This window comes from Spinacia oleracea, chromosome 6, assembly GCF_020520425.1.
Source record: "Spinacia oleracea cultivar Varoflay chromosome 6, BTI_SOV_V1, whole genome shotgun sequence".
Lineage (NCBI taxonomy): Eukaryota > Viridiplantae > Streptophyta > Magnoliopsida > Caryophyllales > Amaranthaceae > Spinacia > Spinacia oleracea.
This window is the reverse complement of record NC_079492.1, coordinates 2089508-2160411: the sequence shown is the minus strand read 5'-3', so window position 1 is coordinate 2160411 and position 70904 is coordinate 2089508. Positions and strand designations below refer to the sequence as shown.

Here is a 70904-nt window from a genome sequence, read left to right as displayed (position 1 = left end):
TGCTTATATTAGGGCCTACAATAACATGTGTGCTGCCCAAATCCTATGACAAAGAAATTACCGATTTATACAATAGTTATTTTTGTTTTATATCGGTTAATTTATTCATTTGTTAGGTAAATATATCAGTTAATTTCATGCTAACTCTTAGTTACATGAGTTGTTGAGTATGAAAATACAAAGAAAATGGAAAAAGAATGAGAGAAAAAAGTTTTGTTACTTTTTTCTAATACTTATTGTAGTATAGTGTGTTTAGTAGGTGAAGAGAAAGGATGAGGGACTGAGGGGTGATAGAAAGATGAGTGTGGTTTGGGTCTTTTACATTCTTTGTTATGGTTTGGGTCTTTGACATGCATATATAACCATATATATATAGGGCATTTTAGTAGATTTTATAATCAAATAAGTAACAAATTTAGGGAGAAAACCCCGAGAATTGACCAAGTACTAAAAAACTACTGGTATTCTATAAGAACGGACTGTAAAAAGTTGTACGAGCCAACCCTATCAAGAAAGAGTATTAAATACGGAGTACAAAATATGTAATTTCTCCTACCCTAGTAAACTCATACACTTTTTTATTGTTATATATTCGCCCTTTTAACACTTTGCTTAATTTCGTTCCTACTAGTTGAATCTCTAATTCTCTAAACATCATTGACATGACATTTTTAGTAGCTTTGGATGTGTAAGAGTCTTGATCGGCCCCCAAAGTTTAAGTAGTTTTAGTATCAGTTGTAATTCGTGAACTTTTTAATGTTTATCCGATGTCAAAAAAAAAAGACATGGCATTTTATAAGACTGCAATCCATGCTAATAAAGCACTAACCTGTCAAATATAGACCTCCTAAAATTTATTCCTACTAGTTAAATCTTTGAAATCGGTGACATGGCATTCTATAATTCCATTCTAATTAAGCACTAAAATGTCAAACATACGACCTAATTAAGCTATGGTGGTTAAGTGGTAATTAATCAAAGTACATGGTCGAATTTTACTACACCAATATTGAACTTTGAATAGTTGAATAGTTTTGGTTTAGTATGCAAACCATGAAAAAGTCTAACCCTTTACCTCAAACGGCCAAGTCAAAATCTCAAAAACAAAAAAAACTTACAAATCAGTCAACATTTTCAAAGTTGACCAAGTTTTTTTGTTTTTTTTTTTTTTTTGTGTGGTTTTAAACAAGTATAAATACTTAACAACCCCAACAACCATTCTACCATATTCACAATTTTTCAACAAACCCACAAAATACAGAGCAAAAAAAATGGTTTCTTTACAAAATTCCACATCTTTGTTATCATCATCTTCAAGCAAAATTAGCATAACAAGTTCAATTAGTGGTCCAAAATACTTTAGGTACCCCAAAATCACAGTCCCAAAACTACCAAATCATGTTCAAAAACAGCAACTCATTGAGGAGCTTAATAAGCTTACTACTAATCTCCCATTAAGAGAACCAAAATCCACCACCACCACCACCACCTCCGCCACCGCGAAAACCTCAATTGAAACAATCAAACTGTATACAATCTTAGAATCTGTTAGTGATAGGATTGAAATGCACCAAAACATCGGTGATCAACGCGAGAATTGGAACTCCTTGTTGTTGAACTCTGTTAACATGATCACCTTAACCGCGGTTACAATGGCGGGTCTAGCCGAAGCTAGTGGGTCGTCAAACGGGTTCGGGTTGAAGGTGTCTTCAACTTTACTCTTTGTAGCGGGTACAGGATTACTTTTAGTAATGAACAAGATTCAACCTTCTCAGTTAGTTGAGGAACAAAGGAATGCTGTCAGACTTTTCAAGAGACTTCAGAATAACATTCAGACCACTCTTTCTGTCAGAAAACCGAGTCGGGAAGATGTCGAGGTGGCGATGGCGAAGGTGTTGGCTTTGGATAGGGCGTACCCTTTACCTCTTTTAGGGGCTATGATTGATAAATACCCCGAGAGTTTACAGCCTGCTGTATGGTGGCCGTCTATGAAACAATCATCTTCTTCTTCACCAAAACATAAACATTGTGACCGAAATGGGTGGACTAGGGAGTTGGAGGATAATGTAAGGGAAATTGTAGGGGTGACAAAGACAAGGGATATTGAGGATTATATTAGGTTAGGAAACAAGGCATTGAAGTTGAGCAAAATGTTGGCTGTCTCGGGCCCACTTTTGACCGGCATTGCGGCTGTTGGAGCCGCTGGTGGTGGGCAGTGGGGCGGACTTGTGGCGGCGGTGGCGGGGTCCATGGCTGCTGCGGTGAACACCGTAGAACATGGTGGACAAGTAGGAATGGTGTTTGAGATGTACAGGAATTGTGCTGGTTTTTTTAAGTTGTTGGAAGAGACTGTTGAGTCTACCTTAAATGAGGAAGATTTAGGGAAAAGAGAAAATGGAGAGGTTTTTGAGTTGAAGATGGCTTTGCATTTGGGTAGAAGCCTGTCTGAACTCAGGGATTTTGCTGAGAAATCAAGAAGAAATGAAGGTTCAGTAGATGAGTTTGCAAGCAAGCTCTTTTAATTAATCAATCAATTAGTTGCTGTACATTTGTGATTTGTGATCAGGAAATTCTTTCATTCTTTTATCAGTTCTGAAGATGACACTATTGTCTGTATAGACTAAAATTTAGATGATTTTGTACATGTAGGAATGATTTATGACATTTTACGTAGCTCATGTATTGGGAAATATGACATTATTATAGTATAAATATTGGGAGATGATCAATGATTTATACTCCAATCAATGGAAAATTTGTAATTATTAATCCAACCTTTGCCCGGTTTTCTTTAATTAAGCTTACCTATGCGATATTTCTAAATAATCCAACCTTTATGACCCAACTACTATTATTAAGTCTGGATGACCAGTTACCTGCTACAAAGTCAAGGAAATTTTGTAATTATTTATCCAGCCTTTGCCCGATTTTCTTTAATTAATCCTATCTATGCGATATTTCTAAATAATTCAACCTTTATGACCCAACTACTATTATTAAGCCTGGATGACCGGTTATTTGCTACAAAGTCAACGTTAAAAACGTTGACAACCTAAAGTTGGTTTCTCTGCTAAAATATTGGACACGTCATCATCACTTGCCACCTAAACAAGGATTTCATTTTTTTTTCCCCAAAAACCCTTCTCTTCTCTGTACCGTGTTTCAATTCCTCTCTCCTCCATTACTGCTGCTTCAACCACAATTGTACTGGTTCATGATATCATCAGCGATTTTCTTGTGGAAATAGGTGACTTCATCCACGCGCATGAACTTACGAACCTTAAAGTTTTTGTTCCTTTTTTGGTAAATTTTGAATTTTGGGCTTCCTTGATGGTCAGTTCGTAAAACCCGAGCTGTTGCAATAATATAGTTTTTTTTATGTTGTGGGATGTTGGTTATTGTGGTCTTGTTGAAAATTTAGAAAGAAAAAAAACACCTTGAATTTGAAGAAGATCCAGATCCAACAGGCAATTGTTTTACCCCAGCCATAGCAAGTGCTGATTATTTTTGATGAACTTCGAATGGAGAGGTATGAGGGATCGACAATGGTGGAGAAGAGGTAGAAGAGAAATAATGGAGAGGAGTTCAGAGATGAAGCAGAAAATCGCAGAGGAGAAAGGAACGAAAATTAAAATAGCAATTAAAGAAAATAAAGGAAAATAAATAAATTATAATTTTTATATGCCACGTAAGGATGAATACCGCCTATAGCAGGTTAGTAACTTGTTAGGCTTAATAATAGTAGTTGGGCCATAAAGGTTGGATTATTTAGGAATATCGCATAGGTAGGCTTAATTAAAGATAATCGGGCAAAGGTTGGATTAATAATTACAAATTTTCCCCAATCAATTCAATAGTACTCCCTCCGTTCCTAAATAAGTGTCACTTTTCCATTTTTGGCGTTCCACTTTTCAATCCCCACATACACTTTTCTTTGTACTTATATTCAATTAAACAATTATCTACTTTATCCTCTCCCAAAAAAAAACATTCTCAATCATTAACTCTTAAACACTTTACAATTTTCTTAAACACCGTGTCGATGCCCAAAAGTGACACTTATTTAGGAACGGAGGGAGTACTAAATTACTGTTTAAATAATGTCACCTATAAAGATAACTAAAAACCATAGAAGTAACACAAGTATAACTAGACTTTGTTTAGGTATAACAATTATTCTATGTACTACGATTGGAATAGATACTTTTCTAACCTTAGCTTTAGACCTGCCAAAAATCGACCCAACCCGAAAATATTGGGTCTTGCAAGTAAAGTAAACGAGCCATAGCGAATACTTGAAACTGAAACCTAAGATTAAAAGTTGTATAGATAAACTGTAAAAGGGCTAAGTGGCTAACAGAATAACCTACTCTGCATCAGTGATGCAACCATCGCTCAAATCCAGATCAGCAAAAACATCTTCCAATTGGCTAAACGGCACTGCATCTGCACCGGTTGCAGTAGACTCCACCTTATGTGAACATTCATCTTCGACACTCGTATCCAACGATATATTAAACCTTTTTCCAGGGTCGTCCTCCAAATCTCTAAGAAACTGTTCATACTCTGAATCATTATTATTATTAGTCTTCTTCTTCGAACAAGCTTTTTTCAAAGTCTTCTTCTCCTGCCAGTTATCATCATCAGAGAACTTTTTCTTTATCAGAACTGCGGATGGAAACAAACCTCTGTTCTCTTCTGCTTCGGCGTTGTTAAAATTCGCTCCATCTAAGTCATAACCGAGAGCATGATCACCAGTCTTCAAAAGATGACCGAGATGTGTTCTTACCGAAATGATTCTGTCATTCTTTCCGAAATCTGACACCCTCGCAATTTCAACATCCGCCAACGTGTTTCTCTTGCTGTTGTTGTCAACTTCAGCAGAAACAATCATAACAACATCCAATACAATATACTCGATTAGCTGCTTACTACTTAATATAGGTTCAAAAGGCGCTCTCCAATACTGATCTCCATCAATAACACAATCAACCAATGTGAAAGGATTCAACAAAGTGATTGTGTTCTTCACTTTTGTGCAGATCACAAGAGGACCAATCTGTCCTAATTTGGAAGAGAGCAGCTTAGGCGAGATATAAATAAGATCATCGTGGCAAATAGGGCTTATAACTGCAGCCATGCTAAATCTTGTGAAAGCTGTTTTGTGAAAGGTTTGTGATTTCACAGGAACAACACTACACATGAACTCGAAGAATTTCACAGCATCACGCTTCTTAGCAAAGAAGAAATCAAGACCTTGGTTTACCCGTTTAAGTCTCACTGCTGAATTTGCTGCTGAGTGTTTTTTAATAAGGTCCTCTAGGTATAAGAATGTGCGCATATGAGGGACATATTGCCTAGCTTGAACAACTGCTTCCCAATGATCAGGGTTTGCTGGCAATGGCAATGCCATACAACAAGATGGACACCTTTGATGGACAACAACATACTCAATGTCGTGGGATTTCTCAACATATACTCGATCAAGGACTTCTCTTTGAACTTTAACCCGCAGCTTTATCATCCTCCTCCTAGAACGAGGTTCTGTCAACAAGAATTTTGCATCAATCAACCGAAATTCAGCTAATTTTTTCAGTGTTTTGAGACAAAATGATAGCAACTCCTTGGAGTCTCTTTCGGCTCTTAACCAAGTTGATGGAGGCTGCAAGTAGGTTACACAATCCGGGCAATGTACAATGCTGACACGACTTGGTAGATCACTCGTAATGGGGATTTTCAAACATAGACAGTTCGGACACATGTTTACGTTGTTTGGAGGAGTTGCAGTACCACATATGGAACACAATATTTGACTAATTGTCAGATTCCCCGCTAGCAAGCAGCTCAGTTCTTGACTAGCTCCTGATTTTGTCATCTGAAAGATAAAAGTGAATGAATTACACTTCATACTTTATGAAAAGACCCACAAACTTTGCTAAAAAGCCAAAGAAAATTCATACTTGCCATGTAATCAGGCAAATATCAATCTATTTCTAAATTGTCAGCTTATACTCTAGCAAGTATTGTGTTTCATACTCCCCCCTAAATGTCTGCCCCATTACATTTTTTTGTCAAACTTTTAAAACTTTGACCGTGAATTCTCAATAGCGTATAAGAGATAATATAGTCATGTGAATCTTGTTAGACTCGTTCCAAAGTATAACTTTTTATAATTTTTACGCGTATAGAATCCAAAATATTTACGTTTAAGTCACGTCTTAGAGACCGGAAAAAACCAAATAGAGCAAAGAATTAGGGGTATATCAAAGTATCAAACCAAACTCAGGCAATTCAACCAGCTGTATTGTATTCATTTTATGCCCCGTCTGGTTCCAAATAATTTCTGCATTACCTCAAGCTCCATAATCAAGGGTTCACTATGATTTCGCCAAAATACAATCCGTACATGTTTGTCAATCGTTCTCAACTTCTCATCCCCGATTAATTTTAGGGTTCGATCAGAAAACTCATTACTATTAGTTCAGATTACACAATCAACGTGATAATTAGTCCTTACAAAAACGATGATTTTGTTACAAGTGTACCAAATATAACACAAAATCTGCTTAATTTTCTTATGAAGTGCCAAAATTTTACAAAACAAAATTATTCCTACCAATTTTGGCATACTACAATAAATTATACGTAGTGCTTTACAAACAAAACTGATTAGCATGAATCCTAAAAAATCGATTAAACAAATCAATTCGACAATTTAATTTCCGATTATTATCATAATTAGCATAAATCCTAAAAATCAATTAAACAATTTAGTAACCAAATTAAAATGACTACTAGTATAATTGTTTACCAGTTTATTTTGCATGATTTGAGAAGAATCGCCATTGAAATACTCGAAATTACGTTTCCGCAGATATAAATCCTCCCTCTTGAGCCTTCTTATCTCCATAAATTTGGATGATCGTTTAGCTCGAGATTCGCCAAAATCATTCGTAAGCTTATATGATTTCGAGCGATTACCACGTCGAGTTTCCGTCATTGTGTTAGGGTTAGGGGAGACCGGGAGAGTGAAGCTTGACGCTAAAACTGTAAAAAGATGAGTGACTATAAAAATAAAATAAAAATAAAATAAAAATAAAAAGATTTTTATTTGTTTGGAAGGAGGGAACAAACCGGCAAAGCCCGGAATTCCGGAAACACATTAGGCCGTCAGATTCTGAACCATTCTAAGTTTCTAGCCCGTGTTACCTAAAGGTGGCTGTGGGCTGGATCGGGCCAGGCCTCTTTCCGGGATGGGCCAAGCCCATTATTTATCGTGTCGTGGTGGATCGGGTCAGCAGTTGTAAAATAGGGTCCGATCTAGTCCCACGGGCAGTCGTGCCTAAGCCTAATTTTACTAAATTAAGCGTGTTTTGTCTTGTCGGGTTGAGTCAGGTGGTGCCTTATCATGCTTTACTAAAAAATGCGGCACACGGCCTACGATTAGGGGTGTTAATGAGCTGAGCCTGCTCGTGAACTACTCGATACTCGGCTCGACAAAACTCGGCCAAAGCTCGGCTCGAGTGGGCTCGACTCGAGTTCGAGTTCGGCTCGAGATCTTAACGAGCCAAGCCCGAGCTATCCTTGGCTCGGCTCGAAAGCTCGTGAACAAGCTCGACTTTCTTTATAGTCTAAAATATTTTGTGATTTGGAGTCCCACATTGGTGGATGTACATATGTTGGAAAGTTTTTCGGAATATATAAGGACACCAACATTAACATAACACTATTACTAATAGAGGAGCGACTCATTTATTTTACTACATGAGTGTAATATGAATTGATATATCTTAGGAACTACAACCTTAGTTCTTTAATTAAGCTCCCCCACTATTTTCCCCTCTCCTGATACATCTCACGATAATATGCTGGTATAGAGATACCAAATACAGTGAAGACACATATTTGCATATCTTCTAGCCAAGTGTCTACTTCATCCTTTGGCACATGAGCATTCATAAACTAGGCAATGTATTCTTTTTGTCTCTTGCTGCTTGTCCTCGATAGTAGTCCTAAAATGGACAATTTCCTCATCAAGTATTGTACGAATATCATTAGCTAGCATAACCAACTTCGTACGGAGTACATCATTACATTCACTTGGAGTGTTTTTGAGCCCCTGTATGGCTATACCCAGTATAAAAAGAAGACCTTTCAATGATTTGGAAAACTGCATCCAACATCTGAATTAAGGTACAAAATCACTAACCATGTTCTTTTGTTCCAGCGAGCAACCGGGTAGTTTGGGTGTAACCTAGCGAAAGAAGCGATTTTTGATTGCATATTATGGTTTAATTACCTCTAAATTTGCTTATTTTTTTGGTTTAATTACCTCTAAATATAGCAAAAAGTATAATGAATTGGAGTAATATGCCTGATATTCTAGAGATGGTTAAAAAAATAAATTAACTTGTCCCACATCGGTTGGATATCTTAAAGCAAAATAAATGAGAAGTTATAAAATAAAAATGCGCTTACAAGTTATCTCCTTGCTTAAAATGCAACAATTTGGGCCTTATAATTTTAGTTGGGCTGAATTGACAATTTAAGCTAGCTTTAGCAATTGAGCTGAGCAGTGTACAAGATTCAATATCGAGCTTTTATAAGCTCGTTGAGTTTCATTCTTGAGATTTTATAGGCTCGTTGAGTTTTGAGCCGAGTCGAGCCTTGTTTCGAGCTCGAGCTCGAACTCAATTTTTCAGGCTCGTCGAGCTTCGAGCTCGAGCCGAGCCTATGCTCAAGAGTTTCGAGCTCGAGCCGAGCCTGCCTAAGTTCGGTCTCGGTTCGGCTCGTTAACACCCCTACCTACGATTATGTGCTTGTGTCGGGCCGTGCTTTTTTCGTGCTCGTGACAGGATGTGCTTTTTTCGTGCTCGTGCCGGGAGGGCTTTTTTCGTGCTCGTGCTGGGGAGGGCTTTTTTCTTGCTCGTGTGGGGGCGGGCTTTTTTTGTGTCGCGGCGGGTCGAGTCTCGGGCTATATTTAACCTCACTCAAATCCTCCAATAAAATAGCACGAAAACTTTTTGGCACTGCCTTGAGGAGAACCAACTTAGAAACCAACATAACATCGAGTTTACTAACTAGTCAGCGGCGAAATTAGCTTCCTTATGAGATAGGAACCATCCAAACATTCATTACTTCAATTCTTGGATGTTTTTCGCTAATGAAAAATATATCACATCAAAATACAAACATCCACCATGCTCTGGTGTAATGTGTTGTCTAATTATAAATGGAAGGGATTACAAACATTTGCTATGTATATGAGTATAACCACATGCGCCTTTAGATTTCAAAAGAGAAGGGTTCTTCCTTCTATCTAGAAACCCTAGTTTAACTAAGAGGGAAAAAAACTCAAATCTCAAAATTCAGTCAGCCGCCTCACAAATCTGGATTTAGAAAGTTGAAAAATTAGTTTGTTTCCTTCATTGTTTCTTGAACTAAGGTATTTCTTACTAAATCTAGCCAATTAGTAAATAAGATGTTTTTCTTTGAGAAAGTAAAGATGGAACTAACCCTATCTTTTGAAGTCTTCTGTGCTTCCTTTCCATGCCTCAGTCGACATTTCAGCTTCCCATAGCCTTCAGTGATTTATCTACAACATCTTCCTTAACTGGACTGTTATAGATCGATAAACTGGTATTATTAGTCCATATATTTTCCTATATCGTTAGTTTTCGTAAAATCTGTTAGTCTTCAAACTCGTCGTCAAGGTCTGCAACATCCATCGCCCTAAACCCTAAACCCTAAAACAAATTAAACACAAACACAATTTACATTACTAACACACTATAAGGGAATCAATTTAAACCAAAATCACTAAATATTAAAACTATGAAAATATCAATAAAAAGAGCAAAATTAATTAACCAATTACTCACTCAGTCTCTATATATTCTTCATGATTTGACTTTTTTTGTCTCACAAAAAGATTCAAAGCATGAAACTAGTGTTAGGTTATGATACATATGACACTACATAGATCATGCGGAAACAACCATTAACCCAGGACAACATATTATTTACACATAATCATATAGCATAATTTAGATGCATACTCTTTGTTGCGTGCCCTCCCTAGCTGCGCCCGAACCGAACAAGAACAAGTCTTTTAGGACTCCAAGTGTCGTCCCTCCGTAGATAGTCCACAGCACGTCCGGATCCGCCTTAAGATTGACCAACTAGAATCGCCCTTAAGGTACTAGAAAATTTCGGGACTTTTGAGCAAGATGTGTGTTTTAATTTTCTCTCAAAAAACTCACTTTTGAATACTTTGAAACTTCTGTATAAATTATGACCCCTAGGCCTTTATTTATAGAGTTATGGAAAAGGAATCGTAATCCTAGTAGGATGCGAATTAATTGGAATTAGAATCCTACATGAATTCTATTTAATTAATTTATCCAATTAGGAATAGAAATTTAATCATACACTGACTCTTGTAGATTCAGGAATCACGCATGAGCACAAACTCACACACACACGGCAGCCACAAGGGCTGCCCATGCGCGTGCGAGCAGCAGCCCGCGCAGCACGGCCCACGCAGTCGCGGCCCTTGGCGCGCGCTGGGCCTGCCTTGCGGTAGGCCTGGGCGCTGCCTTGGCTGGGCTTGTGGCGCGCATGCTTGCTGGGCGATTGGCCCCGGCTTCGTGCTGGGCCTTCGTCCGGCAAGCCTCGTCCGATGCTAATTCGTACGATACGCTTCCGATTAAATTTCCATTTCCGGAATCTATTTCCGATACGAACAATATTTAATATTTCCGATTCCGGAATTAATTTCCGTTTCGAACAAATATTTTAATATTTCCGTTTCCGGAATTATTTTCCGATTCCGGCAATATTTCCGATTCTGACAATATTTCCGTTTCCGGTAATATTTCCGATTCTGGTAATATTTCCATTTCCAATAATATTTTCCGATACGTACCATGTTTCCGTTTCCGGCAACATCTACGACTTGGATAATATTCATATTCCCGATACGATCCATATTTCCGTTTCCGGCAATATCATCGTTTCCGGAGTATTCATTTCTTGCCTGTGACGATCTTAGCTCCCACTGAAACCAAGATCCGTCGGTTCCGAATATTCATAGATGGAGTATTTAATGCCATTAAATACTTGATCCGTTTACGTACTATTTGTGTGACCCTACGGGTTCAGTCAAGAGTAAGCTGTGGATTAATATCATTAATTCCACTTGAACTGAAGCGGCCTCTAGCTAGGCATTCAGCTCACTTGATCTCACTGAATTATTAACTTGTTAATTAATACTGAACCGCATTTATTAGACTTAACATAGAATGCATACTTGGACCAAGGGCATTATTTCCTTCAGTCTCCCACTTGTCCTTAGGGACAAGTGTGCATTTCCTAATTCCTTTGTCGCTCGATGCTTGCTCTTGAACATAAGGTAAGAGTTGTCATCCTTATTATGTCCAGAGGTGTTCCTCGGTTTCAGAGTTCAACTGATCAAATAAACAGATAATCATAGCCTATGATTCATCCGAGCACGGCCATGCATTTCACAGTTTCTAGCTCTCCGAGTGGCCTTGTACAACTTTTAAGCATCTCATCCCGATTTATGGGAGGACAATCCCAATCTTGCGATCTTGAGATTAGACTTCGTTTGATAGGTGATTACCTGAGCGTTGCCTTTATAGCCTCCTTTTACGGTGCGACGGTTGGTCAACGTCAAAGCAACCAGTTCTCAAACAAGTAATCTCAAATCACTCAGGTATTGAGGATTTAGTGTCTAATAATTTAATGAAATTTACTTATGACAGACTTTCATCTCTTACAGTAAAGTTTCATAGGTCTTGTCCGATACTAGTCTTCCCAAAGTAAGTATCTATGCAAATGATTATGACATTGCCATGTCCACATAGTTCAAGAAACAGAACTACTAGTCATCTTGCATTCTAATCGTCTAACGTTTTCTATGCGTCCAATTTTATAGAAAACTCCGATTAGGGACCATTTTCAACCTTTGACATTCAAGTTCACTTGATAGACATTTCTTAGTCACAGGACTGGTCCTGACAGTCTATCTTGAATATATCGTCAAGTTGAAGGGACTCATCATTTAATAAACCACAAATTAAATGGAAAAATGAATTCCTTTCATTTATTGTGAATGATTAACCAATAATGTTTTACAAAGATTTAAACTCTAAAACTTTAAAACATTAAACAGAGACATCAAAGCCATTCTCCAATATGCTTGATTCCCATAGCTGCAGTGTGCGAGTTGTGCTTCGCTTGCGGCAGAGGTTTAGTTAATGGATCTGATATGTTGTCATCAGTTCCAATTTTGCTTATCTCGACTTCTTTTCTTTCAACGAACTCTCGTAGAAGGTGAAATCTACGAAGTACATGCTTGACTCTCTGGTGGTGTCTAGGCTCTTTTGCCTGTGCAATAGCTCCGTTATTATCACAATACAGGGCTATTGGTCCTTTAATGGAGGGGACTACACCAAGTTATCCTATGAACTTCCTTAGCCATATAGCTTCCTTTGCTGCTTCATGTGCAGCAATGTACTCCGCTTCAGTTGTAGAATCCGCAATGGTGCTTTGCTTAGCACTTTTCCAACTTACTGCTCCTCCGTTGAGGCAGAAGACAAACCCAGACTGTGATCTGAAATCATCTTTGTCGGTTTGGAAACTTGCGTCCGTATAGCCTTTAACAATTAATTCATCATCTCCACCATAGACCAGGAAGTCATCTTTGTGCCTTTTCAGGTACTTCAGAATGTTCTTGGCAGCAGTCCAATGCGCCTCTCCTGGGTCTGACTGGTATCTGCTCGTAGCACTGAGTGCGTACGCAACATCCGGGCGTGTACATATCATAGCATACATTATTGAACCAATCAATGATGCATATGGAATCCCATTCATTCGTCTACGCTCATCAAGTGTTTTTGGGCACTGAGTCTTGCTTAGAGTCATTCCATGAGACATGGGTAGGTAGCCTCGCTTGGAGTCCGCCATCTTGAACCTATCAAGCACCTTATTGATATAAGTGCTTTGACTAAGTCCAATCATCTTTTTAGATCTATCTCTGTAAATCTTGATGCCCAATATGTACTGTGCTTCTCCTAGATCCTTCATCGAAAAACATTTCCCAAGCCAAATCTTGACAGAGTTCAACATAGGAATGTCATTTCCGATAAGCAATATGTCGTCGACATATAATACTAGGAAAGCAATTTTTCTCCCACTGACCTTCTTGTATACACAAGATTCGTCTGCGTTCTTGATGAAACCAAAGTCACTGACTGCTTCATCAAAACGTATATTCCAGCTCCTGGATGCCTGCTTCAATCCGTAGATTGACTTCTTTAGCTTGCATACCTTTTTAGCATTCTTTGGATCCTCAAAACCTTCAGGCTGTGTCATAAACACAGTTTCTGTTAAAACGCCGTTTAAGAAAGCAGTTTTGACATCCATCTGCCATATTTCGTAATCGTAATATGCAGCGATTGCTAACATTATTCGAATAGACTTTAGCATTGCAACTGGTGAAAAGGTTTCATCGTAATCCACACCGTGGACTTGCCTGTAACCTTTTGCAACCAATCTAGCTTTGAAAACTTCAAGTTTCCCATCCTTGTCCTTTTTCAGTTTGAAAACCCATTTGCTTCCAATGGCTTGGTAGCCATCTGGCAAATCGACCAAATCCCATACTTGGTTTTCAGACATGGAGTCTAATTCAGATTGCATGGCTTCTTGCCACTGCTTGGAGCTAGGGCTCGTCATAGCTTGCTTGTAAGTCGCAGGTTCATCACTTTCAAGTAATAGAACGTCATAGCTCTCGTTCGTCAAAATACCTAAGTACCTTTCCGGTTGAGATCTATATCTTTGCGATCTACGCGGGGTAACATTTCTAGATTGACCATGATTCTCACCAGATACTTCTAAAGATCTCTGAGTTTCATCCTGAATGTCATCTTGAGCATTCTCTAGAGTTTGTTGTTCGACTCGAATTTCTTCGAGGTCTACTTTTCTCCCACTTGTCATTTTGGAAATGTGATCCTTCTCCAAAAAGACACCATCTCGAGCAACAAACACTTTGTTCTCAGATGTATTGTAGAAGTAATACCCCTTTGTTTCCTTTGGATAGCCCACAAGGATACATTTGTCAGATTTTGGATGAAGTTTGTCTGAAATTAATCGTTTGACGTATACTTCACATCCCCAAATCTTAAGAAAAGACACATTTGGAGGCTTTCCAAACCATAATTCGTATGGAGTCTTTTCGACAGCTTTAGACGGAGCTCTATTTATAGTGAGTGCAGCTGTATTTAGTGCATGTCCCCAAAATTCTAATGGAAGTTCGGCCTGACCCATCATTGACCTGACCATGTCTAGCAAGGTTCTGTTCCTCCGTTCTGACACACCGTTCCATTGTGGTGTTCCAGGAGGAGTCAATTCTGATAGAATTCCACATTCTTTCAGATGGTCATCAAATTCATAGCTCAGATATTCACCGCCTCTATCAGACCGCAGTGCCTTAATCTTCTTGCCTAATTGATTCTCTACTTCACTCTGAAATTCCTTGAATTTGTCAAAGGATTCAGACTTATGCTTCATTAGGTAGACATAACCATACCTACTGAAGTCATCAGTGAAAGTGATAAAGTAGCTGAAACCACCTCTAGCATTTGTACTCATTGGTCCACATACATCTGTATGGATTAAACCCAATAGTTCATTTGCTCTTTCTCCAACTTTAGAGAAAGGTTGCTTTGTCATTTTGCCAAGTAAACATGATTCGCATTTACCATAATCCTCTAAGTCAAATGGTTCTAGAATTCCTTCCCTTTGAAGTCTTTCTAAGCGTTTCAAGTTTATATGGCCTAATCGACAATGCCACAGATAGGTGAGATCTGAATCATCCTTTTTGGCCTTTTTGGTATTTATGTTATATACTTGTTTGTCGTGATCTAATAAATAAAGTCCATTGACTAATCTAGCAGATCCATAAAACATCTCTTTAAAATAAAACGAACAACTATTGTCTTTTATTATAAAGGAAAATCCCTTAGCATCTAAGCAAGAAACTGAAATGATGTTTTTAGTAAGACTTGGAACATGGAAACATTCTTCCAGTTCCAAAACTAGCCCGGAGGGCAACGACAAATAGTAAGTTCCTACAGCTAATGCAGCAATCCGTGCTCCATTTCCCACTCGTAGGTCGACTTCACCCTTGCTTAACTTTCTACTTCTTCTTAGTCCCTGTGGATTGGAACATAAGTGTGAGCCACAACCTGTATCTAATACCCAAGAAGTTGAATTAGCAAGTATACAGTCTATAACGAAAATACCTGAAGATGGAACGACTGTTCCGTTCTTCAGATCTTCCTTTAGCTTCAAGCAATCTCTCTTCCAATGCCCCTTCTTCTTGCAGTAGAAGCATTCGGATTCAGAAGTGGGTTGACTGACCTTCCTCTTTGCAGATTTGGCGCCAGTTTGCTTAGTTGGGCTGGCCTTGTTGCCACCTTTCTTAGCATTCCTCTTCTTTCCAGATTTCTTGAACTTGCCCCCACGCACCATAAGCACATCCTGCTTATCACTTTTGAGCGTCTTTTCAGCGGTCTTCAGCATACCGTGAAGCTCAGTGAGCGTTTTGTCCAGACTATTCATACTGTAGTTCAGTTTGAACTGATCATACCCGCTATGAAGAGAATGGAGGATGGTGTCTATAGCCATTTCCTGAGAAAATTGCTGATCCAGCCGACTCATATTCTCAATGAGTCCAATCATTTTGAGAACATGTGGACTTACGGGCTCGCCTTTCTTAAGCTTGGTCTCAAGAATTTGCCTATGAGTCTCGAATCTTTCGACTCGAGCCAGATCTTGGAACATGTTCTTCAACTCACTGATGATTGTGAAAGCATCTGAGTTGATGAACGTTTTCTGCAGATCCGCACTCATGGTGGCGAGCATTAGACATTTCACATCCTTGTTGGCATCAATCCAACGATTGAGGGCAGCCTGAGTGACCCCGTCGCCAGGAGCTTCGGGCATCGCCTCATCCAGGACATACTCCTTTTCTTCCTGCATAAGAACTATTTGCAAGTTCCTTTGCCAGTCAAGGAAGTTTTTCCCGTTCAACTTCTCCTTTTCGAGAATTGATCGAATGTTGAATGAATTGTTGTTTGCCATATTAAAAACTACAATTGAAAAGAATAAACAAATAAATAACCATTCACAGTTTCTCTTAATAAACTTAAATTCTAGCATACATGCATAATTCAATGTTTATTAAGCATTTTATTCAAGTTATGTGTTCCGGCAGGTGTGAATAAAATGATTCCAAGATCCTAAAATCATTGAAGAACTAAGCACAGTTTGTCGACTTAATCCTAGAACATCTTAGGTAAGCAAAAGCCTTTTGCTAATAGTCTAGAAACTATTCTTGGTTGATAGGTACGTCTAAGAACTTATTAGGTAAACCTATCGAATTTGCCACGACATAAAAGGACTCCTTACTTATATCGTTGAGTTTCACCAAAACTAACATGTACTCACAATTATTTGTGTACCTTGCCCCTTTAGGACCAATAAGTAACACCTCGCTGAGCGAAAACTATTACTAGATTGATGTAAAGGATATCCAAGCAAGTGTATATTTTGGCATGGCACCTTTTAACTCAATTTTTAGGTTTGGAACTTAAGGCTCTTACTATGTTGGTTAGATTTTAAGTGAACTAAAATCCTTAATCATGCAACATAATCAAGCTTATGATCTCATGCATTTTAAGACATATTTAAAACAATAAATAACTTAAAACATGCATAAGATATTTGTGATCTAGTATGGCCCGACTTCATCTTGAAGCTTTGACTTCAAAGTCCGTCTTGAAAATCTCCGTGGGAGGCACCATTTTCTTCAAATAGGATAAGCTATAACTAATTACAACTATTTGATGGTACGCAGACCATATTTGAATTGAAAAATAACTTTGGTGCTTTAGACCAATTACATTCAAATTAATGGTACGCAGACCATATTTTCTATCCTATTTGGGCCATACTAGTCACTTCATAACCTGCAAAACAGTACATATATAATATATACCATTCACCCATTCATTATCATGAATGGCCCACATAGCTGGTTAGTAAAACACATTATGCATCACGTAAACATTTGCAGCAATTAATCAAGGGCACCAATAATCTACCAATTATTCAGTCCTTATTAATTCTAATCGAGTTGTTTTAACCTTAAGGATTTGTAGACCTAATCAAGAGTTTATGACTAAAAAGCGCTCCCACTCAAACCAATAAATTCATATGCTTTACTAATTTTAAACATAAAATTGTATTTCTAGTCTAACCGGAAACATACAAATTTAATTAAAATTTAAAGCTCATATAAATTTATAATTGAATCCAAAATTTAATTTAATTTCAGTCGCATTTAAATTAATTCATGATTTTAATTTTAGTAAAATAATTAGAATAAATTCCATTTATTATAATTATAATATTCAAAATTAAAATCCAAGAAATTAATTTAAATTATTAATTTTAAAATTAATTAAAATTACGTGAACTGAAATTTTCAAATTAAACATTCAAAACGATCTAATCGTAACGCAAACACCCTACGCGTTGCACGCCCATGGGCCGTACGCACACAGCCATTGCTGGCCATGTGCGCGCAGCCCATGCGCTCGTCGCATAGCTGCTGCTGTCCTATCGCAAGCCTCCGCACAGCGCCCCATCGCACGCGAGCTATCGCTCGCAGTGCGCGCGCGCGAGATCGCACGCTGGGCGCGCTGGCTCGCTCGCTGTGCGCGCGAGCCATCGCTCGCTGGGGCGCGACATCGCTCGCTGGGCGAGCGACATCGCGCGCTGCGCGCGCGAGCCATCGCTCGCTGGGGCGCGACATCGCTCGCTGGGCGAGCGACATCGCGCGCTGCGCGCGCGAGCAGTGCTGGGCGCAGCGCTCGTGGCACGCGAGCTTGCGCTCGCTGCGCGCGAGGCTGCGCGCACTTGTGCGAGGTAGCGCGCGTTGTGGCGCAGCTCGCTTGCTGCCCACACGCGACTGCCTTGGCTCGCCCTTCGCCCATGCCCATTCGCTCATTGCTCGTGGCACACGACACAAGGCAGGGCTGCTGCCTTGTGCTCGTGCACTCCGCCCTTGCTCATTGCATTCGTGCCGCACGGGCGACGAGCTCCCTTGCTCGTCGTCGCATGCCCGCATTATACAACACCCCTTAAGGGTAACACGAAGCGTCCATTGCTTCGTGCGTGCAAGTTATTTGAACGAATCGCATAAAAATTTAAAATTTATATTTAAAATTAATGACAAATTAATAAATATTATTAATTTCATAATTTTAGGGCGAAAAAATCGAAAATTTATTATCCAATTGATTTCCGATTGATATGGATTCAAGTCTAGGTCATAAAAATTTAAAATTTATCGTAAATTTACAATTTTTATGGTGGTTTTTAATCATAGGTTTCTAATTAAATTACAATTAATTATGAAAATCAAATTAATTCTAAATTATTCTAATTTTCACCAAATTAATCATAATTACAAATTAGATTGCATAATTAACAAGACTAGGCATTCAAACTTGTTAAACATATGCAGTAGGTCAATCAAAAATTCAAGATTTATCAACAGGAATAGCAAATATTTAATTTAACATCTTAAATTTACGAAATTTTGCATTCGAAAAACTAAAACCTTCGAAAAGTCATAGTTAGGCTTCGAATTTGAGAATTCTGGGTTCGGCAGAAAAAAACTATTTTTGTCAAAATTTTAGAATGCCTTTTACATGCGGAATTGACACAAAAATCACTCAATTCGGATGAGTAATGAAGAAACTGCCGAAAAACTGCGTACATATAATTAAATAAACGCAATTTGCAATTAATTAACAATTACGAAAATTAATCACCCCTTTTAATTCTTGCAAATTTGTAATATTTAACCATGTTCATGCAATTTAGATTATGAAAATAATAAGGGGCTCGTGATACCACTGTTAGGTTATGATACATATGACACTACATAGATCATGCGGAAACAACCATTAACCAAGGACAACATATTATTTACACATAATCATATAGCATAATTTAGATGCATACTCTTTGTTGCGTGCCCTCCCTAGCTGCGCCCGAACCGAACAAGAACAAGTCTTTTAGGACTCCAAGTGTCGTCCCTCCGTAGATAGTCCACAGCACGTCCGGATCCGCCTTAAGATTGACCAACTAGAATCGCCCTTAAGGTACTAGAAAATTTCGGGACTTTTGAGCAAGATGTGTGTTTTAATTTTCTCTCAAAAAACTCACTTTTGAATACTTTGAAACTTCTGTATAAATTATGACCCCTAGGCCTTTATTTATAGAGTTATGGAAAAGGAATCGTAATCCTAGTAGGATGCGAATTAATTGGAATTAGAATCCTACATGAATTCTATTTAATTAATTTATCCAATTAGGAATAGAAATTTAATCATACACTGACTCTTGTAGATTCAGGAATCACGCATGAGCACAAACTCACACACACACGGCAGCCACAAGGGCTGCCCATGCGCGTGCGAGCAGCAGCCCGCGCAGCACGACCCACGCAGTCGCGGCCCTTGGCGCGCGCTGGGCCTGCCTTGCGGTAGGCCTGGGCGCTGCCTTGGCTGGGCTTGTGGCGCGCATGCTTGCTGGGCGATTGGCCCCGGCTTCGTGCTGGGCCTTCGTCCGGCAAGCCTCGTCCGATGCTAATTCGTACGATACGCTTCCGATTAAATTTCCATTTCCGGAATCTATTTCCGATACGAACAATATTTAATATTTCCGATTCCGGAATTAATTTCCGTTTCGAACAAATATTTTAATATTTCCGTTTCCGGAATTATTTTCCGATTCCGGCAATATTTCCGATTCTGACAATATTTCCGTTTCCGGTAATATTTCCGATTCTGGTAATATTTCCATTTCCAATAATATTTTCCGATACGTACCATGTTTCCGTTTCCGGCAACATCTACGACTTGGATAATATTCATATTCCCGATACGATCCATATTTCCGTTTCCGGCAATATCATCGTTTCCGGAGTATTCATTTCTTGCCTGTGACGATCTTAGCTCCCACTGAAACCAAGATCCGTCGGTTCCGAATATTCATAGATGGAGTATTTAATGCCATTAAATACTTGATCCGTTTACGTACTATTTGTGTGACCCTACGGGTTCAGTCAAGAGTAAGCTGTGGATTAATATCATTAATTCCACTTGAACTGAAGCGGCCTCTAGCTAGGCATTCAGCTCACTTGATCTCACTGAATTATTAACTTGTTAATTAATACTGAACCGCATTTATTAGACTTAACATAGAATGCATACTTGGACCAAGGGCATTATTTCCTTCAACTAGAACAAATAGAGACGACCGGAGGGAGTAACTATTATTACATGTATATTTTTAAATTACAAGCACGCAACGCGTGCATAGAAAACTAGTTGTCATTAAAGTGAACATCAAATCAATAAACCCAACAACTCAACTAATAAAGATTGATTTATTGATAAAGATTTGTGCGGTGTTACAACAAATGTCAGTTTACTTCTACCATCAATTGAATCGAATTTAATTCAATATCAAAATTACAGCACATCGAAATACTCCCTTGTTAAAGGATTTATCGAACAACGATATAAAATAAGGTATTCAATTCTCATCCACAATGACCGTGGTTTTGCAGATTAAAATTTCGTTTGATCCATATTACGTTGGATTTGTTAGTTTTGATTCCTATTGTAATTGTCTTATAATTATTTTATTAATTTAATTAATTTTACCTTAAAAAAATAAAAAGTAAAGCTGATGACTAAAATCATCATTGACCACACCGCACCCAAAGTGACCCACCCAATTCACCCAACTCAAGCTTAATGGCTTAATGCTTTTTACATTTGGAACCCTTTTTGTATATTTTAAGACAAAGCACATTTGCAACCTAACAATCTGTTACGAGTATTTTAAACCATTCCCCAGTCAGACACGGCGGCGTTTCCTCCCACTTTCTTCTTCATCTAGAGAAGTCGCGCTTTTCTACGGGATTCTTCTGCGCTTCCGGCAACTAGGTTATCTTTCTCTCTCTTTTACTTAGATCTATTATTTCCATCTTCATCAGTTTTTGATTCGATAATACAATTTTATTCACTAATCTTCTGCCGAAAGTTTTGAATCGTTTGGTCTAAATTTTAATCATCCTCGGAAATTTTCGGTGAAAATCGATTTCTGCTGATATTTTTCGCAATTTGTCGACTCATTTTTCGATTGATGAATCTTCAATACTAGAGGAGAGAATATTTCTGAAAAAAATTTGTGTCGATTTTTTACATTGCAGAGAAAATGCTAGGGATTGCGCGGCGAAAAGCTGTTCGCGGTGGTGTTTCGGTAATTTCGGATGAACCTCCTGATTTCATTTCTAGTGATTTTGTATTTTTATGTGTTTGTGAAATTTACATTGATTAAAATTGCTGTTATTGCGGTGTTTTCAGGTCTTAGGGCGCCAAATTCAGAGGAACTCTGGACCATCTGCACCTCCTTTTGGATCTCATGGCTATGCTACTGCTGGAAAAGAGGTAATTGACCAGTTATTAGCTAGTAAGTTCAACTAGTAGGAAATTTGTGTAGCTTTTGTGTTGCATATGTGGAGTTGAGGATTTTAGCTGGATTTCGTGTTGTTTGAGTGGTACTTACTCTGGTTTTCGCCTCATGATGTGTGCTTTAGGTTGGGAATATGAAGGTCCTGAATTTTTAGACCACCTTTACTTAATTTGCTTACAAAATTGGGTATAGGAGCATAATTGGCTACCTAGTTTATTAAATCAGGCCAAAATGTACCACTTTTGTGTATTAATACCTTTGCTCGCGGTTTATGGAAGGAATTAGCGAATTAAGTGACCTGATTCAAACAACATGATGTTCTCATAGTTTGTGTCAATCTTAGCTGTATTATATAGGGAAAATGGCTTACCTCTGTTACTCAAGAATTGAACCTTTTTTGTTTTGCAGTTTTGGTAACAATTTATAGAACAAACTTGTTTTGAAGTGGTAAATCGATAGACGCTTTTCCGTTTTAGAGTTAAACGGGAATCACCTCTTTGGTTCAAGAGGAAATTCGTTAGCATGGTAATATTTGACCTTGTGTGCCTTATGTGACTCGTACGAGGTTGATGAATTTGTTAAGAAGACTCCTTGTATACAGACTGTATGCATGAGAATTCTATCTTATTCAGGCTTAGTTACTTTAAGTATCATAGTTCAGGACATAGTTTTACCTGCCTAAGATAAGAAGCTTACCAATTGTCCACTTGCAATGAAATCTAACACACTTATTCAATCTCCTCCCAAAAGTGTGCTTCCAAATCATCTGGATCAGATCTTTTTAAAAACCCAAATTAGAAAGATATCTAGTCATCACTGATCAATGCCTGTTCCTCACCAGTGTAATATTCACAAGATCTATGGACAAAATTAATACCAGAAGACTGTTGTGACAGTCAACCGATGCCTTAAGGCATAGCACATGGATAATTGGATCTGCACCATTGACATCCTTGACGAAATAAACCGGGCTTCTTTTTTTCCCTTGCCTGGGACAAGTGTCACAAGTATGAAGCCACATTTGGTGTTTCGATCCTACTCTTGTAGCCACTGAATCATGGATTGCTGCTTCAAAAGCTATCTCTAGCCCAAGGATTGTACTTTTGTACTTCCTGAGTTCCTGGATAATACTTTTTTCATTGCTGGCAAGCTGTGAATTCTGGAGCCATTTGCAGTATTGTTTGGCATTCAATCAGCTTCTAAAAAGCCATCATCCACTTTTCTGTTGTCAAAAAGAAGGTTCAAACAGCTAAAGTTTTTAATAACTTGAAAAAAGCACATTCTGCTGACAAATGTTCCTGACCCTATCCGCAAAACTAGGACCCTTCTAGGCCACATATTGACATATCTGAAAGGACACAGAATCAGACTATCTTGGTATAAAATATTTCCTCTGTTTGGGTTCTGATTTGTTGTGTTCAGTTCAGTATGCAACGCCATTGCCCATGATTTCAGAAGGTATTATCATATCTGTCTTACGAATCAGATATCTCAATGTCTGTGGCTAGTTATATAATGTGATATTTGAAGAATCACTAATTACGTGTTTATTGCGACATTGTTTTTTTGGTGTGACTTTGGTAGATATGATAGTGTTCTGAGTCATGTCTTAACAATTACTCTCTCCGTCCCTAAAAGATTGCCCCAAATAATATTTTTCACTTTGTTAAGAAAGAAGGCAAAAGAAAAGCAAGTAGGTTGATAGTTTTGTCATTTTGCTAATTTAAATAACAAAATGTGAAGGAGACATGTGAGGACCACATACTATAAATGGTATGGGGCAAACTCAAGGGACGGACTGAAAAGGAAATTTGGGCAATCTTTTAGAGCCGGAGGGAACATCTTTTAGCAGAGATGTGTTTGGAACTTTGGATGTATATTTAGAATTATTTCTTATTTTCAAATTATGCATGTTTTTGTGTAGGCTTTGCTTCTCAGACCAGGATCGAAGCTTGTAAGGATTATTAGTCTACATGGGAATTCAGGCATGTTTGCTTACAATCTACAAACAAACTAATTATGCAAATCTGTTATATGTTCTTCAATCTAAATCGTCTTCCGTACTTATCACAGGTTTTCCAGCTAGTGTTAAGTCGTTAAGGTTTGTTTATGGCCTTGCCTTATTCATTCCTTTACCTATTTTTATTAATTTGATAATTTATAATACTTCTGTTTCTCATCTACAAAAGTTGATAATAGTTCATCCACGACATCCCTGGATTTTACTTATATTTGTTTGTTTGCTTGTAATATTTGAATGCATAGGCAAGTTGGATCGTATTTGCAAATAGATCCTTCGAGGCAAATATGGAAGAGGTCCTACTCATCAGATGGTGGGATGATATCCTTTCACTGATCTCTGTTGATATTCGTTTTGTTTCGAGTTAGATGGTTATACGGTCCAGTTTGTTTCTTCCAATACAGGTGATGTTGTGGAAGCCGTTGTACCCTTCATGGGAGAGTCAATTACCGATGGCACTTTGGCTGCATTTTTGAAGCGTATGTTTTTCTGATTTTTGATATTTCCTTCGCATTTGAGCAAGATGCTAGTTAGTTGGCTAAAGAAGATTAGTTTCATCTTTATCTCATGCAAATCAATTCCTTTGCTAATCAGATCCTGGGGACCGTGTTGAAGTTGATGAACCAATTGCACAAATTGAAACGGATAAGGTACCTTTGCATAATTGCCACCTTATTTCTGTAAATTTTCATCGATTAATTTATGGAGTGATGATTTTTTTTTGACCAGGTCACTATAGATGTTGGTAGTCCTGAAGCTGGTATCGTTCATCAGGTAAGTGGATTTGTTTCATTAGATCTTCAATTTCTCCGGGTTATGCTCTAGTCCTGTTTTTGAATTTTACACCCTCTTATTAACTAATGTGTCTTTCCTTTAACTTCAGCTTTTAGCCAAAGTAGGTGATACTGTAGAGCCTGGCGCTAAGATAGCTACAATTTCAAAATCCAGCGATCATGCACATGTAGCTCCGTCAGAGTCACCGACCAGCAAGGCTGATGCAACCAAGAAGGAAAAGCCAGATGAGAAAGCAAATGCTAAGAGTCCTGCTCAAGAGAAGCCTAAATTGGAAGATTCTGCTCCCAAGGATAAGCCTAAAGCCCCTTCTCCACCATCTTCAAAACTCTCACCGTCAGAACCTCAACTACCTCCCAAGGATAGAGAGAGAAGAGTAAGTATATTTCTTTCTTCCAAAATCATTCTGGAGGGATCCTTCTATTCTATTTGTAAATATTTGACGATTGAATTATTGCTTTAAGTTCATTGTTTCCTGTTGTTTTACGAGGAATTTTTATGAACTATAATTATGTTCAGGTTCCGATGACAAGACTGAGAAAGCGAGTTGCTACACGTTTGAAGGATTCTCAGAACACATATGCCATGTTAACTACTTTCAATGAAGTTGATATGTAAGTCATTACTTTCTAATTTAGTTAGGAACTTGGGACTGATGACCTCCTTCCTAAAATAATTTGCTAAACTTGACTTTAGTGGTTAAAACGTGCTAAATTTGAGCATCAATTTTCTTGTGAATCTGTATTCAGTTGTAATGTTAGAAAAACCTTTCAATATTTACCTTAAATAACTTTTTTGAGATTATCATTTTGTTGTTTATCCAGTGATGTGATGATTAAGATTAGGTTACTTTTTTTAAAAAAACTTTTACCACCTAAATAAGGCTCGATTTGTGTTTTACCACCTACTAAAAACAAAGTTGTATTTTACCACCTTTTTTTTTTAATGAAAATTTGATTTCGCACCATCTAACGGATTCTGTTCAAAAATGGGCCCACATCTTCATTTTCCTACAACTTTCCACGATTTTCCTTCTTCTCTCCCCCTCTTTCACTTCCTTTAACCTCAATTCACACACAAAAAAATGATCTCCCTCTCCTTTTGTACTTCTTTTTTTATTTTGTTTTTTTCTTGTTTTATTTTATACCTTTAGTTTATTAGTCCATTAATTGGATTGGGCTGATTCAATAATTAAAAGGAGTTTGGAGATGATGTACACAATTGGGTGTGGTGGCAAAGGTGCACTGGACGGAGCTTCAGTGTTGGGTGGTGGACTGGTGGGTTTAGGGGAGCTGGGGAAGAGGGAGTGGTGGGTGGTGGACTGATTGGGCTGATTCAATAATTAAAAGGAGTTTGGAGATGATGTACACAATTGGGTGTGGTGGCAAAGGTGCACTGGACGGAGCTTCAGTGGTTGGTGGTGGACTGCTGGGTTTAGGGGAGCTGGGTTAAGAGTTGAGCGGGTTCGAGGCGAGGTCAGTGATGGATTCGGGTCAAGTACTGGCTTGATGAAGGGTGTTTTTTGAAAGGGAGGGTAAGAATTGAAGAGAGAAAATAGGAGTTGGAGAGAGGAAGAGGAGAGACAAAATGAGGGAAGCCATTGGAGCTTTGAGGAGAAAGAAAGTGTTGTTTGAAGAAGAAAATGAGTGTTGTGTTGTAGTGCATTGGAATGGGAAGGTTAAGGTAGGAATGTGGGAAAGGGTGGTAGATTTATGTCTGTACATTGAGCTTAAAAGAAGTGAAAGAAGAGGAAAAATAACAAAAATTGTGGAAAACAAAGAGGGTAAACGAAGATGTGGGCCCCACCAACAGATTTTTGGACGGAATCTGTTAAGTGATGTCAAAATCAGAATTTTAATATTTTTTGGGTGGTAAAACACAATTTTAGTAGGCGGTAAAAGTAAAAAAAGAACCTTAAAAATAACGTTAAATCAATATGTTTTGACTTCAAAAGATGAAGTGGGATAAATTTCGAAACAAAGGGACTTTATAAGTATAGAACTGCCAAAAGTCCCAAAATTAATATACTTCCACATTCTTGTGCTTTTTATTATTTTAACTTAGTAATTCTAGTTTAAGCATATATACATGTCAGTATGTCACTTCATGTATCACTTTTATTTCACACTTTGTCCCAAAAGTTGAATTTTTGATAAAAAAGCATCAGGCTATTAAGGAAACATCATTTCTTGCATACTCTTCACTGACTACTAGCGCTAAAGCCCCCAAATATCTTGTTTTTAAATAATTTCAATGTAAGTTTAACCATGTTCTTGAATTGCTAAAAATAGAAGCTTTACCATCTTTTAATATGTTGTGGAAGTTTAATAATGTATCTCTGCATTGAGAGGGTGAGGAAAGATTCGTTTACGTATATGCAATTGCCTGATGTGGACTATATAATGTTATTAGGACAAACTTGATGAAGCTGCGCTCTGATTACAAAGACGCCTTTGTCGAGAAGCATGGAGTAAAGTTGGGATTTATGTCAGGATTTGTCAAAGTAAGTCACTTTGCTGCGATTTCTCATTTCTAACTAGTCACTGGTTAGAATTGCTAATGTTGTTTTCTTTGTTATGATTATGACTTCTAGGGGGCAGTGAGTGCACTTCAGAGCCAACCTATTGTTAATGCTGTTATTGATGGCGATGACATTATATACCGAGAATACATTGATATCAGTATTGCTGTGGGCACCCCTAAGGTCTGATCCACTCTCTCTCTCTCTCTCTCTCTCTCTCTCTCTCTCTCTCTCTCTCTCTCCATATATAAACAAACACCCCCTCCCCCCATGGAAAGAGCATACATCTATAATCGAGTGATCCAAAGCCATTTTAGTTGCCAATTGCAACAAATTTCATTTTTCTTGTTATTTGCAACAAAGTTCATTTTGCTGATATACTTTCTGTGGTAAAGACAAATAGTAATAGGTTGAAGTAGATTATGACTCTCAACATTGTGGTCTATGGAGAAATGAAATATGGTAATAAGATTTATATTTTGTATGATCACATTTCTATCTATAGCCAGAGTATAACAGCAGAGATACAGAATGGAGAACCATGCGAATTGTATCTCTTGTACATGATTATTAAAATATAATCATTGTTTGAGACCACTACTCTGGAACATTTGTCTATTGTTTCGTCAGCTTGAAGAGAAACAGTTTATTACTCCCTCCGTATTTTATTAGGAGTCACACTTACCATTTCCGGCCGTATTTTATTAGGAGTCACATTTCCATTTTTAGTAACTTTTCTACCCACCATCTAATTAAACAATATATCTAATTTACCTATGACCCACCGCCACATTAAACAATTAATTTCAGAAACCCCCCACCCCTCCAAAATTTAATGGTCCCCACTTGTTTACTTGATTAAAATATTTACCCCAACCCCACTTGCTTTATTATTTTATTTCATTCAACTATTCTTCTTTAATACCCGTGCCCGGCCATATGTGGCTCCTATTTAAATACGGAGGAAGTATTTCACAAGATCATTTTTGAGGGATTTTCATAGATTTCACATTATTTTGTTTGGAACCTGAATAGTGCATATGTATATACATCTTCATCCGAACATTACTTGTGCATGTACTCTAAAGTCATATGGAGGTTACTAGATAGCTGAGTATTTGGATTAGTGATTGACCTTGTGAGCTGAATGTGTGATGATAAGTATTAGTTACCCAAACAGTTTTAGGCTGGCTTGCCTTTCCTTTCCAATTTTGTTATCTCTGACTTCAACTGAAGTTGTCTAACTTGGATTATGATGTTGGTTTATTGTTTCAAGGGTCTTGTGGTTCCTGTTATCCGTGACGCGGATAAAATGAACTTTGCCGATATAGAAAAGGGAATTAACACTCTCGCCAAGAAGGCCACTGAAGGAACAATATCAATTGACGAGATGGCTGGAGGATCATTCACAATATCTAATGGTGGTGTTTATGGAAGTCTTCTGAGTACCCCAATTATCAACCCTCCACAGGTAAAGAGGATTTCTCAGTCATTTTGTGTTGGAAAAATTGCACAAACTAGTATTTCGTGAATAACAATAATTATCATATTTTTTAAATGAAATTTTGCTTGAGTTTTTTTCAGAAGATAATTTTTCTATATTATGTTAATATTAATTTTGCATAGATACCATGTAAAAGATTATAGCTCAATTGATTAATGGTCTAGTGTTGAAAGTGGAGGTTGCGGGTTTGAATCTTATGCAAACCATATGTCTTTTTTTTAAATAAAAGTTGTTATATAACATGGATTTGTAGATTGAGGGAGAGCACCACGTGGCATGTAAACGTTTGTAGAAACGCTTATAGATTCTTTTTCCGGTCTAATGTTGTTTTCCTCTTCAATTTTGGCAGTCGGCAATATTGGGTATGCACTCAATTGTGAACCGTCCGATGGTGGTTGGTGGTCAGGTAGTTTCAAGGCCAATGATGAATGTTGCTCTAACATATGATCACAGGCTGATTGATGGAAGAGAGGCAGTTCTCTTCTTGCGCCGCATCAAGGATGTGGTGGAAGATCCCAGGAGGTTGCTTCTTGATATATGAGATGGTAAAAAAAACAAAGTATGGTTCTATTTTCACTCATAGTAAAATAAATTTACCATGTCTTGTAATCACATAATTTTGGGGGTCAAATTTCACCCTGCATTTATTAACTGGTGCATTATGATTTTGACATACTTCCCTCAAGCATCTAGGGATGTAATTTATAGACTCCCTGGCTCTGACTATTTCTGAAATTTTTGAGATTCGCTCTTTCAGAAAGAGTACAATACAACACTCGGAAAATAGTTGGCAATTTTTTTGCAATAATGAGTTGGTGTTTTGACTCTTTGTGATTATGGTACTTCCAAAGTTTCAAGTATGGTTCACTCCAATCTGTATAGCCTCAGCATGTAGCCTATCTTTGCCTTTATATTGTATTGAATAATTAATGCTAATATAATTTGTAGTTTGAAACGGCTTTTTAGTCTTTTCTATAGGAAGACACCAAAAACTTATTTATGCTAGTAATCTTAGGAGTTTCCTTATAAAATAGAGATTACATTGATTGTGCAGTTGTGTAATATGGATGGAGGGTAGTCTGAGTTACAATAATAGGAAACAATGGAATGTCATCATCCTTCCCACAAAAGATAAGCAATGAAAAGAACAACACCACCAACAGAGACTGCTTTTTGCAAAGGAAAGGAAGAAATATTCACAACTAGCATATTCAAGCCGTATTGGTGGCAATCGTGCTTGTAAGCTGCGTAAATAAGAAACACAGTTGATTCTAATACTATGAAAATAGCTATCGAAACCTCTCTGCAACAAAATGAAGTACTTCGTATTACCATATGCATTCTCATTATTTCAAACTAGGACTAAAAATGTAGCAGATAAACAAGTTTTACTACACATTTCAGGAACAAGAAAAACAAGAAAAATGTAGCAGATAGGAACACAACTCTCAATTAAGTTGGCTTGAAGTATTTTGTGGGCACAAAGGGCATTTTAGTAACAACTCCTTCATAAGGCTTTCCCCTTACCAAAATGCTAACCTTAGTGCCTGCCTTATGGTTACCAGACTTCACATAACCCATGGCTATGTTCTTCTTAAGGCAAGGACTGAATCCACCACTAGTAATTTCACCAATGTTTTCACCCTTTTCGTTCTGAATTTCGCTGTGACCTCTAGCAGGTGGCCCCGAAGAAATAAATCCCGCACGCCTTATTTTCGGACCGTCAGCAATTTGTTTGAGGATGATTTCTGCACCGAGGAAGTTGCCTTCTGCCCTCCTCCTTTTTCCGATAGCCCATGTTAGACCCGCTTCAACGGGTGTAATATGCTGTTCGAGATCGTTTCCATATAGACATAATCCTGCCTCGAGCCTTAAACTGTCTCGTGCACCTAGCCCTGTAAGTCTTATCTTTCCTTCGGATTTCTCCAAGATTTGCTTTGTAAGGTCTACTGCATGCTCATCGGGGACTGAAATTTCAAACCCGTCTTCACCAGTGTATCTAAAAATTAAATACAAAACTTTCATGTCAAAAGGATATTCTAGGAAAAGTAATTCAATACCCAATTCATTAGGTATTCTGTGTATGTTAGAGTTGAGCAATTGAATAAATAGAACTGTAAAAGCAGGAAGTGGGAGAACACAAGCTTAAACAAGTCCCATCAGACACAAATTAGAAGGTGCACCTGGTTGTATGTAGCTCTACATGCAACTGAGTTAAAAACACATTTTTACGGGTTAAAAGCACATTTTAACGGTTTTAAAGCACATTTTTACGGTTTAAAAACATTTTTACAGTTTAAAATCACATATATTTTTTGTTCTACCGATTGCCCATCAAGCATGCAAGACACCGAAATATTCAAGGTATAAAACGTGCAATTGTCTAATTATGTTGCCACAAGCTTCTACCAAAGGAATCCATTAGATTATAACAGACGCAGTTCGTAAATTACACACAACGCACGGAATGGAAGAGGGAGGATCATACCCTGTTCTAGTGAGATAGCAGGGGAATCCACTGACATCAGTCATACAAAATTCTCCAAAGTAAAACTTGCTTAGATCATACTTGGTCAAATGTTGAAGAACGGGAGCAGCAAGGGGACCCTGACAAAAACGCATTCACATAAGGTTCATTATTTGCTGCACAGGGGAAGGATAACAATATTGGAAACCTTGAGAGAAATCATCAATAAATCATGAAGAGTAAATATAATTACATTGCGATTTGAACAATAAACTAACAGATATACGACAGTTGAAGAGAATTTTCATCCTCCAAATAAAGTGATGTCCAAAACTGAAATACCAAAAATTTGTTTCCACCAAATGTGTAATCCAAGGGTCAGCATCCCCCTTCCACAGATTAAGAGGGTTTTAGTCTTAGAAATAGCAGCAGGTTAAGAGGGTCAGCATCCCTCATCACCTTCCACAGCACAGCTGACCAAATCAAACTAAGAAATATTGATACAGACTACAATCTGTTTATCAGTCTGACACATTTTGCACGTGGAGGTGAAAACTCGGAGAGATGAAGAAAACAATAATAATCAATCTCCAAGTATTATATGGAGTACCTACTCTTAGGCTTTGCTTGGTGGGTGTAAAACATTTTCATGGAAAACGATTTTCCCCTTTTCATTCATTTTACGTTGTTTGGTTTTGCAAGAGATGAAAAATAATTTTCAATAACTTCCTCAAAGTTGAAAAACCCTTTTTTCATTTGGAAGGGAAGGAAACCACTTTTCCACCTTTTCCTCCTTATCTCCCCCTCCCTTTTCCCCCTTAATCTTCACCATCTTCTCACATTTTCTTTTAATGAACCAAACAAAGGAAAACTAGTTTGAAATTGCGTTTTTCCTTGGAAAATGTTTTACATGAATAACCATTTTCCACTGAAAACGTTTTACACCAAACCAAACGGAGCCTTAAGGTTATACAGCTATAATGGTGAATATAGGGTAACAAAAGGACATAGAGCATATAACTCTTTCAAGGAGGGTAATCAATTGTAAAACAAAGAAATGACGGATCAAAGTATAAACCTGCAAGGCAATAAGAGATCTCTCGTCATGGATATGCCATGAGACATCACCACCTTTAGACTTGAACGCCTTCATATGCTCCTCAATATGTGCCAGATCCTTATCTCTGCAACCCGCATTCACAACCAAATATATGTGATCATCCGTCACCTTGGTGATCACAGTATCATCAATTGCTCCACCCTTCTCATTTGTGAAAACCGATAAGGTTCCAGTGCCAGGGGCAAGTCCAGCAATATCACCAACAACAAGTTTTTCGAGGAAAGGAATGCAATCCTTCCCCTTAAGGCTCAAACCACACATGTGAGCGACATCAAAAAGACTTCCATTCTCTCTACAATTGACAGTAGAATCCATTATTGAGTCCTTATATTGAATTGGCATTCCCCAACCAGCAAAAGGGACCATCTTCCCACCATTTGCAACATGGAAGTCATAAAGTGCTGTCTTTTTGAGATCTCCTTCACTTGAAAAACATCGACGACCAACAACTTTCTTATCAGCCTGTGCAAGACGCCTGGTGATTGATTGCCCAAGCTGCCATAGCCCTCCTCCTCTCATATCTTTATATCAAAACTTCTGAACACACAACAGAAAATGGAATTTCAAGATCAGGGAAAAACATTCACGGCCTGTTTGGTAGCCGGCCATAAATGGTGTCAATGGGAATGATTTTGTATGTAAATTTGTAAGGAAAATTAATCTCTATGCCCATGGTAATGCTAGTTTACTCAAAATTATCTCTTTATAAATTTTCATTACCGTCCATTATCATTTGGGGAATGGTATTAGGTGGGAATGCAAAACTATGAAGAAAAACACCATGTTTGATACAAAATTTCATTACCATGGACATCATGATGTTATTTTCTTGACAAATAACGCTTAGATTTATTCCCATTCCAACCATGCATTACCAGCTACCAAACGGGCCGTCAGTATTAATAAGTGAAAGGAGTTTAGTTCTGAATCTCTTCAGGGAAGGCTGGGACCATTTCGACACACATTAAGTGTACAAGACAATCTAGGACATGTAACTTTAAGTCCAAACAGAAGATTACATAATGGTCTAGGAAAGAATACTAGGATTGAGTTTTATGGTCAGTCATCAAAATCCATTATGAAAGTATTCCAAGCAACTAGTCTCCTGGAAACTATTACATGATCCTTTCCACATGAAGAAGAAATCTTCCCAATAAAATTGTTTAAACCGTAATTAAAGTTTCTACACCAATGCTTGATTGCTGAAATTTGGAAGACACTTTGAATCTACCAAAATACTTTCATAGCATGGAAAGTCACAAAGAATGGTGATTTAGACGGGATTCGATCCAAGGTCTTGGATAACACCCCAACCTTTAACGAACTAACCAATTAAGCTAATAGGTATCCACTAATTACACTCCCTAGCACAAGTTTATTCAGAAAACATACAAATTCTATGATTAGACTGAAGATTAAACCACAATATGTTCTGGTGTTTAGAAATCCATGGAACCAACTAACTAACTAAGCATCTAAAACTTTAAATATTATCCTACCTCATTTCCCACATCCCAAAAGATTCAAATGAGTGAGAGAATACAAGAATTAACAATCACACATTGCAAAATGTAAATAGATTATCGATTACTTTTCTTGCATCATATCAATAAACTATTACATCATATCAATACAACAATAAAAAGAAAATTGCAAAAAGCCCAACACAGTTCAATACTTTTTGCATAAATTATGCACACTTATCAAGGACAATGGGTGACATTGGCATGGAAAGTAAGGCCAAACAACAACAAAAACCCATGAAGCAAGAAAACTAATCTAGATCTCACTTTCAGCAAAAATGGAGATAAAAAGTTGATCACAAGGTGTTCGATAAAATGCATCAGACAAAAGTTTACCTCCAGAAAGCAGACTCCTTGGCTGTTCAGCTTTGAGAGAATCTGAAAAAATGAAGTGGGTGTTACCCAATTAATCTGGACAAGAATAAAGAAATCGTCTTTATATGTGTAAACATATAAATAATTATTTTATTTATATTTATCATAATTATCGACAAAAAAATTTTAAAATGATGGGGTTGGTGGTATGTGGTGGGTGGAGGAGGGTTCCTTAGGCGCAAAAAAAAGGATAGAAAGGCCCAATCTTTAGCGAGTGGTTACCACTTACCACACTCTATCTTTTCTCTTTGTTCTCTGTTTGTGGGATAGATTTGTTTGTGTGTGATTTTACCATAACTCACTGCTTTTTGTGATAAAATCTATATGCTTTCTTGGACCCTCTAAATGATAACCAACAATCCAACCAACAATCCACCAAAGAGTGAGTGAAGAGTGCTTTGTTATCTCTTGTTATTTTGCTAAATGACTAGATTGGTATACGTAAAATCCAATATAGTCTCGAGATCACAGGGCACGAGGCATGGACACGTGCACGTAAGATTATGTTTTGGTGTTCACGGAAATATATTATAGATTACCCAAAGTAATTATCGAGCTATATTGATTTATCGAACCCATGTCAATTATTTTGGTGGATGAAATTACTCAAAGTTTTGGTTTTCTTGTTTTGTTATATATTTTTTGTGTCTATAACCATTAACCAATGGTGTAAACAATACGGAGTATACTTTTTTAGTGCGACTGAGCAATATTTTTAAGAAGATCCGTAACACATTTGGTGTATACTTACACTTCCACATCCCTTCACATGTTGCACTTGTACAATATCTGAATCCTTATACTCCAAGAGTCCATAGTCCATAGTCCATAGTCCATACTATAATGGCATTCCTTGATGTTGGATGGAGGAGAGCAATCAGCCTAAATATGGGCCTTGAGCCTTGTTTTTGGTTGACACACTTGTGACTATGGATGTTAATGAGCCGAGCCGAGGCTGAGACCGAGACCGAGACCGAGCCGAGCCGAGCCGAGGCTGAGACCGAGACCGAGCCGAGCCTCGAGTATAAAACTCGTGAGCATAGGCTCGGCTCGAGTTCGAAGCTTGTCGAGCCTGTAAAATTGTGCTCGAGCTCGAAACATTAAAACCGAACTCGGTTCGGCTCGAAGCTTGATAGACTCGCTCGAGGTTGAACAACAAATGTTTAATTAAGAAACATGTTTATCAATTTTTTCATGTTTTATATGTTAAAATATAAAAAATACATATATTAAAAAGAACTCGAGCTTGTTCACGAGCTTTCGAGTCGAGTCATTGATAGCTTAGGCTTGGCTCATTAAATTCTCGAAAAGAAACCCGAGCTTGAGTCGAGCCTGCTCAAGCCGAGCTTTGTCGAGCCCAGTATCGAATAGTTCGCAAGCAGCTCGGCTCGTTAAGCAAATATTCATAATAACCCAAAGTTACTTATACATAGCCCGTACCCCATACCCACCTAAAGCAGTATGCACTATACTAAGAACCACTTCGAACCAAACCCGAAACAAACCCGACAATATGCATTGTACTAAGAACCACTTCGAACCAAACCCAACAATTTGATTGCTGTTTTAGGATTAGAGTACAACCGGTGCATAATTTGATCGGACTGAGCATGACTTCTTACTCGAAAAAGAATGAGGCATGACTTCCTAACTCTGTCGAACACCAGAAAATATGAAAAAAGATCTCTCCTTTCATTTTCTGCTCAATCAATTTTCAAAATTCCCCATGAATCTTTTGGAACCATACAATAAGCTGGTGGTTTGTATAACCGTAACTGATTCTTCTTCTCTCCTCCTAGTTTTTAACAATTGCCAAGATAATTTCTGGGTTCCTCTGTTAATTTTCGAGGGTTTTCTTCTTCATTCAGGTTGCTTTGGTAATTTTACTGGCAATCATAGTTTCCCTGCAAAAGGTGAACTTTCTGCCATTTTCTTCATTCAGATTGCTATGGTAATTTTAATTTTATGTCATGTTGCACAACTTTAATTCATGTTATGCTTGACTTAAGTTTATCAATTGACAAATGAACTACCTCATATATATAAAGTTGTAGTCTTTGTAAGTTGATGCAATTTATTTAGTTTTGGGTGGACTGAACCAATTATATGGTGATATTTGCATTGTGGCTGCCACCTAAAATGGTATGGAGGAAAGAATTTATGTGTGGTTTCTTAAACCAATGATTAGTTTTACTAAATATAGTTATTGTAATCTGGAAGGCAATGATTTTGCACTTGGAAAGTGGCTACCTGTAATCTAGAGAGTACATCTAAAAATGCTTGATGTAAAATAGAGCAACTTTCCTGCATTTGGGTTCTGAATGTTAGTCTGAGTTGATTTCTTTTATTAGTTTAAGCATGACCAGAAAAAGAACCTTTTGAATATGATGTTCATCTCGGTCGAAAGTTTAATGGCGGTTCCGGAAACAGCATGAATAGGTATTAGATGATGAGGAATCTGCTTCATATTTAGAATTGTTGTAAAATAACTCAATTTAAGAGGACTTACTGAATCACAATGCAACTATTTCCAATGGTGGAATTCCTTGATTGATTTTGGGGGAGAGCGAGTTTGAGTGGTCTAGAAATCAAAGAATAGTAGCGAGTTATGGAGGCACCCAATCTTGATCATGCACATTATATGGCAAGCAAAAAAATGATATTTTGTCACTTGGTTCCATTAAAACCTGTCCTGTGATTGCTGTTGAGTTCTGAGGTTTGAGATGTAGCTTATTGACACATATGCTGCTTATCAACCGTACCCTCCAAGGACTAAGCCCTATGGATGACCCTCCAGTGTGATGGTTTTGTGGGTGTTCGAGCCTTCCAGGCATCCAAGCACCAAGTCTTTGATTACTTCCTTTAGATTTAGGCGGAAGTTGGGTCATTCTCTCTTCCTCACCGTCCTTTCAAAGTGGTCAGAGAAATTGTAGGATTCAGCAATTTTACCGTGTGAGTCATGGCAGGCATAAATGGAAGCCTTCATGTCTTAATCCTTCGAAGTAGGAAATTGAAGGTCAAATTTGTGCTTAATAATATGTGTGGTGTGGGAAAAAGAGTGATTTTCCATGATAATTTTCCTAAACCACCCTAACATCAAACGTTTTTTGGATAAGAGGAAACGGGGAGAAAGGGAGGGAAAGAAGCTCCCTTGTTTGGATAAAAGGTTGGAGGAAGTAAGCGGAGGGATCCATTTTCCAACCCTATTAAATAAACTCCATCCCTTCAAAATTGGAGAGATTGGGAGGAAAAATGGAGTTCGCATCCCCCTCCCCTTCCTCCTCTTTCCCTCCTCTTCCTTTCCCTTCTATCTTGCTATCCAAACACATTCGTCCAGCCTTCCAGAGCCTTCTGCAAGGTTAGCTGAGGTCTAACAGCATACCCCTAAGAGCTAAATAACCAGCAGCAAGATGAAACTTTGTTTCTGAGATCTGCATGCTGCAGCGATTGACTATGAACAAAATTGTAGTATAAATGGTGTCTTCGGACTTCGGAGGGAAGCATTTTCTAAAGTTGGGAAAGACAACCCCAAGAGCAATTGATAAATGATAATATTTCTTGGACAAGTATAATTACCAGAATTTTCCATTCAGAAGAATCATAAAGGGGGTTGGATGATTCCCTGAATATTCAAGTTGTTGATGACTAGAGAATGTTGCCTTATTATTGCGTTATTTCCACCAAATCATATCTTGATTATTCATGTTATGAATGTGTATTCCGTTACGCTATTAGTTGAATCTCAGAAGGTTAGAGACCTGAAATTCGGATGCTTCGTATTATTTGTTCTGAATCAGATAAAATATTAGTGACTTAAGCTTCTCTGGGAAGTATAATAACAGTGATCTGCCAATCACAATAGCACCTGCCTGAAGTGCAAACTTTAAGGAAAAAGAAACTTTATGGACTAATCTTTATTGTAACTTCTTTTGAATTGATTTTATAATTTTCCCATGGTATTCTCATTCTTTCTTTGCTCCCATTTGTATTCTGAAGACACATATATCATGGTTCAACCATGTTGACGGTGCATGCTGGGGGAGCTATCAGGAAGTGCTTGAGTTATTTAGATAACAATATATTTCAGGAGTTTAGTCTTTCAAAGGCTGCAAATTTCACTCCGTTACTCAGTCCTCTAGGCTGTCCTAGTCAACCAAGTTTTTCCAATACCGAAGGCTTGCGCAACTGCTTTCTTCCCAGACAAGGCCATGGGCAATTGAAAGGCTGTTCCCTCTCTCAGGACAGTGTTACCAAGAGGTGGCTGGTATGTCTTATTTTTTTTCTTTTTCTTTTCAATTATTTTCCGTTGAATTGTCTGGTTTTGATTGTTGACAACACATGTTCCAGTGCCGGTCTTTAGATCCTGCTTCATCAGATGATGATTATCGTTCATCAACAAATATTGCTGTCAGCTTATTCAGACGATACAGAAATGTGATTGATCGTGGTGGCACTGATAATCTTAAGGTTGGGAAAACATTTTAGCAATCACATTTTATGTTGTGACTTGTGAGAGATCATTGTTCTCTTTTAATTAATTTTTTTTCTCTGATGACATAGGAGTTCATTGAAGCTGGGGTAAATGCTTATGCATTAGGTTGCACTGATGAAGGTTTGAGGAAAGAGCTGTCCAATATGAAAGAATCTGGAGTTGAAATAGAATCAATGGAAATTTATGGCGGACGCACCAGCCTGAGGTCCAAAATATTATACGAGGAAGTGAGTTGTGCGTTCTTTTACACCGTGAACCTCGTATCTAATTTGTTTTTAATGAATTATACAACCCCTCAGCAATTGCAGGGGTAAGGTTGCGTACGTCCGACCCCCCCTACCCTGCTTTTTGCGGGAGCCTCTTTGAGGCAATGGGGTAATGATAATGATAATGATGAATTATACTGGAATAACTCTTTTATTTTTCTTTAATACCATTTTCCCCAAGCTTCTGTGGTAGATGTGGTGCTAAATTTAGACCTGTTAACAAAGTGGGTGAGGCTGGTTTTGGCTTAGGTAGAGTGGGGTTGGATCAGCTACAAGTCCAATAATTTCGGTTTCCTTCAAGAAAATTCTTGGTTGTGACCCGAAGTTTTCAATTTAGGATTGGTTCAGGTCAAATGACAGACAAAAGGGGATTTTGTTACTCTTTGTGTACGTGCCTATTATTTTAGCATTTCTCAGCTTAAACTTGTATGAACTTGAATTTAAATCTAGAATCATGAAATTAACTGACTACTATGGCATTCTATGTGTACCCCTTTCTTTAACTACCTACGTTTAGTGGAATTTTTATTATTTGTTTCACTTGCATTGGTCATTTTATATGTTTTGCCTGGCTTTTGGTTATTACTGATTACTGCTCTTTGTTCAATGCATTGTGCTGCTTGTGCATATGTAAACATCTTCAGGTTATGATCTGCATTGCAATTCATTTATCTTATATAAATCATAGCTTGAACTCGCCCAGTGAAAATATGAAAACCCGGTATTTATGCATGTGTCCCCTTTAAAATGCAGGTTGATGAGTGCATTCTTTGGTTGAGCATTATATGTATCACCATCTTGTGTACACCACAGCCAACCGTAGTTAGATGGTCTGCTTCACCTCCAGTCTCTGAAGATGTATTACATCAGTGGAAAGGCTTTTGTGCAATCATTGCAAATGCATATTATGTGAGAGGAATGGCATGGTAAGCCATTTCTTTTATTGTATGTTTCAAAGATACAGTAGTAATTGTGTCGAGTTGCTGCAAACAATATAGGCAAGGACCCCCAAATATATTTGCACCTCTTCAGTCCTTAGTCTTCACTGATTTTATTGTACTAGACTGGTGAGGAACCTCAAGTCTTATATGTGACCAGCCACACCATCAACTTGATGGTGGGACGTGTTCACACTTTTAAACAAGCCCAACGCGTTTAAAGCACATCGCGTTGGTTAACGAAATCTAAAAGTAACACCAACATAGAAAATAAAATAACACCAGTGTATATAAGAAACCTCTATCATGAAACTGCAATAAAACAAGAAAAGTAACAACGAATACAATGTATAAGTAACACCAGCATAGAAAGTCAAGTAACACCAGTATATACAAGGAACCTCAGCTCTAACACATGAAATTGAAGAAACTTCAATAACTAAAAGTAACACTAACATAGAAAATCAAGTAACACCCATGTATACAAGGAATCTCTAACATGAAATTGAAGAACCTGCAATAAAACAAGAAAAGTAACAACGAATACAATGTATAAGTAACACCAGCATAGAAAGTCAAGTAACACTCCTCTATACAAGGAACCTCAAACATAAAATTGAATAAACTGCAATAAAACAAGAAAATAACCGTGAATACAATGTATAAGTAACACCAGCATAGGAAGTTAAGTTACACCAGTCTATACAAGGAACTTCTAACATGAAATGGAACGCCGGCTACTCCTTCACCCGTTAACCCAACACACCCAACACACACACCTGCACAAATTCACAATAATAGAAAAACAGAGTAACAATGATGTTTGCTCACCCAAGGTAAGGTTTATTTATTACTGGAAATAGATGAGGATAGCTAAGTGAGAATTCGAGAGCTCACTATCTCTCCCAAAAGTAGCACAAACTTCTCACAATACAAATGACATACCCTATTCCCAATATTCCTTCCCCTTTATACACAAGTCCCCAAAAAAATAGTCTGCCTAGTTTGTCTTTTTGCGCTGCTGTATGTTAGCATGCCACGTGGCTCCTTCTGCCCGTTAGGACCATCTGCTGTATTATCAACTGCAGTTGTGGTGCGCACCCCTGGCGGGCTTGTTACATCACCCTCCTCCTCAAGTACCACCTTGTCCTCAAGGTGGAAGGTGAGAAATCCTTCCTGAATGGCTGTAGCCTTTTCCCAAGTGGCCTCAAAAGCTGGGAGATGCTTCCACTTAATCAACACTTCCTGTATTACTTTCCTTCCTACTGCCCTGATGCGCACTTCTAATACCTCCTCGGGTTCTGCTACTAGTTCTAGGTCAGCTGAAATCTGTGCAGGAATTGATGTAGTGGTGACATCCTCTCCAACTGCTCTCTTAAGCTGCGAGACATGGAATACGGGGTGAATCTTACAAGCTTCTGGTAACTCCAACTTGTAGGCAACACTTCCCACTTTCTGAAGCACCTTGTATGGCCCATAGAAGCGAGCTGCAAGCTTCTCAAATGGCCTATGAGCAAGTGATTTTTGTCGATAAGGCTGCAGTTTGAGATATACCAGCTCTCCTTCATATGACTCCTCCCTCCTTTTACGATCTGCATTCATCTTCATTCGGTGCTGACCCTTAACTAAGTTCAATTGTAACTCAGCCAACATCTCATCCCTCTCCTGTAGCATGTCTTCCAAACTGTCAACCAGAGTTTTCCCCTTCCCAATTCTCAGCAGGTGTGGTGGCTCTCTCCCATATACCATCTGAAATTGGGAAATTTTGGTGGACGTATGCATAGAGGTATTATAAGAGAATTCAGCCCAAGATAACCACAGTGCCCATTGCCCTTCTGCAAAGCACCGCAAATAAGTCTCTAAACACTTGTTCACTACTTCACTCTGGTCGTCCGTTTGGGTGTGATAGGCAGTGTTTTTCTTAAGGATGGTCTCAATTCCAAGGGGTTGAAATCCCCTAGAAATAATACCAATTCAATTCCAATGGGTTGAAATCCCCTAGAAATAATAACAAGGTAAGGATCATGGACAATCCCTTGGGTATGACTAGCCTCCCCTTGTACATTAACTTGCCTTCTTCTAATGTAAAAGCACTCTCATCTCCTGCTAGCAAGTCTGCCTGATCTTTGTTGATCTTTGCCAGTACCTTATCCGATTCAATTTCTTTGTGCAACTCTTCCCAGTCTACTTCCCTCGAACTCAACATGAGGCCCAACTCCACCTCTCCGCCAGATATTAGTGACCATACATCATCAACACGGTTGGAAGTCCCGGGCTTATACTGGACCTCAAAGTCATATGCCATTAGTTTGCTAATCCATTTCTGATAATCTGCTGCGATTTCCCGTTGTGTTAGACTTTGTTGATCACTTCGAACTGTGAAATGTCTCCCCATTAAATAGTGTTTCCATTTGAGTATTGATAAGCATACCGCCATTAATTCTTTCTCATATATTGATTTGCTTTGATTTCTCGGGCCTAAAAGTTTACTGTAATGTGCATACGCACGCCATTGGCTGACCCTCTTGCATCAGAAACGCATCCAACTCGTAACCTGATGCGTCCGTTTCAAGCATGAATGTTTTTGAAAAGGCATCACTAATACATGGGCTGCCACCATAGCCTCCTTCAAGGCATTAAAGGCCTCACTAGCCTTCTCCGACCCCCCAAAATTATCCTTTTTGAGTTGCTCGGTCAACACTTGTGCAACTTGTGCGTATCGCAATATAAACTTACGATAATAGCCCGTTAACCCCAGAAATCCACGAAGCTCACGAAGGTTCTTTGGTGTTTCCCACTCCAACATTGCCCTCACCTTATCCATATCCATGGCTACCCCTTCCAGGTAGGTAACCTCCCTCCTCCCCAACTCACTTCTTACGGTTGACATAAAGTTTCTGCTCGGCCAGAATGCTGACAACCACTGCCATGTGCTGCTTATGCTCTGCCTCTGTTGCACTATAAATCAAAATATCATAAAAAAAAACCAAAACACACTTACACAAAAACGGCTGAAAAATATCGTTCAACAGGGACTGGAACGTTGCAAGTGCGTTCATCAATCGGAAGGGCATTAATAGGAACTCGTAATGTCCCTCGTTAGTTCGAAAAGCCGTCTTGTGAGTATCTTCGAGTTTCACCAATATCTGGTGACCAGACTTTAAATCCAACTTGAGAAAATGACTAACCCGTGTAACTCGTCCAATAACTCATCAATCACAGAAATTGGATACTTATCCGACACTGTTTCTTTGTTCAAGGCTCGATAATCAACGCAAAATCGCCACGATCCTTCCTTCTTCACTAATAAAACCGGGCTCGAAAAGGGACTTACTGAGGGTCGAATTACTCCTGCCTGTAGCATCTCGTGTATCAATTTTTCGATTTCATTTTTCTGAAAATGGGGATAGCGATACGGTCACACACTAACCGGGTTGCACCCTTCTCGTAACACTATAGCATGTTCATGTTCCCGGGAAGGTGGTAACCCAATGGCCATCTCAAATACCTGCTTGTAATGCTGCAACACCTCCTCCAAAAAGGGATGTTCATTGTTGTTTTCTTGTAGCTCCTCTCCTTCCGCTTCCAACTTGTTACACTCCACCACTATCCCTTCCCCCGTTATCTGTAAGGTTTTCAACATAGCTTTTAGTGAGATCCTCAATCGGGCCAAAGTAGCGTCCCCCTTGATCACACACTGATTACCCCCCTTGGAACTTTATGACTTGTGTTTTCCAGTTAGTGATTAGTGATCACTGCCCCAAGTTTCTCTAACCACTGAACCCCCAATATCACATCTGAACCCCCCAATTGCAATGGCAAAAAATCCTCGTTCACCTCAATTCCTCCCTCCAAATGCAATACCACTGCCCGACAAACTCCCGCCCCTTGAACGACTTCGCCGTTCCCACCAAACTGTTATGTTCCCATCAGCTGAAGACTCAAACGCTCTACCACCTTCGATGATATAAAATTATGGGTTGCCTGGGTCGATCATTACGGTAACCTCACTCTGGTTGATTCTTCCCCCAACCTCATCGTCTTGTTTTGGGATGGGTATGTCCGACGACTTAGTACAAGGACACCTCAGGTGTCGCAACCCTTTCATCGCTGTAGTTTTCTTCTGGCGGCTCTTCCTCTTCACTCTCGTCGGCGCTGCTTTCGACCAATTACTTGCGTTTGCACACATGGTTGGCCTCCCACTTTCCGTCACATCGGAAGCACAATCCCTTTGCTCTCTTCTCTTGAAGCTCACTCTCCGACAACCACCTCACCCCCGATCTGAAAGTGTTGTTGCGGGGAGATGCTACCGAGGATTGGGTTGAGCGTACCCCAGATATTCGCTGATATTCGCTGATTAGGGCTGCTGGTTGTTCGGCCCAACTATTGACAAGGAACTCCCGAAATTGGACTTGTTGGATCCAAATGTGTTGGCCCAACTTCCCAGACCCGTTTACTTTTCGACCCGGTCTCGATCTTCAAGCCGAAGTGCCAGATTCATGGCTTGTTTGAGGTTATAGGGTTGTAGAACCGTTGTTGGTGTAGCATTCCGACCTTCGACGACCTAAACTCCTTACAACATTCTCTCCTTCAAGTCTCACCACCCCTCTATCGGCCGACGACAATTCTCCCATTGAAAGAAATGGAGAGCATCGCCCTCCACTGCCACCACGGCCGAAACCATCCGCTCCTCTTATGAAAGTTGAAATACCTCTTCGCCCTTAAGATCATCCATCAGGGTCGTCGCCCTAAAAAATCGGCATGTCAAGCTTTCGGAACCGCCAGTTTCTACCCCCGTTCCCTCCATGGCAACCACCTACACTGAAACTCCTGTCCTCCTCATCCTCTGTCTCACAGTGTCGGTTATTCCGGTTCTTCCCCACCTCTCTGTTATCCGCTACCAACATCCTAATCTCATCACGAAAGCGATTGACTTTGCCCTCAAGCTCCTCAGCTCTTTCTTGAGCCTTCTTCGCCTCCTCTTCTGCGGAAGCCTTGAGTTGGTCAGAAAGAGACCTGCGTTGGAGACAATGCTCTCTAAGGTGGTCATCGCCTCCTTAATTGCGTTGGAGACGATGCTCTCTAAGGTGGTCTCCAATCGTTCCATCCTTGCCTCCAACTCCTGATCTCTTTCCTCCTCCACGGTCTCTAGGTTGCGTTGCTGGCTCCGCGTCATGGATCGCACCGATCTAATACCACGTGGAACACTCCGGTTACTCCTTCACCCCTTCATCTGTTAACCCAACACACCATTCACAATAACAGAAAAACATTCACAATAACAGAAAAACAGAGTAACAATGGTGTTTGCTCACTCAAGGTAAGGTTTATTTATTACTGGAAATAGATGAGGATAGCTAAGTGAGAATTCAAGAGCTCACTATCTCTCCCAAAAGTAGCACAAACTACTCAGAATACAAATGACATACCCTATTCCTAGTATTCACAAATCCCCCAAAAGATAGTCTACCTAGTTTGTCTTCTTGCGCCTGTATGTTAGCATGCCACGTGGCTCCTTCTCCCGTTAGGACCATATTGTCAGCTGCAGTTGTGGTGCGCACCCCTATAAACTGCAATAAAACAAGAAAAATAACGGCGATTACAATGTATAAGTAACACCAACATAGAAAGTCAAGTAACACCCATCTATACAATGAACATTTAACATGAAACTGCAATAAAACAAGAAAAGTAACACCGAATACAATGTACTCCCTCCGTCCTTTAATACTCGACCTATTTTGACTTTTTGCACTATTTACATAATTCACTTTGACCCTATTTTATTTCTAGTTTATGAAAACAAATGTTAGTATATAATATATTGTTGGCTTCATCTTAATATATATTTTCAAAATATTAATATTTTTTTAAGTTTTTATAATATGTAGTTAAAAAAATTGGTGGTCAAAGTTGTGAATTGGTAAACGTGTTCGGTCAAAACAGGTAGAGTATTAAGGGACGGAGGGAGTAATGTATAAGTAACACCAACATAAAAGTCAAGTAACACCATTCTATACAAGAAACATCTAACATGAAACTGAAATAAAACAAGAAAAGTAACAACGAATACAAGGTATAAGTAACACCGGTATAAAATACCAAGTACCACCAGTCTATACAAGGAATCTCTAACATGAAATTGAAGAAACTGCAGTAAAACAAGAAAAGTAACAGCGAATACAATATATAAGTAACACCAACATTGAAAGTCAAGTAATTCCATTCAATAACCTTCTCCATAGTAGCTTCCTGCAAAGAAGTTGCGCTCGCGGGCGTCACTGGTCACACAGGAGATCGTTGGGTGAGGAAACCCTTGCCTAACTTGGCATTCTTTTCACTGTCAATTCATCCAGTTAACTATTAATCTTCATGATGGCATTAATGTTGTTTACCTTTTCTTTACTTTTATTCACTATAGTAAAAGAGTGGAAAATATTGATGATTTGAGGTATACATCAGAATGGCCTTTTTCCTTTATACAACTAGACCTTCTTTCCAGCTGAGATTTTTTTCACAGTGAATGTTCAGGAGGCCAACCTACATAATTGAAACCATTCGCCGGAGCTAAACTATAAAAAGTAATGTAACCCTGTGATTGATAGGTTTTAACTAGTTGGCTGTATCACTACAAATATCATCCTAAGGAAGGAGGATTTTCTGCAGATTCTAGAATCTAGATCATCCATGTACAGGATTCAGATAGAGGAAGAATTAAATAAATAAATAAATAAATAAACAGAACGATTGTATTTCTAGACCCCCCTTTTTAATTCTCCCAGCCATCTGTCCCAGTTACTCACTCTTCCAATCCCGTCCAAAGAGCTTAATAAAAAATATCCATTTTGCTATATTGGCTTAAATTCTCAAAAGAATAGTTCCATTCGTATTATTACTGAAGTATGTGTTTCATTCACTCATTTGAAAAGAAATTTGATTTTTAACTGTTTACTATTCTGTTACGGAGTAATTGAAGTTTTATTTGTAGTGTTTAATATTTATAATGAGGCCGCTTTTTTTCATGACTGAAAGGCTTCCTGTGAAGACACTTCAATTAGAGCAGATGGCAGTGGCAGGACATGCTGAGGAACCTTCTGTTGTTGCGAGTAGAATGCGTTTGGTATTCAGTACCCTAGAGGTGAGTCTTCCTAAACCCTTTTCCTTACCAATTTTTTTTCACATTCTTCATTTTCACCATGTCGATTCACTCATCTCAGTACATGTTTGTCTTTTGTTACATGCCAATTTTATTCGCGAGCTTTTGTTAAATGTATCTCGACTTGTAAAAGTTGCATGGGTTTTTTTTTTTGGTGCGGGACTTTATATTGAGAGTCCCTGATTCAATGAAGAACCATTTTAATGGTCGAAACTTCAGAAACAATCGATATCTTAGTATTGTTATTAAATCTCTAGAATTTGATGTAGTCATTTGTGCATATTCTGATGTTGCTTCCAGTTTGAGTGTTCGTGGAGTGAGATTGAATAGAGTGAAGTTTACTCTAGTTCTTGTTTATGCAGGTGGTTAGTCCGCAGTGGCCTCAGGCATAGTTCTGCATTATTTGAAGGGAGAAGATCTCGGTTTCTTGTTCTCAGCGACAAGAAATGCAGAGCGGTAAATCTTACACGTGCATCAAAATGATTATACTTATATGTCACATTTTTCTACTTCTATGTTATATTGCTGGAATAATTCTTCATCACCCTTTCATTTCGAGTTACTTTTATCAAAATGGTTTGAAAATCTTACTCCGTAGCATTTCTTAGTGATTTTGCTATTTACAGATAATCTAATAACCAGATAAGATTTACAGTTCATGAATCAGGAGTAATTTACTACTTTACTTCGTGAATTTGTCATTTGTACAGAAGTGTCAATGCATGATCTGAACTCAAAATACACTTGAGGAAAAGACAGTACCATAATAAATGTCGATGTAGATTCTTTTTTATGAACACAATAATAACTTTGAAAAGAATTATTACAGAATACATAATGAAACATTATTCTTCAATAAAATTTCTCTGATTTTTACCCTTTCTTTTCTACTAACTGATAAAAGAAAAAAAAAAAAGATGTTATGGTTTTCTCTTAGAAACTTAGGGCTTGTGATCTTCAACATTGGTATTGGTATCTCGATGTTCATTAGTACCTACACCAATTCCAAACCCAAAACCCATACCCATGCCAAATCCCATGCCTATTCCTTGGTTGCCACCATAACCTCTTCCGCCGCTATATCCTGAACCAAACCCAAACCCGCTACCTTGTCCTTGACCATATCCTTGACTATAACCTCCACTTTCACCCCCTTCTCCACCTCCTCCTCCTCTGCCACTGCCACCGCCACCGCCACTGCCACCACCTATTCCAAAACCTGCACCAAAGCCAATACCATGACCGAACCCTCTTTCGGAGCCAAAACCACCCCTACTACCACCTCCAACCCCATATCCACTTCCATGGCCAAAACCTTCCCCAACACCTCCACTTTTTCCTCCTCCACCTCCACCACCACCACCACCACCACCTTCACTTGAAAAGCCAACTCCACCACCGGCACCTTCTCCATGTCCTTCACCATGACCTAAGCCTTGTACTGAACCACCACCACTACCTCCTCCACCTCCCCCTCCTCCAGCACTACCTCCGCTTGTCCCTCCAACACCGGCGCCAAAACCTTCTCCATACCCTCCAGCATGTCCGTCTAACTCTTCCGTTGAACCTCCACCTCCACCTCCGCCTCCAACTCCACCAGCAGTACCTCCTCTTGTAACTCCAACACCGCCGCCAAAACCTTCTCCATGCCCTTCAACATGTCCGCCCAACCCTTCCGTTGAACCTCCTCCCCGTCCTCCACCACCTCCTCCTGTAGTACTGTCACTTGTGATTCCGACTCCAAAACCTTCTCCATGCCCTTCAGCGTGTCCGCCTAACCCTTCCGTTGAACCTCCTCCCTCTCCTCCACCACCTCCTCCTGCACCACCACCACTTGTGACTCCACCAGCACCAAAACCTTCTCCATGCCCTTCATTATGTCCACTTATCCCTTCAGTTGAACCACCTCCACCTCCTGCACCACCTCCACCCGTAACACCACCGCTTGTGACACCAATACCAGCACCTTCTCCATGCCCTTCGGCTTGTCCACCTAATTCTTTCGTTGAACCTCCTCCTCCGCCACTACCACCTCCTCCCGCAACACCACCACTTGAGTCTCCTATACCGGCACCAATGCCTTGTCCATGCCCTTCAGCATGTCCACCTAATGATTCTGTTGAACCTCCTCCTCCGCCACTACCACCTCCTCCCGCAACACCACCACTTGACTCTCCTGTACCGGCACCAATGCCATGTCCATGCCCTTCGGCATGTGTACCTGACCCTTCTGTTGCACTACCACCTGCGCCCCCTCCACCCCCTCCTGCAACACCACCTCCAGCTGCACTTCCAACTCCAACCCCACCACCACTCCCATGCCCTTCGGCATGACCTGCTAATCCTTCTGTTGAGCCACCACCTTCTCCTCCTCCACCTCCACCACTTGCAACTCCAATTCCAGCCCCGACTCCTTCTCCATGCCCTTCCGCATGGCCTAAACCTTCTATTGAACCACCACCACTACCCCCTCCATCACCTCCAGCTTCTCCATTGCCAATACCCCCTCTCGCTCCATATCCTTCACCATGTCCTACACCCTCACCTACACTACTAAGCTTTTCTCTTCTCCCACCTCCTCCATAGCTACCACCACGCCTCCCCCCACCACCAAATGCATTGCTGAAAAAGCTTCCACAACCCCTCCATCGATACATGCAATGACTAAAAACCCCATCATCCTCCTCTTCGTCACCATGAATTGTAATGCTTAAAGAAGCAAGTGTTATCATGAGAACGAGTGCAATCGAATACCGAGCTTTGGCAGACACAACCATGGCTCTATCACAATTAAGTGTGGTTTTAGTGGGACTTTTATGTAGTAAGTATGTATAAGTGATGATATGATCAAATTCTTTTAGTAAGTGATTTGTATCCCACTTTGATAGACATGATATTTTAGCTCGAGGGTTCCGTACTTTATATACACATGTCAAGTCCTTCAAGTTCCATTAAACAAATATCAATAATTATTCAATCATTGAATTGATTTGCTAGAAGACATTCCTTTTGATATTCTTTATACAACATTGGTCAATCCTATGAGTGCGGCAGTTGCATAGTCTATTGACTAGAGACTATATCACTATAGAAATTTAGATATAGTGCTATAAATTACTCTTAATTCAACATTGCAGCAATCTTAATTAGTTTCTTGTTTTACTCTCTAATCTTCTTCCACTTCCGGGGATTCCGCTTTTTGTTTGTTAGCCTCTGCAATTGTAGGGTAAGGTTTCGTTCGTACGTTTGACCTCTTGACCCCACTTGTTGCGGTAGCCTCTTTGAAGGCAATGAGGTATTGATATGATGATGATGGTAGCACTTGGTTCAAATTCTTTCGAAGTCCTAAACCCCGCTTTGGTTTCAACTTATTTCAGTCAAAATAAGTTCAGAGAATAAGTTTTGCCGTAGAGAAAATAAGTTTATACTACGTATTATACAAGTTTAGATAAAATAATATAGAACAAACTACAAAATGGTGAAAAACTATGAGCTAAAACTATGTGTAGTGTCGAAACTAATTTGAGACGGAAGGAGTATAATAAAAGACTCATAGTTTAAGACTCAAATCAATGTCTTTGATCAAAGATTAAGTAAACTTGTTTTTGCTATCGATGTCGACAGGACAGTCAAAACTTGTTTGTGTTACATATGATCATATGATGTATACACTACTAGTCTATTGTCGCTATATGCAAATGCTTGGTTGAAAAGATGTACGTAGTATAATGCAATGCCTATAATTTTCCACTATGAATTTTCGTAAAGTTTTTTTTGTAGCTAATAATCGTAGCATAACCAAATGATTTTTAATACACAGATTATATCTTTGATAAAAAAAAAACAAGAAATGGTGGAGTGGGTGACCATATCTTCAAGAAATTCCTTCAAAGTTATAAGCAATGGATCATTCTAAACATTGCACAAATGTCAAAGTCTCTAATTCTCTATCCGGAAACACCTAAAAGCGATAAACTCTTTTCTTTTTTTTTCTTCCTTTTAGTGAATACTCACTGGTGTTTAGCATGGATGATGCTTCAAGTTACTACTTTAAATATTATATTATGGTGTGTATTATATGAAAAGTTAGTATAAAATATAAACTTGAACATTTCAAATTTTATATTTACGTGCAATAAAATATATATAATATAATGATTGATTAAGATGGTTAAGTTATACACGTATTTCTTGCTAAGTAGTTCCATGTGACACATATTCTTTATTATGAACGTACACTTTTCAATATATTAGTATAGATTATATTTTTCATTCGATACAAGTGAATAATTAAATCTACCTTAAGAAAACTTGATGAATGTAGGAGGCAAACTCTAATTAAAGAGGGTATGATAAACTTAATTTGAAATCGGGTTTATTTTTGAGTTTGATACTCTAAGGGGTAATCCAGATTCGGGGCGAGTATTGAGTAGATAAGTTTCAGTTCCCTCCCAATTGTTGTTGCGGGGGATCGAACACGAGTTCTCCCTACCAAGTTCAGCCCAAATCACCACTGAACCAATAAATAATTGGTACAATTCTTTCTACTTCAGTGTACCTTATCTTCATCAAGATTTAAGTTGGTCGGAAAAATCCATATTTGTACAACGTTGTTATAACATTAACGTGAATGACATGACAACAAAATCTGGATAGAGGTAGATAAGTGAAATTAAATCCGACCTATTTATTTTATTTGAAAGTATTAGTACTTGCTCTTAATTTCAATCCATCCCTTAAAATTTCCATGGCAATTGGCTGGCCTATTAGTGGGAGTGGGTACTCGAACTAAAGCAAGGCCCATATGCTACCTTTTAGGCAGCAGTCCAGATTCTAAACATAACACTTTCTTGTCACGTGAATGTGAATATGTGATTACCAAGATCACATTTTAGGTTATTGACCAAGTTGTACCTAATGTTCTTTGACTTTCAAGCTTAGCTACAAGATAGGGAATTGGCTAACAATCTGTATTGGCACAAGTTATGCAGTTTCATTTGTATATTATTGGTTATACTAAATACACTATTAATCACTGTGCAAATGGACTTTATGCTTTATTCGTACTCACAAAATCTTTATTGGTGCTACTCACTACCAGTAACAAACTAATCACTACCGGTAAAGATGGTTTGTGTTCAAAATGGATGATCGTTGTTGTTGTCCAAGCCTTCTCCCTAGATAAGAGGCTCTCATGACTGTACACGAGCAATTATCAGGAATTATTTTCCATTAATTTGCCTATATCAAATAATGTTATGATTTAGACATTGATTTACTGGTCATAAACTCATAACATATCGACCTACACATTCATAAATCGGTCATAACATATGGAAGAAAATAGTGAAGATGGAGCTTATATTAGTAGCAACAGAGTTTATTATGTAATGCAAATAAAGTAACTTACAATTAAGACGCAACATTAACTAATCATGATTAATATGCCTTAGTAGGCACTAAACGAAGTTAACACATAGTTAACACATAGCTAACTCTCTAACAACAATAGAAAGAAAGACATAAAATGTAACATTTGCCAATAAACTCTGTTGTATACATAGCATGAGATCAATTAGCCTAGGGAATGCCTCCACTTCCAAACCCACCACCAAGACCGCCAGGACTTCCACCAAGACCACCAGCACCACCACCAAGACCACCAAGACCACCTGCACCACCACCAAGACCACCAGCACCACCACCAAGACCACCTCCAAACAAACTACCAACGCCGAGTCCAGCATTACCAAGACCTACACCTAAACCAAGACCACCTCCCCCGATTACCCCAACTCCACCAGCCGCACCACTCCCACCAGACGGTAGGAAGGTTTTCTCCTCATCAAGTCCACCGCCGAGCTTCCTAGCATCGACGACGGTGGTGCAAATAAGGGCACCCATGACCACTAACATAACAACAAACTTGCTAGCCATATTTGATATTTCTGATTTTTCCCTTACAATATTAATATGTTTGTACTTAATGAATTTGATGTGAATGTTACTCCAAATGAGGGAATATATATACATGTCAAGGTATATAATAAATTTGTAGTTGATAAATTAATTAAAACACAACAGTATTTTCTTATATCATTTTATGTCCGTGTTACATACCTTTGCCCTACGAAACATGGTAAGTGTATAAATATATTATGCTTTGAAAACAACATGTAACCATTTTTGTGCAACTTTAACAGTTATATTTCCTTTTTCATAGTATTCTTCACGGTCGGAATAATTGTTTTGTGCCTTCAACAAGAGTTTATAGTTAGTTGGTGAGAGAATTGAAATAAATTGTGTTAGGTCTGTATACAAACAGAAACATCGTGAGTACTACAATTATGCACTTCCATTTTGAGTAAAGGAATATATTGCATATTGTAGTTCGTACTACGAAGTATATACTACCTCCGTTTCTAAAAGTTCTTTACGCTTTGAAAAATGTGTCCAAAGTGTAAAAACTTTGACCGTAAATTCTCACTGTTATATACATCAAAACGTTACATGTAAGATCTTGTCAGATTGGTCTCGGTATGTATTTTCAGAATATCAAATTTTTATAATTTTTTCACATACGAAATTGGATATATTAGTAGTTAAATATTGCATTGGAGTTCGTGCAAATAGTAATTGTAAACTTTTGAAACAGAGGAAGTACGTAATACTCTCCAAGGTTATCAAAATCGTGATTCTACTTTGAATCGAAAGGGACTCTTAGAATCGAATCATAAAATTGAATCGTAGAATCGTAAGATTCTAAACAAGTATAAATATAGTCAAGATTTTATTCTCAAATTTTATTTAATTTGCTTCTATATAATTGAAATATATAGTAGTTGTTTAATACATTAATAAGCAATAATTAACGAGATTTATCTATTTATAATTTTCTCATCATGATTTAAATTTACGAGGTTTTCGCTAGTCAAGAAAAAAGTGTAGAACCGTAAATCGAATCGTTGACCATATTTAAAACGCAGAATCGTAAGATTCTATGATTTGAATCACGATTTTAATAATTATGGTACTAATATATATTACATTACATCATATCATGTTCTAATATATATTTCCTAGTTAAAAAACATGACTTTAAAAAATTAGAAATTAGCTAAGAAATTAAAGAGAAAGGTCTAGGGAGACATCTTCTTGAATACCAGCTGCCATAATTCTACTACATGATGAGCTTAACTCTAAATTAAGTGAAGCATTTAAGTGTTGATCATCAGATAATGATGATGTTATTGTTATTGATGTACTATACCCCGACACCTCTTCATTCATCTCGTACCCCTCCGCCTGCAACAAAAATAAAATAGAGAGTTTGTCAATTACTACCTAGCTAGTTTCTAACAAGTGAGGTCAATAAGTCAAGTAAATAATATCATTTTTTATAGTAAAAGTAATTCATTAATAAAAAGTCATATGACATCTACAAAATCAATTTGAATTAACAAATACATAACAAATCGAATCAAATCAAATAACTTTATTATTACCCTAATTACATTTAAATCATTTTAATGAATTAATAACTTTATCAACTAAGCTAACTAGCTAATAATTGACTCTCCCGGTTTCTAAAAGTTCTTTACAGTTACTATTTTCATGGACTCTAATGCAATATTTAACTACTAATATATCCAATTTCGTATGTGAAATATTATAAAAAGTTGATATTCTGAAAATACATACCGAAACTAATCTAACAAGATCTTACATGTAACGTTTTGATGTACTACGTATATAACAGTGAGAATTTATGTTCAAAATTTTTATACTTTGGACAAATATTCCAAAGCGTAAAGAACTTTCAGAAACGAGGTAGTAATTCGTTTGCAAAAACTTACGAGATTAGGGCGACTTCGTCTGAGGAGATTGTGGAAGACGATATAGGGATGATGTGATTGTTGCACCATGCCATCTTGCTTGAAATTGGTAGTTACATCTTGAGGAGATGCTACCATGGAATTACAAGTAATTGGAATATAATTATCATGGACATATGAATTGTTATGTACTATCTTAGTTTCCTGCACATTTGTACTCATCTTCGTGCCATTAATTATATCTGCCAAACAAAAAACACACAATGCATACATTCAGCTAACTTACTTCTATCAAACAAACTAACACCTATGTAGTACACACTACAAGAATTTGTATCTTTAATGACAACCTAATAACGACGGGTCAAAAATCCCGTCGCAAAAGCTTTTTGTGACGGGGATAATAACCAAACAAAGACGGTAACAACTGTCGCAAATGTTTTTTTACGACGGGTTAACGACGGGATTTTCCATTAACGACGGCCGCCTTTTATGACGGGTTCGCGACAGGAAATACCGTCGTTAATCAACGATTATTGGCCTTTCGCGACGGGATGTCCCGTCGTTAATGGTACAATTTCTTGTAGTGACAAATTAATCGCTCGCCATAGAACAATTTATATATACATTTATACTCCTTCACAGAACAATTATGATAGGTCTGTTTTGAGACTGCCATATGCATAAGACTGTTGCTTTGAGACTGCCATATGCATAAGACTGTTGATGTCATAATTAAAAGATATTAATATTCGACGACGTACAAAGTGCAACTAATTGATTGGAAAATATAACCATTTGATTGATCATAATTAACTGTCATAAGTATTTGATCATAACCTGGTAACTATTTGATTAAAAAGTACAATTATTTGACAAGAAGCTGGTCTTAGACAAAGACCGTCATATATAAGTTTTTATAAATTAATTAAATGTTTTCAAATTTGATCAAAATTTACGAGAGTCTATATATTGACCGACCACATACAAGTCCAACAATGTTCCTTCCCAGCTAAAACCGATCAATTGATTATACTACGATAATATATAGAAGATGAAAACAATTTATTTGGTATATTTTGAATGGTTAATAGATATCCATACGGAGAGAATATTTTAGTAGTAATTTGATTCTCCCTCCGTTTCTTAGTGATCTTTCTGTTTTGACTATGTACGTTTCACATGTTTGAACATTAAATATCTTTAGTTTCATACTAGTAACATTATAAAACTTTGATATTCTTAATGCACTCATTGAAATGAATCAAACAAGACCTACATGACATGACCAACTACGTTTTTCTCTTATATATAGGGAATAAACTAGTAGAATATCTCAAATTCTAAATAATTGTAAATTCCAAACAGGAAGAAATTAAAAAAACGAAGAGAATATTATTAGTGAATTCTTTAGTTTGTAATTTTCCATTCAATTCCATGATCAGTACACGTGAAATTATAAGCAAAGTCACACGAATTTAGCTGTTTTTAAGCATATATTTTTGTGCAACTTAAAGTTTTAAGTAAAGTTATACTACATGATGTTGGATCCAATTAATTTCAAGAAAAAGTCACGCCAGAAATATGGGATGCTAATTATAACTACAAGGAATATTTTGAACAAAAAAACATTCCTCATCGTGTAAGATACTTTGTCGTATGTATGAGTATGACCTTTACGTAGTTGTAACAATAAAGTTTTAAAATATAGAAGTATTAAATTATGGTAAATTATATTCCCTAAAATTTGACAATTTCTTACTTAATAAATTAACCTACTACATGATTTTATTTTATTAATTTTTTATGCAAATGAGTAATACAGTATACTCTCACTACAAAAAATTGTACCATTAACGACGAGAAATCCCGTCGTTAAAGGCCAATAATCGTTGATTAATGACAGGATTTCCTGTCGTGAACTTGTCATAAAAGGGGGTCGTCATTAATGAAACATACCGTCGTTAACCCGTCGTAAAAAGACATTTGCGACGGTTGTTCCCGTCTTTGTTTGGTTGTTAGCCCCATCACAAAAGGCTTTTGCGACGGGATTTTTGACCCGTCATAATTAGGTTGTCATTAAAGATACAAATTCTTGTAGTGTCTGTACAAATTACAAGTGGGGAGTGGGAATTTACAAATAACGAATAAGCCTACATTATGAATTTATTATATGAAAAATTAAACTTTTGACCTTTTTAATTCATTTGTAAAAAATATGAGAATTTTCGCAAAAGTTACAAATTTTTTTATAAATTGTGGACTTTTGGTGTGATATATCAATGTAGTCGATCAATATATTTTACTCTTAATTAATGAAATGAGTATATATATAAAATTTCTCGTAAGTCATAAATATAACATAATTTTAACTTGTCTAATTATAGTTGGTTTTAACTAAGTTATGTTCTATTCAACTCTATTATAGTTGGATTGTACTACTTTTGTTACTTCTCTAAACATTTTAATTAGGTAAGGAAATTTTGTGCTTAGTTTGATGAAAGTTGCACTTGAAGTTAGAATCATTTCTAGACCAAAGTACGCATTTGATACTTATCAATTAGGTAAGGAAAATTAATTTGTGAGAAATTAACTACCTTATAAAATTAACAAAAAAAAAAGAGGAGGATATATATTTACCTCTTAGAACTTGTTCTTGCTTCATGCTCCTATACATCTGTTTTACACAAGTTGACATGAAAAAAAGTTAGGATTAAATAGAGACGACGATATTTCCTTGTACTTAGAATCAATTATCTTGGGAGTTGGGATTGAGTAAGCGCGACGTTGTTAAGAAGATCAGGTACCTGAAGATGGCTCTTCACATGAGACAGAGTTATGCCTTTCACCCCCATTATTTGTAGAATCATCTTCGGAGTAGCCCCTAAAATTCAACATATGGTGGTATATATCAGAGTTAGGTCATGATTATCCGCTTCCACAAAATATATCCTAAACAAATGTGGAGAATATTATACATGTTTTCTGTATCAGAGATTATTATTTACATATATAGTCTGTTTAATTTGTTTCTAAATAATTATCGGTTTTAAAAGTACATTTTATTAAAGCGTAACACTTTGATGTATGTATAGTTGATAGAATTTTCTAACATATATTTATAAAAGATGCTTTTGGTTTTGATAAAAAATTATACTTGTAATTAACACTCTTAGGTCTATATAGGTTGAGTAGCTTGATTTTATAATTGAGAGATATAGATCATATATAACACAAAAACCAAGTTTATATTAGTGAAAATTAATTACTATATAGCGCGAATTTAAAAGAATTTTTTTTAATTAAGTTGAGCTAGTAATTAATTAACTAGGGCTTACTCTCTTCACCACCAAGTCTTTCAACAGCACGAACAAAGCAGTGATGAAGGTCACCTGTCCAACGAAGCCGTGGCGCGTTTGATCTTACGTATGGCCTAAGACCTCTTCCTTTCAACTCCATCATTTTACGCACAAATTAAACAAGCTATCTATAATGAGATGAGGAAGAAAGAGAGGTTGTTTTCATGCCTATCTAGCTTGTTTTTATACTATAGGTTAAATTGCTTGCGCACAAAATGGTCAGTTAATTTTATTATGTGTTTTTATTATTTTTTGTATTTTAATTAATTAATTAATTAATGTATATGTACAAATATAAATATAAATATTCCTAGCTCACAGAAATTTAGGCTTAGTTATATATGTTGTGAAATGAAGTTCAATTTTGCTTTCATGAATCGGGAGAAAAAAGAGGGAATAATAATGGACTGATTATATAAAGACAGTGAATATTTGAATTCCTGTAGGCTATCATGCTCATGCATGCGGACAAGTGATGACAACATCCATGTCCATGCATAATAATACGACTATTTCTTACAAGTATTGTTACCCAATTAATAGTCCAAGCAACTACGCACACGTCGCATAGTTGTATCTTCCACGGCCACAGGGTATGTACATTTAAAGATGGTTGTGTGTCAGGCCGGGTCGGGCTTCGGGACAAACCAATGGGGTCGTGTGTCTAAACGGGTCGGGCGCACACCATGCCCACTCTACATCTTGACGAGCCGAGCTGAAAAGTTCAAAATAGGGCACAGGCGTAATTTTATTTAATTTAGCGTGTTTAATTTTGTCGTGTCGGGTCGAGTCGTGTCGCGCTTGTTGTGCTTGTTTCAAAAAAATGCGGCACATGCCCGACCCACGACTTCGTGCTCGTATAGGGCCGTGCTTTTTTCGTGCCCGTATCGGGCCAGACATTTTTCATGTCGGACCACGACCATCTTTACGTTCATTACAACATTGAATTTACCGCGCGCGCATAATATTAATAATAGTAAATTACCTATCTCCTTCGATCTACGTAGCAAAATATTATTAACATTATGTTGAAGTGCCAGAACTAGGCTACTATGAAAGGGCTAAAGTTTCTTAAGGAGGAATGCTTAGCTAGCCTTATATTGTAATTAGTTCTTTTGGCCTTGTAGGATTTAGGCCTCATATTAATTTGTATTTAAACCCTTCTTCACATTAATACAAGACAATAAGGAAAAATGATTTCTAACATGGTGTCAGAGCTTTCGTATTTCATTCACCAAACCCTAAAAAAACCAATTAATGTTTTCTTAACCTACGCTTAGTTTATAAGACCGACTATTTGTAATTACATTACAAGAATTTTATTAGAAATCAACACTTAGGATGATTTCTTTGCTAAACTGATTTTCAGTTTAAGCTTTGAGAGAGAGAAAGAGAGAGTTCTAAGAACTTGATCAAACAGAATTTTTATTATTTGATTGATGATCCATTCGTACAGCAAGCATGAACTATATATACAATCTAATGGTGATGTGTTGCATCCAATGAGATGGCTCTATTTGTACACATCAGCTATTGCAGCTGTTAACAATCAGCTTATTACAAGTATGCAGTACAACAGAATGACTAACTAACTCCCTAGATTTAAGGAGGTTGTTAGAGCTAGAAACTGATCATGTGGAGAAGCTTCTAGTGTTAGGTTATGATACATATGACATTACATAGATCATGCGGAAACAACCATTAACCCAGGAAACATATTATTTACACATAATCATTTAGCATAGTTTAGATGCATACTCTTTGTTGCGTGCCTTCCCTAGCTGCGCCCGAACCGAACAAGAACAAGTCTTTTAGGACTCCAAGTGTCGTCCCTCCGTAGAAAGTCCACAGCACGTCCGGATCCGCCTTAAGATTGACCAACTAGAATCGCCCTTAAGGTACTCAGAAAATTCGGCACTTTTGGGGCAAGATGGGTGTTTGAATTTTCTCTCAAAAAACTCACTTTTGAATACTTTGAAACTTGTGTATAAATTATGACCCCTAGGCCTTTATTTATAGAGTTATGGAAAAGGAATCGTAATCCTAGTAGGATGCGAATTAATTGGAATTAGAATTCTACATGAATTCTACTTAATCAATTTATCCAATAGGAATAGACATTTAATCATACACTGACTCTTGCAGATTCAGGAATCTCGCATGAGCTCAAACTCACACACACACGGCAGCCACAAGGGCTGCCCACGCATGCGAGCAGCAGCCCACGCAGCGCGGCCCACGCATGCGTGGCCTTGTGCGCGCTGGGCTGTGGCGTGCGTGCTTGCTGGGCGATGGCCTGGCTTCGTGCTGGGCCTTCGTCCGGCAGGCCTCGTCCGATGCTAATTCGTACGATACGCTTCCGATTAAAATTCCATTTCCGGAATCTATTTCCGATACGAACAATATTCAATATTTCCGATTCCGGAATTAATTTCCGTTTCGAACAAATATTTAATATTTCCGTTTCCGGAATTATTTTCCGATTCCGGTAATATTTCCGATTCTGACAATATTTCCGTTTCCGGCAATATTTCCGATTCTGGTAATATTTCCATTTCCAACAATATTTTCGGATACGTACCATGTTTCCGTTTCCGGCAACATCTACGACTTGGATAATATTCATATTTCCGATACGATCCATATTTCCGTTTCCGGCAATATCATCGTTTCCGGAGTATTCATTTCTTGCCTGTGACGATCTTAGCTCCCACTGAAACCAAGATCCGTCGGTTCCGAATATTCATAGATGGAGTATTTAATGCCATTAAATACTTGATCCGTTTACGTACTATTTGTGTGACCCTACGGGTTCAGTCAAGAGTAAGCTGTGGATTAATATCATTAATTCCACTTGAACTGAAGCGGCCTCTAGCTAGGCATTCAGCTCACTTGATCTCACTGAATTATTAACTTGTTAATTAATACTGAACCGCATTTATTAGACTTAACATAGAATGCATACTTGGACCAAGGGCATTATTTCCTTCAGTCTCCCACTTGTCCTTAGGGACAAGTGTGCATTTCCTAATTCCTTTGTCGCTCGATGCTTGCTCTTGAACATAAGGTAAGAGTTGTCATCCTTATTATGTCCAGAGGTGTTCCTCGGTTTCAGAGTTCAACTGATCAAATAAACAGATAATCATAGCCTATGATTCATCCGAGCACGGCCATGCATTTCACAGTTTCTAGCTCTCCGAGTGGCCTTGTACAACTTTTAAGCATCTCATCCCGATTTATGGGAGGACAATCCCAATCTTGCGATCTTGAGATTAGACTTCGTTTGATAGGTGATTACCTGAGCGTTGCCTTTATAGCCTCCTTTTACGGTGCGACGGTTGGTCAACGTCAAAGCAACCAGTTCTCAAACAAGTAATCTCAAATCACTCAGGTATTGAGGATTTAGTGTCTAATAATTTAATGAAATTTACTTATGACAGACTTTCATCTCTTACAGTAAAGTTTCATAGGTCTTGTCCGATACTAGTCTTCCCAAAGTAAGTATCTATGCAAATGATTATGACATTGCCATGTCCACATAGTTCAAGAAACAGAACTACTAGTCATCTTGCATTCTAATCGTCTAACGTTTTCTATGCGTCCAATTTTATAGAAAACTCCGACTAGGGACCATTTTCAACCTTTGACATTCAAGTTCACTTGATAGACATTTCTTAGTCACATGACTGGTCCTGACAGTCTATCTTGAATATATCGTCAAGTTGAAGGGACTCATCATTTAATAAACCACAAATTAAATGGAAAAATGAATTCCTTTCATTTATTGTGAATGATTAACCAATAATGTTTTACAAAGATTTAAACTCTAAAACTTTAAAACATTAAACAGAGACATCAAAGCCATTCTCCAATATGCTTGATTCCCATAGCTGCAGTGTGCGAGTTGTGCTTCGCTTGCGGCAGAGGTTTAGTTAATGGATCTGATATGTTGTCATCAGTTCCAATTTTGCTTATCTCGACTTCTTTTCTTTCAACGAACTCTCGTAGAAGGTGAAATCTACGAAGTACATGCTTGACTCTCTGGTGGTGTCTAGGCTCTTTTGCCTGTGCAATAGCTCCGTTATTATCACAATACAGGGCTATTGGTCCTTTAATGGAGGGGACTACACCAAGTTCTCCTATGAACTTCCTTAGCCATATAGCTTCCTTTGCTGCTTCATGTGCAGCAATGTACTCCGCTTCAGTTGTAGAATCCGCAATGGTGCTTTGCTTAGCACTTTTCCAGCTTACTGCTCCTCCGTTGAGGCAGAAGACAAACCCAGACTGTGATCTGAAATCATCTTTGTCGGTTTGGAAACTTGCGTCCGTATAGCCTTTAACAATTAATTCATCATCTCCACCATAGACCAGGAAGTCATCTTTGTGCCTTTTCAGGTACTTCAGAATATTCTTGGCAGCAGTCCAATGCGCCTCTCCTGGGTCTGACTGGTATCTGCTCGTAGCACTGAGTGCGTACGCAACATCCGGGCGTGTACATATCATAGCATACATTATTGAACCAATCAATGATGCATATGGAATCCCATTCATTCGTCTACGCTCATCAAGTGTTTTTGGGCACTGAGTCTTTCTTAGAGTCATTCCATGAGACATGGGTAGGTAGCCTCGCTTGGAGTCCGCCATCTTGAACCTATCAAGCACCTTATTGATATAAGTGCTTTGACTAAGTCCAATCATCTTTTTAGATCTATCTCTGTAAATCTTGATGCCCAATATGTACTGTGCTTCTCCTAGATCCTTCATCGAAAAACATTTCCCAAGCCAAATCTTGACAGAGTTCAACATAGGAATGTCATTTCCGATAAGCAATATGTCGTCGACATATAATACTAGGAAAGCAATTTTGCTCCCACTGACCTTCTTGTATACACAAGATTCGTCCGCGTTCTTGATGAAACCAAAGTCACTGACTGCTTCATCAAAACGTATATTCCAGCTCCTGGATGCCTGCTTCAATCCGTAGATTGACTTCTTTAGCTTGCATACCTTTTTAGCATTCTTTGGATCCTCAAAACCTTCAGGTTGTGTCATAAACACAGTTTCTGTTAAAACGCCGTTTAAGAAAGCAGTTTTGACATCCATCTGCCATATTTCGTAATCGTAATATGCAGCGATTGCTAACATTATTCGAATAGACTTTAGCATTGCAACTGGTGAAAAGGTTTCATCGTAATCCACACCGTGGACTTGCCTGTAACCTTTTGCAACCAATCTAGCTTTGAAAACTTCAAGTTTCCCATCCTTGTCCTTTTTCAGTTTGAAAACCCATTTGCTTCCAATGGCTTGGTAGCCATCTGGCAAATCGACCAAATCCCATACTTGGTTTTCAGACATGGAGTCTAATTCAGATTGCATGGCTTCTTGCCATTGCTTGGAGCTAGGGCTCGTCATAGCTTGCTTGTAAGTCGCAGGTTCATCACTTTCAAGTAATAGAACGTCATAGCTCTCGTTCGTCAAAATACCTAAGTACCTTTCCGGTTGAGATCTATATCTTTGCGATCTACGCGGGGTAACATTTCTAGATTGACCATGATTCTCACCAGATTCTTCTAAAGGTCTCTGAGTTTCATCCTGAATGTCATCTTGAGCATTCTCTAGAGTTTGTTGTTCGACTCGAATTTCTTCGAGGTCTACTTTTCTCCCACTTGTCATTTTGGAAATATGATCCTTCTCCAAAAAGACACCATCTCGAGCAACAAACACTTTGTTCTCAGATGTATTGTAGAAGTAATACCCCTTTGTTTCCTTTGGATAGCCCACAAGGATACATTTGTCAGATTTTGGATGAAGTTTGTCTGAAATTAATCGTTTGACGTATACTTCACATCCCCAAATCTTAAGAAAAGACACATTTGGAGGCTTTCCAAACCATAATTCGTATGGAGTCTTTTCGACAGCTTTAGACGGAGCTCTATTTATAGTGAGTGCAGCTGTATTTAGTGCATGTCCCCAAAATTCTAATGGAAGTTCGGCCTGACCCATCATTGACCTGACCATGTCTAGCAAGGTTCTGTTCCTCCGTTCTGACACACCGTTCCATTGTGGTGTTCCAGGAGGAGTCAATTCTGATAGAATTCCACATTCTTTCAGATGGTCATCAAATTCATAGCTCAGATATTCACCGCCTCTATCAGACCGCAGTGCCTTAATCTTCTTGCCTAATTGATTCTCTACTTCACTCTGAAATTCCTTGAATTTGTCAAAGGATTCAGACTTATGCTTCATTAGGTAGACATAACCATACCTACTGAAGTCATCAGTGAAAGTGATAAAGTAGCTGAAACCACCTCTAGCATTTGTACTCATTGGTCCACATACATCTGTATGGATTAAACCCAATAGTTCATTTGCTCTTTCTCCAACTTTAGAGAAAGGTTGCTTTGTCATTTTGCCAAGTAAACATGATTCGCATTTACCATAATCCTCTAAGTCAAATGGTTCTAGAATTCCTTCCCTTTGAAGTCTTTCTAAGCGTTTCAAGTTTATATGGCCTAATCGACAATGCCACAGATAGGTGAGATCTGAATCATCCTTTTTGGCCTTTTTGGTATTTATGTTATATACTTGTTTGTCGTGATCTAATAAATAAAGTCCATTGACTAATCTAGCAGATCCATAAAACATCTCTTTAAAATAAAACGAACAACTATTGTCTTTTATTATAAAGGAAAATCCCTTAGCATCTAAGCAAGAAACTGAAATGATGTTTTTAGTAAGACTTGGAACATGGAAACATTCTTCCAGTTCCAAAACTAGCCCGGAGGGCAACGACAAATAGTATGTTCCTACAGCTAATGCAGCAATCCGTGCTCCATTTCCCACTCGTAGGTCGACTTCACCCTTGCTTAACTTTCTACTTCTTCTTAGTCCCTGTGGATTGGAACATAAGTGTGAGCCACAACCTGTATCTAATACCCAAGAAGTTGAATTAGCAAGTATACAGTCTATAACGAAAATACCTGAAGATGGAACGACTGTTCCGTTCTTCTGATCTTCCTTTAGCTTTGGACATTCTCTTTTGTAATGGCCTATTCCATCACAATAAAGACAGCTTGATGTGGACTTGTCCTGCTTTGATTTAGCATTGCCCTTGGACTTTCCACCTTTCTTGAATGGTCTCTTTCTAGCCTTGAGTAAATCCTTGGCTTCACAGTCCAGTACTATTTCAGCCTTTCTGACAAGGTGAATAAATTCTGCAACTGTTTCTTCTCTTGGTTCACTTAGGTATTGTTGCTTGAAGCGACCAAACCCACTGTGTAGTGAATTGAGCAAGACAGAGACTGCCATCCTTTCGCTTATTGGTGTTCCTAGTAGACTTAGGCGATCAAAATATGAACACATAAGATCCACATGGAACCTCAGTGGGACGCCTACCCTCTGTTTAGTGCGAAGGAGCTGAACATGTGTTTCTTGGACCTCCATCCTATAACACCTGTTGGGAGAACTAACCTTTAGTCCAGACATTGATTCAATCAACTCATGGACGTTCAGGTCCCTGTCCTCCGTACTTCCACGACAGATATCCCTCAGATTCTTGATGAGCGTAAAAGGTTCATAGGCTACAAACCTTCTAGCCCAATCATCAGGGATATTGTTCAGCATGAGACTCATAACCTTTTTGAGATCCGCATCCCAGGCGTAAAATCTCTCAGGGGTCATGTCTCTGGCATAGTAGCTTGGCATGGGATGTGATAGTACATACTCAAGTCCATTGAGTTTGACTATTTCAACTAGCTTAGCTTCCCATTCAAGAAAATTTGTCAGGTTCAGCTTGACCATAAGCTCAGAACCCATGATGATGTTTTGATTGTTGTTTGCCATATTAAAACTACAATTGAAAAGAATAAACAAATAAATAACCATTCACAGTTTCTCTTAATAAACTTAAATTCTAGCATACATGCATAATTCAATGTTTATTAAGCATTTTATTCAAGTTATGTGTTCCGGCAGGTGTGAATAAAATGATTCCAAGATCCTAAAATCATTGAAGAACTAAGCACAGTTTGTCGACTTAATCCTAGAACATCTTAGGTAAGCAAAAGCCTTTTGCTAATAGTCTAGAAACTATTCTTGGTTGATAGGTACGTCTAAGAACTTATTAGGTAAACCTATCGAATTTGCCACGACATAAAAGGACTCCTTACTTATATCGTTGAGTTTCACCAAAACTAACATGTACTCACAATTATTTGTGTACCTTGCCCCTTTAGGACCAATAAGTAACACCTCGCTGAGCGAAAACTATTACTAGATTGATGTAAAGGATATCCAAGCAAGTGTATATTTTGGCATGGCACCTTTTAACTCAATTTTTAAGTTTGGAACTTAAGGCTCTTACTATGTTGGTTAGATTTTAAGTGAACTAAAATCCTTAATCATGCAACATAATCAAGCTTTTGATCTCATGCATTTTAAGACATATTTAAAGCAATAAATAACTTAAAACATGCATAAGATATTTGTGATCTAGTATGCCCGACTTCATCTTGAAGCTTTGACTTCAAAGTCCGTCTTGAAAATCTCCGTGGGAGGCACCATTTTCTTCAAATAGGATAAGTTATAACTAATTACAACTATTTGATGGTACGCAGACCATATTTGAATTGAAAAACAACTTTGGTACTTTAGACCAATTACATTCAAATTAATGGTACGCAGACCATATTTTCTATCCTATTTGGGCCATACTAGTCACTTCATAACCTGCAAAACAGTACATATACAATATATACCATTCACCCATTCATTATCATGAATGGCCCACATAGCTGGTTAGTTAAACACATTATGCATCACGTAAACATTTGCAGCAATTAATCAAGGGCACCAATAATCTACCAATTATTCAGTCCTTATTAATTCTAATCGAGTTGTTTTAACCTTAAGGATTTGTAGACCTAATTAAGAGTTTATGACTAAAAGCACTCCCACTCAAACCAATAAATTCATATGCTTTACTAATTTTAAACATAAAATTGTATTTCTAGTCTATCCGGAAACATACAAATTTAATTAAAATTTAAAGCTCATATAAATTTATAATTGAATCCAAAAATTTAATTTTAATTTCAGTCACATTTAAATTAATTTATGATTTTAATTTTAGTAAAATAATTAGAATAAATGCCATTTATTATAATTATAATATTCAAAATTAAAATCCAAGAAATTAATTTAAATTATTAATTTTAAAATCAATTAAAAATTACGTGAACTGAAATTTTCAAATTAAACATTCAAAACGATCTAATCGTAACGCAAACACCTACGCGTTGCACGCCCATGGGCTGTACGCACACAGCCATTGCTGGCCATGTGCGCGCAGCCCATGCGCTCGTTGCATAGCTGCTGCTGTCCCATACGCAAGCCTCCGCACAGCGCCCACCGCACGCGAGCTATCGCTCGCAGCGCGCGCGCGTTACCGCGCTCGCTGGTGCGCGAGATCGCTCGCTGGTGCGCGCGAGCCATCGCTTGCTGGGGCGCTGCATCGCTCGCTGGCGCGCGAGATCGCGCGCTGGCGCGCGAGATCGCTCGCTGGTGCGCGCGAGCCATCGCTCGCTGGGGCGCTGCATCGCTCGCTGGCGCGCGAGATCGCGCGCTGGCGCGCGAGATCGCTCGCTGGTGCGCGCGAGTGATGCTGGGCGCAGCGCTCGTGGCACGCGAGCTTGCGCTCGCTGCGCACGAGGCTGCGCGCTGTTGTGCGAGGCAGCGCGCGCTGTGGCGCAGCTCGCTTGCTGCCCACACGCGACTGCCTTGGCTCGCCCCTCGCCCATGCCCATACGTTCATTGCTCGTGGCACACAACACAAGGCAGGGCTGCTGCCTTGTGCTCGTGCACTACGGCCTTGCTCATTGCATTCGTGCCGCACGGGCGACGAGCTCCCTTGCTCGTCGTCGCATGCCCGCATTATACAACACCCCTTAAGGGTAACACGAAGCGTCCATTGCTTCGCGCGTGCAAGTTATTTGAACGAATCGCATAAAATTTAAAATTTATATTTAAAATTAATGACAAATTAATAAATAATATTAATTTCATAATTTTAGGGCGAAAAATCGAAAATTTATTATCCAATTGATTTCCGATTGATATGGATTCAAGTCTAGGTCATAAAAATTTAAAATTTATCGTAAATTTACAATTTTTATGGTGGTTTTTAATCATAGGTTTCTAATTAAATTACAATTAATTATGAAAATCAAATTAATTCTAAATTATTCTAATTTTCAACAAATTAATCATAATTACAAATTAGATTGCATAATTAACAAGACTAGGCATTCAAACTTGTTAAACATATGCAATAGGTCAATCAAAAATTCAAGATTTATCAACAAGAATCGCAAATATTTAATTTAACATCTTAAATTTACGAAATTTTGCATTCGAAAAACTAAAACCTTCGAAAAGTCATAGTTAGGCTTCGAATTTGAGAATTCTGGGTTCGGCAGAAAAATACTATTTTTGTCAAAATTTTAGAATGCCTTTTACATGCGGAATTGACACAAAAATCACTCAATTCGGATGAGTAATGAAGAAACTGCCGAAAAACTGCGTACGTATAATTAAATAAACGCAATTTGCAACTAATTAACAATTACGAAAATTAATCACCCCTTTTAATTCTTGCAAATTTGTAATATTTAACCATGTTCATGCAATTTAGATTATGAAAATAATAAGGGGCTCGTGATACCACTGTTAGGTTATGATACATATGACATTACATAGATCATGCGGAAACAACCATTAACCCAGGAAACATATTATTTACACATAATCATTTAGCATAGTTTAGATGCATACTCTTTGTTGCGTGCCTTCCCTAGCTGCGCCCGAACCGAACAAGAACAAGTCTTTTAGGACTCCAAGTGTCGTCCCTCCGTAGAAAGTCCACAGCACGTCCGGATCCGCCTTAAGATTGACCAACTAGAATCGCCCTTAAGGTACTCAGAAAATTCGGCACTTTTGGGGCAAGATGGGTGTTTGAATTTTCTCTCAAAAAACTCACTTTTGAATACTTTGAAACTTGTGTATAAATTATGACCCCTAGGCCTTTATTTATAGAGTTATGGAAAAGGAATCGTAATCCTAGTAGGATGCGAATTAATTGGAATTAGAATTCTACATGAATTCTACTTAATCAATTTATCCAATAGGAATAGACATTTAATCATACACTGACTCTTGCAGATTCAGGAATCTCGCATGAGCTCAAACTCACACACACACGGCAGCCACAAGGGCTGCCCACGCATGCGAGCAGCAGCCCACGCAGCGCGGCCCACGCATGCGTGGCCTTGTGCGCGCTGGGCTGTGGCGTGCGTGCTTGCTGGGCGATGGCCTGGCTTCGTGCTGGGCCTTCGTCCGGCAGGCCTCGTCCGATGCTAATTCGTACGATACGCTTCCGATTAAAATTCCATTTCCGGAATCTATTTCCGATACGAACAATATTCAATATTTCCGATTCCGGAATTAATTTCCGTTTCGAACAAATATTTAATATTTCCGTTTCCGGAATTATTTTCCGATTCCGGTAATATTTCCGATTCTGACAATATTTCCGTTTCCGGCAATATTTCCGATTCTGGTAATATTTCCATTTCCAACAATATTTTCGGATACGTACCATGTTTCCGTTTCCGGCAACATCTACGACTTGGATAATATTCATATTTCCGATACGATCCATATTTCCGTTTCCGGCAATATCATCGTTTCCGGAGTATTCATTTCTTGCCTGTGACGATCTTAGCTCCCACTGAAACCAAGATCCGTCGGTTCCGAATATTCATAGATGGAGTATTTAATGCCATTAAATACTTGATCCGTTTACGTACTATTTGTGTGACCCTACGGGTTCAGTCAAGAGTAAGCTGTGGATTAATATCATTAATTCCACTTGAACTGAAGCGGCCTCTAGCTAGGCATTCAGCTCACTTGATCTCACTGAATTATTAACTTGTTAATTAATACTGAACCGCATTTATTAGACTTAACATAGAATGCATACTTGGACCAAGGGCATTATTTCCTTCATCTAGAATGCTGTATTGCTGTTTGATCATGCTCATTGTTGATGTTGCTTGTAATGCTGTGCCTTGCCTTGATCGTGTGTAGAATGGAAGAGAGAATAAGATTAGCAGTGGCAACAGGAGAGTATACACCAACACCCCCCCTCAAACTTGGTATGGGTAAAACATTGATCATACCAAGTTTGGAAGACAGAATTCTGTGCTGTGGACTAGGGAGAACTTTGGTAAAGATATCAGCTAGTTGATTGGTGGTTGGAAGATAACTGAGTTGGAGAAGTCCCTCAAGAACTTTATCTCTAGTAAAGTGGCAGTCCACTTCAATATGCTTAGTTCGTTCATGAAAAATAGGGTTCTTAGCAATGTGTAATGCAGATTGGTTATCACAGTGAAGCTTAACAGGTTGCAAACCAGTAATCCCTAATTCTTCAAGGAGTCTAACCATCCAAGTGACCTCACTTGCCGCTTGAGACATAGCTCTGTATTCAGCTTCAGATGAACTTCTCGAGATAGTGGATTGTTTCTTGGACTTCCAGCTGATGGGAGAGTTACCAAGAAGAAGCACATAACCAGTAACTGATCTTCTGGTTGAAGGGCATGCAGCCCAATCAGAGTCTGAGAAAGCTTGCAAAGTGAGTTGATCATTAGCTTTGAGCAAAATACCTTGTCCAGCTGTGTGATTCACATATCTAAGAGTGTGAGTGAGAGCAGCAAGATGAGAGATTTTAGGAGAGTGCATAAACTGACTGAGAGATTGAACTGCAAAAGCCAGATCAGGTCTAGTGTGAGTGAGAAAATTGAGCTTGCCAACATAGCACCTATACAAATCAGGGTTAGG

At 38.3% G+C, this 70904-nt stretch overlaps 7 protein-coding genes across 10 annotated transcripts; 3 read left to right on the top strand and 4 right to left on the bottom strand.

Annotated features, from left to right (window-relative positions):
- The first annotated feature begins 1218 nt into the window (after positions 1 to 1218).
- On the top strand, positions 1219 to 2836 carry LOC110777106 (probable F-box protein At4g22030). The gene has a single exon (XM_021981720.2). It carries the CDS (start codon positions 1272 to 1274, stop codon positions 2520 to 2522), a length of 1251 nt encoding a protein of 416 aa, XP_021837412.1. The 5' UTR covers positions 1219 to 1271; the 3' UTR covers positions 2523 to 2836.
- Positions 2837 to 4079: 1243 nt separating this feature from the next.
- LOC110777110 (60S ribosomal export protein NMD3) lies at positions 4080 to 7066 on the bottom strand. The gene is made up of 2 exons (XM_021981727.2): positions 6812 to 7066; positions 4080 to 5875 (listed from the first exon to the last, which is right to left on the bottom strand). The coding sequence occupies exons 1-2, from the start codon at positions 6998 to 7000 to the stop codon at positions 4367 to 4369; spliced, it is 1698 nt and encodes a 565-aa protein (XP_021837419.1). The 5' UTR covers positions 7001 to 7066; the 3' UTR covers positions 4080 to 4366.
- Positions 7067 to 20961: 13895 nt separating this feature from the next.
- On the top strand, positions 20962 to 29316 carry LOC110777112 (dihydrolipoyllysine-residue succinyltransferase component of 2-oxoglutarate dehydrogenase complex 1, mitochondrial). The gene is made up of 15 exons (XM_021981730.2): positions 20962 to 21113; positions 21380 to 21429; positions 21534 to 21617; positions 23567 to 23627; positions 23716 to 23743; positions 23908 to 23975; positions 24067 to 24141; positions 24257 to 24312; positions 24392 to 24436; positions 24546 to 24830; positions 24974 to 25068; positions 26867 to 26957; positions 27048 to 27158; positions 28252 to 28446; positions 28829 to 29316. The coding sequence occupies exons 2-15, from the start codon at positions 21385 to 21387 to the stop codon at positions 29018 to 29020; spliced, it is 1431 nt and encodes a 476-aa protein (XP_021837422.2). The 5' UTR covers positions 20962 to 21113; positions 21380 to 21384; the 3' UTR covers positions 29021 to 29316.
- Positions 29317 to 29783: 467 nt separating this feature from the next.
- LOC110777111 (aminomethyltransferase, mitochondrial) lies at positions 29784 to 34180 on the bottom strand. Its single transcript, XM_021981728.2, has 4 exons — positions 33926 to 34180; positions 32025 to 32603; positions 30968 to 31086; positions 29784 to 30478 (listed from the first exon to the last, which is right to left on the bottom strand). Exons 2-4 carry the CDS (start codon positions 32583 to 32585, stop codon positions 29932 to 29934), a joined length of 1227 nt encoding a protein of 408 aa, XP_021837420.1. The 5' UTR covers positions 32586 to 32603; positions 33926 to 34180; the 3' UTR covers positions 29784 to 29931.
- A 1410-nt stretch (positions 34181 to 35590) lies between these two features.
- LOC110777108 (uncharacterized) lies at positions 35591 to 50982 on the top strand. 4 transcript variants are annotated; one of them, XR_008923131.1, is made up of 8 exons: positions 35591 to 35877; positions 37961 to 38228; positions 38312 to 38431; positions 38525 to 38683; positions 39476 to 39648; positions 46693 to 46798; positions 47179 to 47272; positions 50637 to 50982. XR_008923131.1 is itself a non-coding variant. In XM_056831173.1 (8 exons), exons 3-8 carry the CDS (start codon positions 37983 to 37985, stop codon positions 50730 to 50732), a joined length of 900 nt encoding a protein of 299 aa, XP_056687151.1. In that variant the 5' UTR covers positions 35605 to 35735; positions 35833 to 35877; positions 37961 to 37982; the 3' UTR covers positions 50733 to 50982. The 4 variants fall into 4 exon arrangements, 3 of the variants coding, with proteins under 3 accessions (XP_056687153.1, XP_056687151.1, XP_056687152.1); XM_056831173.1 differs by lacking the exon at positions 47179 to 47272 and having other exon boundaries at positions 35605 to 35735; positions 35833 to 35877; XM_056831174.1 differs by lacking the exon at positions 47179 to 47272 and having other exon boundaries at positions 35705 to 35723; positions 35833 to 35877.
- A 1193-nt stretch (positions 50983 to 52175) lies between these two features.
- LOC110777109 (uncharacterized) lies at positions 52176 to 52826 on the bottom strand. The gene has a single exon (XM_021981726.2). It carries the CDS (start codon positions 52751 to 52753, stop codon positions 52397 to 52399), a length of 357 nt encoding a protein of 118 aa, XP_021837418.2. The 5' UTR covers positions 52754 to 52826; the 3' UTR covers positions 52176 to 52396.
- Positions 52827 to 53833: 1007 nt separating this feature from the next.
- Positions 53834 to 58198, bottom strand: LOC130464049 (putative two-component response regulator ARR20). The gene is made up of 5 exons (XM_056833420.1): positions 57990 to 58198; positions 57459 to 57535; positions 57292 to 57328; positions 54673 to 54893; positions 53834 to 54121 (listed from the first exon to the last, which is right to left on the bottom strand). Exons 1-5 carry the CDS (start codon positions 58111 to 58113, stop codon positions 53942 to 53944), a joined length of 639 nt encoding a protein of 212 aa, XP_056689398.1. The 5' UTR covers positions 58114 to 58198; the 3' UTR covers positions 53834 to 53941.
- Positions 58199 to 70904: the final 12706 nt, after the last annotated feature.

Coding starts and splice junctions, on each gene's coding strand:
- LOC110777109 (XM_021981726.2), bottom strand. CDS start 52,753: ATGGCTAGCAAGTTTGTTGTTATGTTAGTGGTCATGGGTGCCCTTATT.
- LOC110777112 (XM_021981730.2), top strand. CDS start 21,385: ATGCTAGGGATTGCGCGGCGAAAAGCTGTTCGCGGTGGTGTTTCG. Junction 23,744..23,907: donor GCTAGTGTTAAGTCGTTAAG/GTTTGTTTATGG, acceptor TTGAATGCATAG/GCAAGTTGGATCGTATTTGC. Junction 28,447..28,828: donor CAATTATCAACCCTCCACAG/GTAAAGAGGATT, acceptor CAATTTTGGCAG/TCGGCAATATTGGGTATGCA.
- LOC110777108 (XM_056831173.1), top strand. CDS start 37,983: ATGTTGACGGTGCATGCTGGGGGAGCTATCAGGAAGTGCTTGAGTTAT. Junction 38,229..38,311: donor GTGTTACCAAGAGGTGGCTG/GTATGTCTTATT, acceptor CACATGTTCCAG/TGCCGGTCTTTAGATCCTGC. Junction 38,432..38,524: donor GTGGCACTGATAATCTTAAG/GTTGGGAAAACA, acceptor CTGATGACATAG/GAGTTCATTGAAGCTGGGGT.
- LOC130464049 (XM_056833420.1), bottom strand. CDS start 58,113: ATGATGGAGTTGAAAGGAAGAGGTCTTAGGCCATACGTAAGATCAAAC. Junction 57,329..57,458: donor ATGTGAAGAGCCATCTTCAG/GTACCTGATCTT, acceptor TGTGTAAAACAG/ATGTATAGGAGCATGAAGCA. Junction 54,122..54,672: donor GACGAAGTCGCCCTAATCTC/GTAAGTTTTTGC, acceptor TTTTTGTTGCAG/GCGGAGGGGTACGAGATGAA.
- LOC110777111 (XM_021981728.2), bottom strand. CDS start 32,585: ATGAGAGGAGGAGGGCTATGGCAGCTTGGGCAATCAATCACCAGGCGT. Junction 31,087..32,024: donor GATCTCTTATTGCCTTGCAG/GTTTATACTTTG, acceptor CGTTTTTGTCAG/GGTCCCCTTGCTGCTCCCGT. Junction 30,479..30,967: donor TGCTATCTCACTAGAACAGG/GTATGATCCTCC, acceptor TTTAATTTTTAG/ATACACTGGTGAAGACGGGT.
- LOC110777106 (XM_021981720.2), top strand. CDS start 1,272: ATGGTTTCTTTACAAAATTCCACATCTTTGTTATCATCATCTTCAAGC.
- LOC110777110 (XM_021981727.2), bottom strand. CDS start 7,000: ATGACGGAAACTCGACGTGGTAATCGCTCGAAATCATATAAGCTTACG. Junction 5,876..6,811: donor AAATCATGCAAAATAAACTG/GTAAACAATTAT, acceptor TTTATCTTTCAG/ATGACAAAATCAGGAGCTAG.